Source organism: Chiloscyllium punctatum, chromosome 42 (genome assembly GCF_047496795.1).
Source record: "Chiloscyllium punctatum isolate Juve2018m chromosome 42, sChiPun1.3, whole genome shotgun sequence".
NCBI classification, from domain to species: domain Eukaryota; kingdom Metazoa; phylum Chordata; class Chondrichthyes; order Orectolobiformes; family Hemiscylliidae; genus Chiloscyllium; species Chiloscyllium punctatum.
In genome coordinates, this window is record NC_092780.1 from 54,895,288 (window position 1) to 54,967,376 (window position 72,089).

Below are 72,089 nucleotides of genomic sequence, written 5' to 3' on the forward strand. Positions count from 1 at the left end.
GGAAAGATGTTGTGAAACTTGAAAGGGTTCAGAAAAGATTTACAAGAATGTTGCCAGGGTTGGAGGATCTGAGCGACAGGGAACAGCTGAACAGCCTGGGGCTATTTTCCCTGGAGCGTCGGAGGCTGAGGGGTGACCTTATAGAGGTTTACAAAATTATGAGGGACATGGATAGGATAAATAGGCAAAGTGTTTTCCCTGGGTTCGGGGAGTCCAGAACTAGCAGACATAGGTTTAGGGTGCGAGGGGAAAGATATAAAAGAGACCTATGGGGCAACCTTTTCACACAGAGGATGGTACGTGTATGGAATGAGCTGCCAGAGGATGTGGTGGAGGCTGGTACAATTGCAACATTTAAGAGGCATTTGGATGGGTATATGAATAGGAAAGGTTTGGAGGGATATGGGCCAGATGCTGGCAGGTGGGACTAGATTGGGTTGGGATATCTGGTCGGCATGGATGGGTTGGACCGAAGGGTCTGTTTCCATGCTGTACATCTCTATGTCTCTATGACTCTAAGTCGGTATTGATGCTCGTGACATAGGAGTTGGAGCTGTTCCCCTACAGGAAGATGAGGTTGGGATTGAACTGCCAGTTGGTTCCTTTTTGAAGAAGATCAACATCCACCAGAGGAAATATTCCACAATCGAAAAGGCACTATTGAGTTTGATACTAACCTTACAAGAGTTTAATGTGTATGTCATGAACAATGTGTTAGAGATGGTTGTGTACACGGATCACAATCTGCTTACCTTCTTAGAACACTTTAAAGACAAAAATGTAAGAGTATTTCGTTGGAGTCTTTTTTTACAGACTTTTAATTTAAAAATTATATATTGCGGGTTGTAAGAATGTAATTGCAGATGCATTATCACTGATCTAACTGATAATGTTGGGATGAGATTTGTACTTATCCAGTGTTTTGTATGGTATATATATGTGTGTGTATATGGGAAGAACTTAAGGTGAACTTAACTGAAAGTTATCTGTATGTTATGGTAATGTGTTTCAAGAATAGAGAAAAGAGAACCTTTAATTTCATTCCGATGGTTGTTTTTTTTTTACTTTGGGGGAGGTGTTATGAAGGTGTAGATCTCTACTGTACCTTTAAGAAGAGTTAAAAGACAGAGCAAGCACAGAAGTATTGGAAAATATAAAATGTTACATTTGGTCCAGCAGCTGGCAGTACCTGGATTGCTTTGAGACAAAAAAAAATTCACATTTGGCCAATCAGTTTAAATTATGCCCCAAGATACTGAACTCCAATCAAGTGTGAAGTTGGTATTTTAACAATATTAAGACCAATGAAACAATCGATGCTTTGGAGTATAAATACTAAACAAAGTGAACAGTTGGAGGAGAAATGCTAAGTTACCAGCATGTACAGACTGCCTGAGAAATAGCTCTCTTTAAGGTACCTTTATCTATCAATGACCTGTGAAACATAATTCCTAAGAAGAAAATCTGCTGAGGAAGATAGAAAGTGAAGATTCGACAGCTGGCTGGTTTTAAAATTTGAATATCCGGTAAATCTTAATCATGGTTTTTATTGGACTAGTTTTGTAGTGGGGAATATAAAAGATATGTTGGAGAAAGGAGTTGTAAGTAATTGTCAGTTCATTATTCTCTGTGAGACATTTAAATAAAAAGAAAGTTGTTAATTTTTACTTTAAATAGTGACTTTTTGGGAATAATTCCTTGCTTCTCGAATTTTAACAGATTACAGCACGGGTTAAATAATTTCTGGGCTGCAGGTTTAAATTAGCAGGCGGGGTTTACCCCATGTCATAACACTCCAAATGTCCAGGAGAAAGTGAGGATTACAGATGCTGGAGATCAGAGCTGAAAAATGTGTTGCTGGAAAAGTGCTGCAGGTCAGGCAGCATCCAAGGAGCAGGAGAATCGACGTTTTGGGCATAAGCCCATCTTCAGGAATGAGGAGGGTGTGCCAAGCAGGCTAAGATAAAAGGTAGGGAGGAGGGATTGGGGGAGGGGCATTGGGAATGCGATAGGTGGAAGGAGGTTAAGGTGAGGGTGATAGGCCAGAGAGGGGGTGGGCGGAGAGGTCGGGAAGAAGATTGGGCTGGTTGGGCCGAAGGGCCTGTTTCCATACTGTAGGAATTCTATGAGGCCACATCCCAGGTCCCTAGTACAGAGGGTACAGAATCAAGACTAAAATGTCATAAAAATAGTGTAATAAAATGTTTAAATAAAAAATTACAGTAATTAGCAACATATCTCGAATGTCCATATTAAATTTTCTAAAATCTGAAATGAGTCAATCAGCTTTTGTTATGTTCTAAAATTTAATAAGTACCCACAGCATCATCAGATATTTTGGCTGTTGGTCTGTCTGTTAATACCCAACGATTCGATTCCCTACAGTATGGAAACAGACCTACGGCCCAACAAGACCACTCTGACCCTCTGAAAGGTAACCCACCCAGACCCATTTACCTCTGACTAATGTACCTCACACTGTGGGTCATTGAGCATGGCCAATTCACCTGACCTGTACATCTTTGGATTGTGGGAGGAAACCGGAGCACACGAAGGGAACTCACATAGAGACGGGAAGAATGTGCAAACTCCACACAGACAGTCAGCCGAGGTTGGAATCGAACCCGGGTCCCTGGCGCTGTGAGGCAGCAGTGCCAACCACTGAGCCACAATGCTGCCCTATGATGCAATTTCCCAAAGAGTGACCTTACTTTAGTAACTTTTGCTGGACTATAATAAATTAATCCTTTTTGAAATGTCAGTAATACATTCCATTCGAACATCCATGTGAATTCATGCCTCCATACTACTCAGAAAGAGCAGTGTACATGATCCCAACAATTAGACTTGCCTTACTCTGAGACAAGCTTTTCAAGTAAAAATAGAAATGGCTCCAGGACAGAAGATTATTCAGCCTGTAGTTTCAGTGTCAGGGCTTTGCATGAGAAACACAGAGAGTCTCACTTTCCCTTCACGTTTCTTCTCTTGCTCTGCTACCTACACTTTCTCTCATGTTGCTATAATTTTGAATGCCAAATGGATGTTAAAAAGCTCAATTTGTATTAAAGTCAATCAAACTTGTCAAGTCATTCTGATTTTGCAATTCAAGAATAATAAAAATGGTACAAAAAACCCTAAAATAACCAAGTTCTATAATTGAGAGTTCGGCGTTGAACAAATGGTTGAGAAATTGCACTATCAGTTAAGAATAACAAACAGACCTAAATGTCCCAAAATGAATATAATATGGTTAGGTTTGTATTGAGAAAGTTGGACTGTCCTAATAAGTGCACACTATCTAACATTCAGTCTCGATCAAAATAACTCAAATATCACTCAGCGAATAGAATACAATTTTTAAAAACTGTAAAAGAAGTTAAAATTAATCTGAAACACTTGAGCAAAACTTTCTGTGGACAATGAACATCAGACAAGTTGGTTGATAAAACTATGAAAATATCCCATATGAAACTAGACAGTGACCAAAGCAGAGTTGACAGAAATAAAACAGTCCACACCCAAAGTGGCCTTTGACGCTGCATTCAATAAACAAGTGAAAGCAATTTAAATCATACTGAAAAGACGGAGTCACTGAAGGTTAGATTTAAACGACTGGAATTCAAATTTATCCCTCATTAATCTCACAGATTTTAAAAGACACAAAACCTAGAAATAAAAATTCAAAAGGTTAAGGCCAGACACGAAATGAATATATTAATTTCAGTGAGAACAAGCTAAGTTGTAAACTTACAGGGAAAAGATTAATCATGTCATTTCTTAAAATAAAAAAGGACAAAATCAAAAATGAAAAAGTGTCATTAACCTAAGAAATTTGAAAACAAACTAAATAAGTGATATAACAGATAATGATTAGAATTATCAGGTCAATCTGTACATTCCAGAAGCTGAATTGTATAAAAATAACAATAAAGTCAAAACAGCTGCTTCATTGGCTACTATAATCGTAATTAAATATTTAGAATAAATGACATATTTGCATGTTAAACTATCTGAAAGGGTCAAGAAGCAAAAAAAGATAACATACATATCACAGGAATGGTGCCAGAAGACTGGAGGGTATCAAATGTTGTCCCCTTGTTCAAGGAGGGCAGTAGAGACAACCCTGGGTATTATAGAGCAGTGAGCATTACTTCGGTTGTGTGTAAAATGTTGGAAAAGGTTTTAAGAGTTAGGATTTATAATCATCTGGAAAGGAATAAGTTGGTTAGGGATACTCAACACAGTTTTGTGAAGGGTAGGTCGTGCCTCACGAACGTTACTCAATTCTTTGAGAAGGTGACCAAACGGGTCGGTGAGGGTAAAGCGGTTGATGTGGTGTATATGGATTTCAGTAAGGTATTTGATAAGGTTCCCCACAGTAGGCGACTGCAAAAGATACAGAGGCATGGGATCGAGGGTGATTTAGTGGTTTGGATCAGAAATAGGCAATCTGAGAGAAGGCAGAGGGTGGTGGTTGATGAGAAATGTTCATCCTGGAGTTCAGTTACTAGTGGTGTATCATAAGGATCTGTTTTGAGGCCACTGCTGTTTGTCAGTTTTATATATGACCTGAATGAGGCGAGAGAAGGATGGGTTCGGAAATTTGTGGATGACACTAAGATTGGTGGAGTTGTGGATCGTGCCAATGGATGTTATAGGTTCCAGAGGGACATCGAGAAGCTGCAGAGCTGGACTGAGAGGGGGCAAATAGAGTTTACTGTGGAAACGTGTGAGGTGATTTTCACTCAGGAGTAACAGGAATGCAGAGTAGTTGGCTAATGGTCAGATTCTTGGCTGTGTAGATGAGCAGAGAGATTGTGGTGTCCATGTGCATAGATTCATGAAAGTTGCTACCCAGTTTGATAGGGTTGTTAAGAATTCATACAGTGTGTTATGAGTTATGTTTTATGAGTAGAGGGATTGAGTTTTAGAACCATGAGGTCATCCTGCAGTTCTACAAAATTCTGGTGCAGCCGCACTTGGAGTATTGCGCATAGTTCTGATCACTGCATTATAGGAAGGATGTGGAAGCTTTGGAAAGAGTTCGGTGGAGATTTACTGGGATGTTGCCTGGTCTGGAGGGAAGGGCTTCTGAGGAAAGGCTGAGGGAACTGTGGCTGTTTTCGTTGGAGAGAAGAAGGTTGAGAGGTGACTTAATTGAGACACATAAGATGATCAGAGGGTTAGATAGGGTGGACAGTGAGAGCCTTTTCCCTCAGATGGTGATGGCTAGAACTAGGGGACATCACTTTAAATTGTAGGTTAGATGGACTTCAGATTGGTCTCACAGGTCAGTGCAACATCAAGTGCTGAAGGGCCTGTACTGTCCTGTAATGTTCTATGTTCTAACGATGAATACTGACTGAAATGTCGACATCTTAATTCCACAGCAGAAGAAGACATGTTATTTCCAGAGAAGAGAGAGTTTTATTTAAGTATATCCTGTAGAGATTCTTAAAATACAAGCCTAACTGATTATCGATCTCCAACAGCACATACAAGGGCAGGTGTCCCTGCATCTCCCACAGAATCCAATTATCGTTCAAATTCACCCCCACATCTCCAACAGCTTTCTCAGAAAGTCAAAAATGGGAACAAAATTTAGTTCAAAAGTGATTGCATTCCTGGAAATAAAAGATAAGTTTATCCTATTTGGAAATTAACTCTGGCCAGAAAATGAAATTCCAAATGTGATAAAATCAAATTCCAAAAGATAAATTGAACCAATGTTTCCACTGTAATCTCTTTTAATGAACCAATCCTGGCAGATACAGATGTAAATTAGTGCAGAAAAGCCCTTCAAAAGGGAAAAAAAACATGAAACATGCACGATCAAAACTTATAAAAGGCACAGGCAACATGTTAAAATCAACAAGGATTTCCAAAATGTAGACTTAAATCAAAACATTCCCAGATCAGGAGTTCCAGGGGACAGAAAAAACAAAGATTACGTAAAACGACAAGTAATCACTTGTGTGGCCTTTGTGTGGAGCTGCAGAAAATGGGGGAGACACTAAATGATTATTTTACATCAGTATTTACTGTGGAAAAGGATATGGAAGATATAGACTGGAGGGAAATAGATGGTGACATCTTGCAAAATGTCCAGATTACAGAGGAGGAAGTGCTGGATGTCTTGAAATGGGTAAAGGTGGATAAATCCTCAGGTGTACCTGAGAACTCTGTGGGAAGCTAGAGAAGTGATTGCTGGGCCACTTGCTGAGATCTTGTATCATCGATAGTCACAGGTGAGGTGCCAGAAGATTGGAGATTGGCAAACGTGGTGCCACTGTTTAAGAAGGGTGGTAAGGACAAGTAAGGGAACTATAGACCAGTGAGCCTGAACTCGGTGGTGGGCAAGTTGTTGGAGGGAATCCTGAGGGACAGGATGTACATGTATTTGGAAAGGTAAGGACTGATTCGGGATAGTCAACATGGCTTTGTGCGTGGGAAATCATGTCTCACAAACTTGATTGAGTTTTTTGAAGAAGTAACAAAGAGGATTGATGAGGACAGAGTGGTCGATGTGATCTATATGGACTTCAGTAAGGCATTCGACAAGGTTCCCCATGGGAGATTGATTAGCAAGGTTAGATCTCATGGGATACAGGGAGAACTAGCCATTTGGATACTGAACTGGTTCAAAGGTAGAAGACAGAGGGTGGTGGTGGAGGGTTGTTTTTCAGACTGAAGGCCTGTGACCAGTGGAGTGCCACAAGGATCAGTGCCAAGAACTCCACGTTTTGTCATTTATATAAATGGTTTGGATGTGAGCATAAGAGGTACAGTTAGTAAATTTGTAGATGGCACCAAAATTGCAGGTGTAGTGGACAGCGAAGAGGGTTATTTCAGATTATAACAGGATCTTGACCAGATGGGCCAATGGGCTGAGAAGTGCTAGATGGAGTTTAATTCAGATAAATGCGAGGTGCTGCATTTTGGGAAATCAAATCTTAGCAGCATTTATACACTTAATGGTAAGGTCCTGGGAGTTTTGCTGAACAAAGAGACCTTGGAGTGTAGATTCATAGCACCATGAAAGTGGAGTTGCAGGTAGATAGGATAGTGAAGAAGGCGTTTGGTGTGCTTTCCTTAATTGGTCAGAGTATTGAGTACAGGAGTTGGGAGGTCATATTGTGGCTGTACAGGACATTGGTTAGGCCACTGTTGGAATATTACATGCAGTTCTGGTCTCCTTCCTGTCGGAAAGATGTTGTGAAACTTGAAAGGGTTCAGAAAAGATTTACAAGAATGTTGCCAGTGTTGGTGGATTTGAGCTACAGGGAGAGGCTGAACAGGCTGGGGCTGTTTTCCTTGGAGTGTCAGAGGCTGAGGGGTGACCTTATAGAGGTTTAGAGAATTATGAGATGCATGGAGAGGATTAATAGACAAAGTCTCTTCCCTGGGACCGGGGAGTCCAGAACTAGAGGGCATAGGTTTAGGGTGAGAGGGGAAAAATATAAAAGAGACCTAAGGGGCAACTTTTTCACACAGAGGGTGGTACATGTATGGAATGGGCTGCCAGAGGAAGTGGTGAAGGCTAGTACAATTGCAATAATTAAGAGGCATTTGGGTGGGTATATGAATAGGAAGGGTTTGGAGGGATATGGGCCGGTTGCAGGCAGGTGGGACTAGATTGGGTTGGGATATCTGCTCGGCATGGTTGGGTTGGACCGAAGGGTTTGTTTCCATGCTGTACATCTCTATGACTCAATGACTCAATGAACAAAATGTTCATTCAAAACAGACCACAAAGAGTTAACACTTCACAGTAAGTCTCTCTCTCCCTGTGTCTCTCTCTGTCTGGCTCTATCTCAGGTGGCAGTGGCTTCTCAGTTTATTCTGTCCGTTTCACCCTTTTTTTGGAATAAGTCATAGTTTTGGAATCATTTCCCCATGCCTGTCTCTCACATGCACACTATCACAATCATTCAACGATTCAAACAGAGTGTCCTTTAAAATGTCAATTCAAATTTAGCAAGTTGCTCAATTCATGTAAAAGGATTTAACAAAATATCCAATTTATCTGAGGGGCTTCCAAACACTAGGAATCATTTTCCTGATCAGATATTATCTCATACATAGTCTGAAAGGGAGAAGTCGTTCCAACTGCATCGAGGGATTGTCCCGTTGTAGCTTATGACTCCGTGCTCTTCAAAATAAAAATCAACCGGCCTTGTCCTCCTTTCTCTATAACCTCATAACTTTAACCAATCATATTAACACAATGGAGTGTCTAAGATCTCATAATTTCCACTGGCCATATTAACACAACTGAGTGAGAAAATTACCGAGACTCCCTTCCATTTTCAATGATCTAAAAGGTTCTCCTGGCCATATCTGATAGAGTCAGTTCTCTGTGTGGAACACAGAAACACCAAGGTCACCCCACAGTAAACAAAGAGACATTTCAGCCAGACACATAAACAAAAAGTCTCACATTTCAAACGGCCATATTAAACAAAACATATCAAATTTCAACAGACGATATTAAACAAAAACAGAACAGACTTAAATTTACCTAAAACTGACGGACCAAATGGTCCTTTTTGTTCCTTCAAGGGCCAAGTCTCACTCGGCAAAGGGGCAGATCATCTCTTGGGACACAAGGAGTGGTCTGAAGGTAAAATACCTAAGGGACCCCACCACAGGGTTGAGTCTGACACAAACTTTCGGTTGTTTAATCAGCCTAGAGAAATGTTCCCTATGTTGGGAACCGAGTCACGGCACCAGATGGGAACTTGGGAATTCTCGGACCACTCAGAGTTTGTAAAGTAGCCCTCTTGTATTGTTAGCAAGCCAGCTGAGAGATCAATAGGCAAAAAGACGAGATACTCAATCAGATAGGACTGATAGGTTATCTCTAATTCTCAGGAAAGAGGCAGCATAATTTGTACCCTGAATGTGCACAATCATATCATTTTTCTCCAATTCCCACTGTATAATGTTTCTCGTTTTAATTAGATTCCCATGAGGTAATTCATACACTCGTGTTGTTTTGCATGTAAAATAAACAATCCTGTAAATGTGGTGTTATTGTGTCACTGAGATAATACCGAGGTTACAATCTGTATTACGTTATCGTGACTGTCTGGGAAACAGGCAGTTACTTGATTATGCCAAGATTCATCCATTCCTTATTCCATTCTCATGGTCACTGTGCTTGGCCATTTTAAAAGGCAAGTAATTACTGTGAAAAGGAGACTTACAAAGTGGAGGATCTTAGCTATTATTTCCCGAATACTTCATCCCTCTCACACGTATTAGACAAGGCTGGATAACCTCTCCTTATTGGCTGCTGCATTACAGTTAATAGAAATATGCCAAGGGCTTGAATTTCTACATGGAACTGCAATGTAGTTCCCATCACGGAGACATGGTCTCGAGAGGATCAGGAATAGGGACTTCCCATTCTGAGGTACAGGGTCTACAAGAGGACAATCCTGTATGCAAGTGTGGAAGGGCTGCTGTGGTGTCGGTTATTGTGGGGAGGAAGGATGATCTCTTTGATGGGTCGTCAAATGGGAGACTTCCAAAAGAGGGTTGAAAGGGTACAAGCTGGGTACATACCCATGAGAAATAAATCTTGGCTATCCAGAGCGAGAGGACCCTGGATGACTAACGATATTGATAAGGATATGAAGAAAAATGATGAGGTATATGATGTAAACCAGAATAGAAAATAGCAATAAATATCAGAAAGGGAATCTCAAATGCAGGAGAGACCTTAAGGCTACAACAAGGAAGGCTCAGAGGAAGCATAAGGTGTGGATGGAGGGCTGTTCTCAACATAGAGAGTAAAATGTCCTTCAATCATTTTAATAATAAAATATTAGTGAAGGATAGAGTGGGGCTATGAGAGAAGGGGAAAACATTTTGCTTAATGACCATTTTGTTCACAGAAGCCAGTCTATCACCAGGTAAAAGAGAGCCTTCCCATAATACCATTGATGGCTCATGTTAGCTCTACCCAGGAACTGACTGTGAATGGGACATTACCGAATTGGAGGGAACACGTTCTCTAAACAACCTGCTAATGAGATTCTCTCCCTCACAATGTCACAGCACCTCCAGAAGCCCCGAAAACTCTCTCTGTCTCTATGAGATCCCAGCTGACACAATACTTCCACAGACAAAATGTCACCAAACTAATCACTATGGATGAGCTGAGCCCTATGAGACACTGTGGACAGGGTGATACTGAATCGTCAATCAATGGTCTTTGATTAGCGAACCTCCTGTAGCCATTGTTTAACTGATGGATACTGGTTAAACATTGTTAGCTCTCTTTCAATACAGTAAAACTATCCACTGTAATTAAAACTGTATTGTCTTACAATCAGCCATCAACCTCTTGTATCCCTATAAAACCTGGATATACCTGTACTTTGGGGGAGAGGCTGAGACTCCTCTGTGTAGAGTGATGACCATTCTGTGTGTGAGTGGTCTTTGGCTCCTTCCCACGATACCGTGAAATAAAAAAGTGTATCAATTTCACAAGGTCTGAGTACGAGCTTCATTTGAAATTGGACAATTCTCTGGCAGGGCCCATACTGAACAAACAGCAAAGATGCTCACTGAAGCAAGAGGTAGGGTATTAAAGGAAGTCATTACATCTGTCCTTCCCAAATTTGTTACTAATTGCTAAATGGTGACAATGGTCTTGTTGAAAATGTGAGTGTTGAGCAGCTGGGATTTATAGTCACAGCTAATGTAGAGGAGTTGAAAAGCCTGCAGCACTCCCAGTGAGAAATTACCTGGTCCTGGCAGGATACAGCCTGGATTGCTGAAGGAATGAAGGGAGCAGATTGCAGGGTCATTGAAAGAAATTCTCCAGGATTCTCTGAACGCAGGATTAGTGCCAGGGAACTGGAGGATTGCAAATGGGACAACATTGTTTCAGAAAGGAGTAAAAGTTAATACAGGAACCTACATACATGTTAGCTCGGCATCAATAGTGGGATAACTGACAGAGAATATAATACGGACTAAGGTCAATACCCACTGGATAAAAATAAGTTAATGCCAGACAGATAACATGGCTTTGCCAAGAGAAGATCATGTCAAGAAAGAAACTTGAGTTCTTTGATGAGGTGACACAGGCAGAGAATGAGAGTACTCCTGTGGATGTTGTATATTGGAACTTTCAAATAGCATTTGATGCCACACAGCAGGATGGTTCCCAAATTAGAAATGTCTGGGATTGGTGAGTCCTCAGCAGCACGGAATTGAAGTTGGCGAAATGAGAAGATACAGGGTGGAGCTGTAGGTGGGCATTTTCCAGTTTGGAAATGAGTTGAAATGAGTGTTTTCCAGGGATTGGTATTCAGACCCTTGCCTCATCTGATTGAGAGATGGGTGTTGTTGCAAACTCTCTCAATGTGTCGATGTTACCACGATAGGGAGAATTGTGAATTGTGAGAATAGAATCATGCAGCATGGAATCAGACCCTTCGGCCCACCCAGCCCATGCAGACCATGTTCCCAAACTAAACCAGTTCCACCTGCCATATTAATGCCCATAGTGCTCCAATGCTTTCTTATTCAGGAACTTATCGAAACTGATCAACTCCATTGGTCCATGACAAGTTGGTCAAAACACACAGATACCTGGCAAATGAATGTCAATGCTGAGAAATGTGAGGGAGTGTATTTTGGTCCAATAAGTACAGACAGAAACCACAGGCTCAATGGCACAATTTTGAGGGGAATTCAGGAGCTAAGAGACTGAAGGGCCCATGTGCATAATTCTATGAAGATTATCCGGCAAGTGGCAAGAGCAGGTAATAAGGCTTATCGGATCGTTGGGTTTACAAACAGAGGGATAGAACATGAAAGCAAGGGAGTAATACTACACCTCGGCAAATCATTGGTCAGACCACATTTGAAATATTGTATTCAGTTGTTGGAACCTTATACATTGTTTCCACGAGTTTGTCTGTCAGTATCTGGATGATAGATTACAGAGTTATACAGCACGTAAACAGACTCTTCAGACTAACGTGCCCATGCCGACCAGATTTCATAAAGTGCAGTAGTCCCATTTGACAGTGTTTGGCCCATGTCACTCTAAACCTTTCCTATCCATGTCCCCATCTGGATGCCTTTTAAATGTTGTAACTGTACCTGTCTCCACCACCTCCTCTGGTGGCTCGTTCCACACAGGCACCAACTTCTGTGTGAAAAGATTGCAGCTCGTGTTCAGTTTTAAATATTTCCCCCTCACCTAAAGACAAACGCCCTGCCTGAAACTGTGTAAACCTACCCTGGTTTATCGGAGCAAAATGGAACTCCTCACATTTATCGAAATCAAGCTCCATCTGCTATTTATCGGCCCACCAGACCAGCTGATCAAGATCACATTGAATGCTTAGATAACATGATTTAGTGAACTGTAAACAATCAATTTTGGTCATGATTTGGAGATGCCGGTGTTGGACTGGGGTGTACAAAGTTAAAAATCACACAACACCAGGTTATAGTCCAACAGGTTTAAGAGGAAGCACACTAGCTTTCGGAGTGACGCTCCTTCATCAGGTGATTGTGAGGGCTCGATCGTAACACAGAATTTATAGCAAAAATTTTCAGTGTGATGTAACTGAAATTATACATTGAAAAATTGATTGTCTGTTAAGCCATTCATCTGTTAGAATACAGTGATAGTTTCACTTCTTTCATGTTTTTTTTAAGTTGCATTCTCGGGTTAGTTGTTAACAATGGTGATAGCGAGACAATATGTTGAAGGTGTTAGCCCCCTGTGTTCTCTGTCTATGACCTGATGTTTAGATTGATTCTAATCTAAAAAGTGAGATAACAGAGTTTTACATAAATTCATGCAGTTTTTGAGCTCAGAGTTCTACATGAATGTATGCAGTTTTTGAGCAAAGTGCAATGTAACTCTGTAAGTACAAATTCACCCCACAAAATATATGTGTGCATGTGGGTCTTTGTCTGTCTGTGTGTGTCTGTCTGTCTGGGGTGGGGGTTGTGAGTATGAGAAAGTGTGTGTGTGTGTGTGTGTAGTGAGTGCAGAGTGTCTTAAGTCTGCGAGGGGGTGCGTGCGTGAGTGTGGGAGTGTGTGTGTCTATAAGGGTGTGTGTGGGCGTCTGTGTGTGCGTCTGTGTGTACCTGGGTCCGTGTGTATGTGAGAGTGTGTGTGTAAGAATATCTGTGTGTGTAGTGCAATGGTGATCACCTGTAATGTGCCATGAACCCAAGGTCCTGGTTGATGCCCTCCCTATGGGTACCGAACTTAGCTATCAGCCTCTGCTCGGCCACTTTCCTCTGTTGGCTGTCCCGAAGTCTGCCTTGGAGGATGGTCACTCAAAGGTTCGAGGCTGAATGTCGTGGACCACTGAAGTGTTTCCCAACTGGGAGGGAACCCTCCTGTCTGTTGATTGTTGTGCGGTGCCCATTCATCCGCTGTCGTAGCCTTTGCTCGGTTTCCCCAATGTACCATGCCTCAGGGCATCCTTGTCACATTACAGATGATCACCATTGCACTACACACACACACAGATATTCCTACACACACACGACATTGAGTTAGTACACTACATTGGTTTTGCTCATGTGTACAATGTAGTGTACTAAATCCCATGCAAGGACTGCACAAAACACGACATAGGATAAACAGGAAGACAGCTAACAACCCGCATCCATGAACACCAACTAGCCACGAAACTACATGACCAGCTATCCTTAGTAGGCACACACTCAGATGACAAGCAACATGAGTTCGACTGGGACAACACTACTATTATAGGACAAGCCAAACAGAGAACAGCCAGGGAATTCCTAGGGGCATGGCACTCATCCACAGATTCAATCAACAAACACATCGACCTGGACCCAATATACCGGCCACTGCAGCGGACAGCTGGAACTGACAATCTGAAGCGGCAGATTCAAACCACTATAAATGCCGGAGGAAAGATCACAGAAGTGCTTCACAGGAGGGTCCCAAACACTGAGGATGTCACCTAGACAGGGGACAAAACGTCTGTAACACAAATTCCCAGCTCGGCGAACAGAATCACAACAACATCCTGGGACATAATTTAAACTCGAGAGTGTAGTATTGGATAAGCACAGCTGGTCAGGCAGTATCCGAGGAGCAGGAGAATTGATGATTCCCTTGTTCCTCGGATGCTGCCTGACCAGCTGTGCTTTTCCAGCACCACACTCTCGACTCTGATCTCCAGCATCTACACTCCTCAATTCCTCCGAGCATAATTTAAACCGATTGGTTAAATTCAAATGGTGGTCTAAACAACTGAGGTATCGTTTACAGCCAAATGTTACATATTTTCAATTTTCCGGAATACTCTGAGACTGCTGGTCAGTCACATGACAGCTGCCTGCACATTCTCACTGCCAAAACAGTTTCACTCTCTCTTCATGGCACAGTCCATGCTTTCAACTTCATTACACCTCCCCCCTTAAGAAAGAAATGAACCATTATAATGAAAAGATTGTTTCATTTTCCCCTGATTCTTAACCCAATTACAATGAAATACATATATGTACAAAACATCAGTATCTGTTCAATCTTATCTATACTTTATCCGTTAAATTCTCGATAATGTATCTGCTGTCACATTGTACATGTCGCTGGTTGTAACAATGTATAAATTAAAAGTCTGTAACACAAGACCCCAATGAAATGGTCTCATTTGCTTGTCTTTAAATCATTCCAAGAATGTAAGAGGATTGTGATCTGTGTACCCAACCGTCTCCGACACATTGTCATGACATTAACATTAAAACGTTGTAAGGCCAGTACCAAACTCAATAGTTCCTTTTCAATCATAGAGTATTTTCTGTGGTGGGTGTTGTGTTTCTTTGAAAAGTAACTGACTGGCAGTTCAATTCCATCATCACCTTCCTGTATCAGTTCCAACTCCAATGTCACTAACATTGATTGCAGTTTGAAGGGTTTCAAAAAGGTTGGTGTAGCTGAAACTGGTGCGATGGTTAATACTGTTTTCAAATAGTCCAATGTCTCCTGGCATTGTTCTGTCCACCAAAATGTTGTCTTCTCCTTCAGCAAATCTGTTAACAGTGAGACTACACTGGTGAAGGTTGGAACAAACTTCCAGGAAAATCCGCTTCATCCAAAAATCGAAGCATCTCTTTCTTCAAGGTTGGTTGTGGAAATTCCTCGGTATCCTTCATCTTTGTTTTCCTTCGGGTCAATCTTCCATTACCAATGTTCTGTCCCAAGAACATCACCTTTGCCTTCGCTCATCCTGTTTTCTGTAAGTTTATTATCAGTTTTGCTTCTGAGAACCGCTCAAAGAGCTCTGCCAACTGTACCATGTGATCGTTCCATGATTCACTAAAGATCACTACACCATCCAGACAGACTGTACAGTTTGTTAACCCACCTTTCCAACGTCTGTTCCTGAGTCTTTGGGATGTAGTGGGTACGTTCTTCATTCCAAAGGACATCACTTTGAATTGATGTAGCCCATGTGGGGTTACAAATGCAGAAATTTATTTCACTCTCACTGATAAAGGTACCTGCCAATACCACACAGTAAGTCTAACTTTGTGATGTAACTGGTTTGCCCAACTTTCTCTATACTGTCCTCCAATCTTGGTTCTGGGTTTGAGTCTGATTTTGTTACGGCGTTGACCTTCCAATAATCCACATAGAATTGTTGAGTCCCGTCGGGTTTGGGAAGTTAGGCGATTGGTGAACTCCACTCACTCTGACTCAGTTCGATGATATCCTCATTGAGGATCACATGCACCTCCTTCTGGACCTGTGTGTCTTTGAAAGGATTAAGTCTGTAGGGATGTTGTTTTATCGGAACAGCATTCCCTACATCTACCTCATGTACAATAGCATTAGTCCTCCCCATCTTATTCCTGCATGTGTCCTCATCCTGCAGCAACAAGCCTTTCAACTGGGTTCTTTGCTCCTGAGACACAGCTCACTAACCGATCCCACTTCTCAAGGACTCCCTCATTCTTTAATGTAATTTGAGACACATCAAACTCCACGACATCTGGATTGGATTCCGCACTCTGTGGGACAGTAACTAACACCTGTTCCTCCATTTCCTTCTCTCTATTATCATAAGGTTTCAACATCTTCACATGACAGACCCGATACAGATTTTTTTTTTCCGATCCAGCATCTTTCCCAGATAGTTTACCTGGCTCAGCTTTTGCTCAATTTGATCAGGATCGCTAAACCTTGCTTCGGAAGGATCTCCGATCACTCGTGACAATATTAATAAGTCATCCCAACGGGAAAACATTCAAATTCCAGAATGTTCACTGACACCTGCTTCATTCTACACTGTGCCCTCTTCAGGTGCTGTTGAGCTAACTCACCAACCTGATTTCCTCTCTCCCTCACCTCTGATATATAATCCAAGTGTGAGATCTCGACTTTGCTCCTGTCAGTTTCTCTTTAATTAATTTCAAAGACCCTGTCACATCACATCCAAATATAAACTCAAAGGGTTTAAACTGAGTAGATTCATTTGGGGCATCTCGAATGGAGAACAATCCAAATGGGATACCTTTATCGTAATCATTCAGGTCATCCTGACAGGATGGTCTTCCCATGATCTTCAGGGTGTGATGCCACCTTTCTACAGCTCCCTGGGATTCAGGGGGATACACACTTGATTTAAAGTGCTATCTGCTGAAGCTATCCATGACTTCCTTAAGCAGCCTGAGAGACAAAGAAATGCTGCAGATGCTGGAATCCAAAACAGACAGGCAGGAGGCTGGAAGGACACAGCAAGCCAGGCAGCATCAGCAGGAGGAGAGTCAGTGTTCCAGATATAACTCTTCTTCAGGACTGGGGGTGGGTGTGGGAGGAGCTGCAGATAAAGGGTGTGGCAGGTGGGGATAGGTGAAGACAGGTAGAGGGTACGACCTGGTTTGGTCAATGGGCGGAATGAATCCAGTTTGGGGCAGGGACCATTGGAAGGGAAGGGTGAGGCTGGGAAGGGAGTTGGGGGATGGAAAGGGGGGTTATTTGAAATTAGAGAACTCAATTTTGAGTCCTCCAGGCTGTAGGCTGCCTCGGTGGAAGATGAGGTGTTGTTCCTCCAGTTTGCGCCGTGGTTCATTGTGGCAATGGAAGAGGTCATGTTCAAAAGGGAGTGGTTGGGGGAATTGAAATGGTGGTGACTGGGAGGTCCGGTTGGCCCCTGTGGGCCCGGCTGTGATGCTCGGTGAACAGAATGCCTAAGTTTACATTCAGTCACCCCGATGTAGAGAGGACCACATCGGGAGCACCTGATGCAGTAAACTCGTCTGGAAGAGAGGCAGGTGACTCTCTGTCTCACCTGGAAGGAGTGTTTGTGGCCCTGGGTGGAGGGGAGGGGGCTGGTGTGCCAACTGGTTTGGCATCTTTTCTGGTTGCAGGAGAAGGTACCTGGGGGTTCGGGGGTGGGTCGGTGGGGAGCGTGGGCACAAACCAAGGATTGTTGAAGTGAGTGGTCCTTGTGGAAGGCAGAGAGGGGTGGGGGAGGGGAAGATATGCTTGGTGGTGGGGTCCAGGTGGAGTTGGCGGAACTGTTTAAGGATAATACGGTGGATGTGGAGATTGGTGGGATGGTGGGTGAGGACAAGGGGGTCTCTGTCTTTATTGCACTGGGGGGGGTTGGAACAGTGGGACAGGGAATGGAGATGGTGTGGAGGGGCACTGTCTGGGTAACGGAGGGAGGAAAATCACTGTGTTCAAAATATGGGGATATCTGGGATGTTCACGTGTGGAATGTCTCCTCGTCCGAGCACGTGCTGCAGACACAGAGGAATTTGGAGAATGGGATGGAGGACACTGGGTGGGAGGGGGGAGTACTCCAGGGAGTTATGGGAGTCTGTGGGTTTGTCACCGGAGTCTGTCACGGAAGATGCAAATGGTGAGGTGAAGAAAGGGGAGGGAGGTGTCTGAGATGGACCGAGTGAGTTTGAGGGTGGGGTGGAAGGTGTGGGTGAAGTCGATGAGCTGCTCCGGTTCAGCCTGGGTACAGGACACTGCACCGATGCAGTCACCGATGTAACGGTGGAAGAGTTGGGGCCCAGTGCCTGTGTAGGTACTGAAGAGGAACTGTTCGATATCACCAACAAAGAGGCAGGTGTAGGTGGGGCCCATTCAGGTGCCCATGGCCACTCCCTTGATTTGAAGGCAATGGGAGGAGGTGAAGGAAAGGGTTTTGAGGGTGGGGACCAGTTCAGCGAGGTGGAGGAGGGTCATGGTGGAGGGGGACTGGATGGGTTTGTTGGGGAGGAAAAAACAGAGGAAGTGGAGGTCTTCCGTGTGGGGTCTGGATGCATATACGGACTGTACATCCATAATGGAGATAAAGCACTGGGGGCCGGGGAACAGGAAGCTGCTGGAGAGAATAAGGACATGGTTGGAATCACGGATGTCAGTGGGAAGTGCCTGAACGAAGGGGGAGAGGATGGAGTCGAGGTCGGTGCCATGACGACAGGTCAGGCAGGATAGTTGGGCTTGTGGATCAGCCCCTTGGTCTGACTGAATCTCTCTGGGTCATCCATACTGCACAAAGAAAGCTCCGAACTCCTCTCCCACCCTTTTTATGTTCATACTCCGTAATGGAATTGCCTCCAGAAATCTGGTGCACACATCCATTACGGTGAGCAAGTGCTGGTTCCCTCATCTAGTTCTCAGGAGGGGACCTACACAATCCACCATAACCCGGGTGAAAGGGTCTTCGGGATGGGGGAAATGGCAACAAAGTCGCTGGGTTTATTCCCGCCTGTGGCTTCCCTCCCATTTGCCGTGTATGACACGTACAGCAAAAGTTACCCACATCCTTGTGCATTCCAGGCCAATAGAAATGGTTTTGTACCTGAGCCTGAGTCTTCCATACACCTGGGTGACCTCCTCCTGGTCACTCATGTGCTACCCCTCCCCCCCCTCACCCCCACCCGTGTCTCTTCCTGTCTGTATGCTCCTGGCAACACAATTTCTCCTCGACACGAACCTGCCGTGATCTCCATTTTCATCTTTAAGATAATTACCCTCAGGAATAGTCTCTGCCTCCTTTTCGGAGTGTGCATCATCTTTTATTGCCTTGTCTTTCTGCTGTAGGTCCATTAGCCTTTCAGGACCAAACACTTCTGCCTGACCCTCTGTCTGTTCAGGTTTGTCCTGCACCGTTACATCAAACAGGGGGTCTGCTAACTGAACCTCAACTCCTTCATCTTGCTCTTTAGTTTCTGCTTCGTGCTGTGACTTATGACAGTGGGATATTGTTACTCCACAGTCTGGGAAAATTCCAGGATGTTTTTTCTTTTAATTCCTCAGTTCCCTGGTCTTCCTTAGGTTTCTCTACAACAAGGAATCTCACTCCCACCCTGGATCCTACTACATTGTTCCCAAACACAAATTGGATTCCTGGAACTGACGCTCTGTCAATCACTCCCACTGTAACTTGCCCAGTCTAGAGTTGGCACTCCAACCTGATCTTACATAGGGGAAGGTATGGACATTATTCCGGCAGTTATGTAGTTACTTAGGGTTACAATGTATGCCCGGGACCATGTTCCAGGGCTCCAGTAACAGATAATGGTAGTGCATTGTGATCGGTTAGTTAAATCCCTGGGAGATGAGCTCATGCTGAAGGTGATGGTGTTAGAATGTGATCGGTTCAATGTGATGGAGGGAACAAGTGTGGCAGACCATGATCAGGTTAGAAAGGTGAAGCAAGCCAGTGTGATTGGGGATGGTAATGCTCTCAGATAGGCCCGGGAAGGATAACTGTATGAATTGCAGGAGATCAAACAGATTGGGGGAAGTCAGGAAAACATTTTGCTGGCTCCCACATCTTTGATTTTGCAATGATAAAAGTTTAATTTCGTGAAGGACTTTCTGCATTTCCCAGTAATTTTTTAAATACAACATTAAGTGATTCTTCCACAACAAACGCTAAATTTCTGTCCATCTATACCACTACTTAGCATTCTGTTGGGTAACAGGTCAGACAGAGTGCAAATAAGTTCATCTCTTCATATTAGGGACTGGTTAAATCCTGTATCTCTCAAAATTATAACTTCTTTCCTTTCTCCCCCGATCTTCCTGAGTAATCTTTACCCACTGAGGCGAATCCTTTCTCGAGATCAGGTACAACCGCCATACCCAGCCCCTGCGTAGGCTGTGCACTCTCCTGCACTCCTCAATTGTTTTGAGTTTCCTTTACTCCTTTCACTAATGCCACTGCCTTAGCCTCTTTTCCCACAATGCCTTTCTTTACCGACCAGCACTGTGACTGGCTATGTCCCACGTTACCACAGTGGAAACACATGAGGCCTTTCACCTCCTTTCCACCCTCTTGGGCTTCTTTTTTAACCGGTGGTAAACGATTCCCAGTTTTCTCTACTCTGTGTGTTGGAGTGTAGGACCTCCCCTTCTCCCAATTTCTCACCCTAACAGATGGAATTCTTGCTGGAAGCTAAACATTGCCTTATGCACCAATGTATATTCATCCGCCATCTCTGCTGCTCTCCTCAATTCTTGAACTTTCTGTTCATCCACGTGAATTCTTATTATCTCAGGAGGGAGCTTTTAAACTCCTCTTGCTGAATAATCTCTCTTACAGCCTCATAAGTCTTATCTATTTTCAAAAATTACCATGTTTAATGCTTTCGAAGTCAACATTGGTCAGACCTGGTTCTTTCTTTGTGTTCCTGAATCACTGTGTATTTGCTTCTGGTCCCAATTCTTAAGCATTCAAAACAGCTTGTTTGACATCTGTATAATCTCTTGACCCCTCATCTGACCGTGCTGCAAGTACCTCACTCGCTCTGCCGACCAGCTCAGTCTGAACCAGCATTACCCACAAGTCCGCTGACCACTCCATCTGCCGAGCCAACTTTTCAAATAAAATGAAGGAAACATCGACACCGTTCTCATCAAAATGTGACAGAGTTTTAACATATTTATATATATCACGACCTCCTCATTTCACCTCCATCCTGTTCACTTGACTTTCCCGACGAAGTCACAACTTCTGAAGTTCAAATTCTCTCTCCTTTTCTCTTCCTTTTCTTTCTGTTTTCTTTCTCACTTTCTTCTCTCTCTTTGCTCAGCGAAGAACTTCTCTCCCTTTTTTCCTGTCTGTCTTCCTTTCCTCTCTCTTTTTACTCTGTCCCTCTTTCTTCTCTCTCTCTCTCCCTTTGTTTCTTGTCGAACTACATTTTCTTCAATTGTGCGTTAGGTTTTTCTAACTGTACTGCACTTGTCTATTTCTCTGACACACCTACGAACTTGAGTAACAAACTCTCATTTCCAGCTTTACTTTTGTCTTTTGTTAAACCCAATTCGAACCTCTTTGCTAATTTGAAAAGTAAGGTCTTTTTTTCTTTCAATCTAAACTTTCTTGGCAAATTTGGGAATCAAACCCAGAACCTCTTTTGTAATTTTAAGAGACATTTCTCTCACTTTTAATTTAACCAGCCACAAGTAACTGACATTAAACTAATTGTTTCACCTACATTTTAATAAAGACCTCGAACACTGATCCGCATGTGTTTAAATCTGATGGGATCTTTCACTCCAAATCTGTTCAAATCCATCCAAATCTCAGACTGGATCTGGCTAAACCTCTCCAAATCATGGACCAGACTCCCAAAACCGATATGACATGGTGGGAAACTCTCCTGCCAATTCAACTCGATGCTCAGAAAAGCTCACCTCACACTGCTGCCTCACAGTTCCTGAGACCCAGGTTCAATTCCCGCCTCAGGCGACTCTCTGTGTGGAGTTTGCACATTCTCCCCGTGTTGTGTGGGTTTCCTCGGGTGCTCCGGTTTCCTCCCACAATCCAAAAATGAGCAGGTTAGGTGAATTGGCCATGCTAAATTGCCCATAGTGTTAGGTGTAGGGGTAAATGTAGGGGAATGGGTCTGGGTGGGTTACACTTCGGTGGGTCAGTGCGGACTTGATGGGCTGAAGGGCCTGTTTCCACACTGTAAGTAATCTAAGAATCCTAATCCGTTAAAGGGGGATTGTCAGAGAACTCCCCAAACTCCACAACTTAAAGAAAAATCTTTTCCATTGTATTCTTTGACTCTAAAAAGAACATTAACCAACAACTATTTCCAACTCTGCACCTCCTTCCTATTAAAGGCTTGCTATTTAACTCCCACTCTACAATAAAATACTGATCCAATAACACCACCTGTTAAAATCACAAGAAATTAATTTTCAAATCCAGACAGCAGCTGTGGTCTCCAGTGTCGGTCTTCCTCTGTTTGTAGATCACCCCTGGGTCGTCTTCAGTTTTCTGCTGCAAAGGTATTTCATATGAAAGAGGTTTCTTTGATATAATGTGTTTTTCAGGCAGTCTCTCAATAGCCATTGGTGCTCTCTCTCTCTCTGACTAACTTTCAAAATGCCACTTATTTTTGTCCCAAACATCATTGATTGGTTTTAAAACAGTAACATGCAAATTGGATTGAGTTTTAGTTTCCTGGAGCATAATTTAAACTGATTTGTTAAGTTCAAATGGTGGTCAAAACAACTGAATTATCCATTTCACAGCCAAATGTTACATATTTTCAAATTTCTCATACACTGAGACTGCTCGTCAGTTACATGACAGTTCACTGTGCATTCTGACTGCCAAGCAAACGTCACTCTCTCTTAAAGGTACAGTACATACCTTCAACTCCATAACACTGAACTGCACGCAATATATGAATATTGTCCCAACATGATGAGTTTAGGGCCTAGAATTCTGCCAATGACACACAAATGATACCAATAATGATAGGAATAATGACAGTCATAACTGTGGTAATTATGATCATAATAATGGTAGTAAGAATGATACTAACAATGGTGATAACAAGAATTGTCTCAAAAGGCTCTCTGATAGCGAGCAGAATTTGCTTTTACAAGAATATGTTTTTCTTTCTGAATAGAGATGAGGAGCTGACAAGTCAAACATTGCAGTTGGAGGATGGACTGTACACATGAATTCCCTCCCAGTGCTGCAGGGTCTGTCATTCCCACCTGCTGGACTCTTTCTGATCAATTCTTCAAAGCTTAGCTTTTTTAAGACACTCACCATGTTTTGCGTGACTAACTTCTGCTATTCTCGTACCTGTAGGTCACAAGATTAAATGTATTTGATTGTCCTATTGATCTTTTTCCTCCTCACTTACTTGAGGTGCCCCGGGTGTCAGATTTCATAACGGGCTCTCTCCAACATCCAGCTAATGCTGTGAGTTTATTTCCAACTGTCCATTCCAACATAACTGCTCACAGTCAATAATTATACTTTTCTCGTTCCTCCTCCAGGCATTTTCTTTCTGGTTTATAGCAATCAGCATTAGCCTCCCATTGCTCCCAATGGATTTTGCTGCAGGTTCCATTGAACAACTCAGGAGAAAAGAACTTTCACCGTGTTCCTAATTTTCTCCCGAAACTTGGACAGTGTCACTACGTAAATAATAGTATTTGTGCAGGAACCTAAATCCCGAAGCATATATGCAATTTCTTCAAACCTATATTCAGAGTCATCATCTAACAAATGGTCTAAAACTCTAAAATAATGTAAGAGGTACCACAGCCACAGAATGATGAAGCTGCCAGATATGGTGAACAGTAAAATCATACCCTTCCTTCTGCTCTCCATCTCAGTGTCAGAGTGATCCTGCCTCTGTTTCTGACCCATCAGTACTTTACGAACACGACTGGCCATAACAATGTGTCTGATAGTTAGAGTGTTCAACAGCAAAATTAATATGAATGGGAGCATTGGGGTTAGAACTTTTTCAAATAGCCTAAACACACTCCATACAGGATCATGATAATAAGCTCGTGTGTTCACACATTTCCAGGGTATATTGTTGAAAATCTCAGAAGGCTGAAATCTAAAGTAGATTGGAATATTTTTCAGCGAGAGCAGAATGCCACTAGTTGCGAGAACCACAACTGCGGTTTTCTCATTGCAATACTTTGATCTCAGCTTCGAGCAACAAATGGTGATAAAACGGTCAAAAGTAAAGGCAACAGTAAACCAGACAGAGCAATCTGTGACTGCACGGCGGAGGGCATAGCGAACAGCGCAAACAGGGGTAATGTCCAGGAAATTCCAAGGGAAAAAGTACTTATTGAATCGGGACATTATAATCTCAAGTATAATGAACAGTAGATCGGTAATTGCCATTGCCACCAAATAGCGTGTGGTACAAGTGGAAACACCACATTTTCCCTTGGACAAGATCAGAATAGCCACTAAATTCACTATAAGAGAGAGAAAAGGGAAAAGAGATTAGAAATTATTGATCAAAGTCAATTCCGTTTCTTAGAATTCAATGAATGTTTAGAAGGCCACACAAACTCTGATCAGAGCAGAATTTATTGAATCTGAACCATGAACTCAACACTGTTACAAGGTGTGCAACTCTCAGTCTGAAACATCTGACATGGGATATCCAATCAGCTGCTCCCAGGAGGCAGAGCTGCAGTGTGATGACGAAACCAAAGGCAGGTCACTGAGAGACACCTGCTGAGGTTGAACAAATTCCCTGGGATGGGATGGTATCACCATCGTCCTCTTGGATCATTTACTGGGATTAGGGAACCTTCCTTCCAATTATGTACAACACAGTCAGGCTTCAGGCCCTCGGCTTTCTCAGAAATTTCACGATGATTGGTGCATAACAGATAGAAGGGTGTAGACAATTAATGTTTAAGATTAAACTTCCAATACCTGTGAAGATATGCTCCAAGAACAGGTTTTCAATTCGAAAGGACGATCAATAAACAGAATGAAATTTCACAATAACACAGAGTTTGGGCAGCGCAAACCTTGATTATATTATGCAATACTTGTCTTCACCTCATTACACTATCGACATTTGGAGCATGTATTCGGTATCATGATCACACCGTGCCTGAGACGTTTAAAAAAATTGCTGGGAATCTTGAAGTGGATTGTGTCCATTGAATAGCTCCTCAAGCCAATGAATGGTATGTCTGAAATTGCAATAGAGTAGATCACAGGAACTGGATCTATGGGCAACCACGGTGCAATTCTGAACAAATCCCAACTGTCTGCACATGCTCCATAACCCTCTGCCATCTGCCTGTCTCTGTGTCTGTGTAAATGCATCTTAAACATTGTTATCTTATCTATTTCTATCACCTCCCCAGCAGCACATTCCAGGCACCAAGCAGCCTCTCTGTAAAAACAAGTGATTTAGTTCACTCAGAACCTTTTGAGATTCACCATTTCAGCGTAAAACTATGTGCTCGAGCATTTGACATTTCCACCCTGGAGACGATATTGTGACTATCCACCTCACATAAAATCATAAAATAATTTATAATGGTGTCTCTCATAATATATACTTCCATCAGGTCACACCTCAGCCTTCAACGAACACAGTCCATTCATGGAGGAGGTTTCAAGATAGACAGAGCAGAGTTTTGCCGAATGAACAGTTTGTGTGCTGCAATTCCTTGGCTTGAATATTTAATCAGTATTTTCCCAATGTTTTTGTATCTGCTATAACATTAAATCTGATGATTATCGATGTGCTTCCACATAAGGATACTTGGTAAAGCTGTGTCTACCCACGAATGAAAGGACTTCATGGCCTTGTTCAGGAAGGATTAGTAATCAATCCCAGATAGGTCTAAGTCAAACTGAGCTTGCAGAGAAGGTACGACGAACGAGGAGAATGGCTATAATTATTCAATACCAATTACTGGAGTTAATACATCATCTCTCGGGCACAGAGGTGCGGTCTATTCCAGGGACTCTACCTCACTCCCGATATTGTTAGTGGGCAGTTAATGCCATGAACCCATGGACATTTGTTGACATGCCCTTACAATGATGATGATACACGATCAATGATATTCTACACTGAAAGATGATTCCAGTCTTACTCTCCCTCACAGTGTCCTTTCACATTCAACAGGACAAAACCCTGCACTGTGATGACTCACATAATCTTCCCAAGCTGCTGTGAAATAAGGAGGGTTGGAGCAAGAGTAAAACCACAGGCAATGTCTGACCCTCTCCAGCTAATAGAGGGGTGAATGGTCTCCTCGTGTGCAGTACCAATTCTGCAATCCTGTGACAGTCTCCTATTGAAGTGCTGTGTCTGCACAGCCCACTCAAACGGGCAACCTCCCCTGATACCAATCCCCTGCTTCTTCTACAGAATGTGGCACACTATTTCAATCCAAATAATGATCCCCTGCCCCTTTGAATGCTTTAATTGAACATGTTTCCATTATGTTTCCAGACACTTTACCCGAACTACTGGCCGTGTGAAAAAGCTTGTCTTACAAATCACTCATAACCCACATTACACATTAAATTGTTCCCCTCTCATTTTTCTTTTGATGTCACCAACAACAGCTTCTTCATATCTGTTCTTTACAGCTGGCTCATGATTTTGGAAATACAATCAAATCTCACCTCCGCCTCCTTCCCTTCACGGAGAACAGTTCTAACATCCTCAACCTATCGTCATTCCTGAATTTTTCCTTTTCTGATATAGGCTTGTACAGAATATTTCAAGCAGAAGATATTTGAATTAATGAAAATGTTTTGTTGACGAGCTGTCCTTCCAACAGTTCCATCAGATTAGCAAGTGACGTTCTCAATCACAGTTTAATGGCAGAAACCAGCTCACTCAAAATTATGCAGAACCCCCAAATGGTTATAGTCACTTACCAGGAAGGCCAATTATACCAAGGATCAGATAGAATATGTTCCTGACTGTGTCAATGGAAAAATGCATTTTCTACCAGAAATGATACATTCCTTCAAGTGTCAGGGTGTCAACGTAAATCATATTCTGATATGATACAATCTCTTTTTATATCACCTGCATGATCTCTCTCAGGATCGGAGGTTACAGCACTCTTTCTGATGTCATGTTTGAATAAACAGAATGCAGCAGCTGGGTTAATTCCCTGATGTTGAAATATATTTAGAACAGGGAACTAATTTGACTGTCAACCAGGCATTACAACAGGACAAGTCTGATCTAAGGATGTGTAATTATTCATACCCGTAACTGTGTTGGAAAGTAATGGAGTTACTGTTTCTAACATTGCTCACACTATCCCTCACCATTTTAGAGATGGCCCCTGCAGACGAGGAAGTGCTCTGCAGAGTGTACCATCAAACTGTGCAGTGTCCTGTTGTTAACCAAGACATTGGACTGGGAGAGCACCAATGAAAGTGATCATGGTTGGGAATGCTATAATTAGGAGGACAGATAGCATCCTTTGAGTGACACATAAGGGGGGTAGTGGCCCAGTTGTATTATCAAAGGAGGATTACTCTCGCGACCCAGGTAATATTCCAAGTTTCAGGGTCTGAGTCTCCTCGTGACAGATGGTGAACAAAATCCAGTTTAAAAACCCTGGAATTAAGGGTCTAATGCTGCCCATTGCTGATTGTCAGGAAATAATATCCTGAGAGTTCAATAAATTACTTTTGGGAAGGAAACTGCCATCCTTTCCGTTTCTGACCTACATGCGAGTCCAGACACACAGCAATGTGGTTTACTCCTAACAGCCCCCTCAGAAATAAGGGATGGACAATATATTCTTTCCAAGCCACTGAATCATTAAAAAAATCAGATGGGAGACTGCGTGTCTGATGCCACTGTGAAGCACAACACGAGTGGAATAGAGAGGATACTGGTGAGGGAACAGAAAGGTTTCATTGTTGTACAGAATCATATAATATGCAGAGTGTGTAAGCAGGCCATTCAGCCCATTGAGTCCACACTGACCTTCGGAAGAACATCACTCACAGACTCACCCCATTCCTGTAACCACACAATCCCCATAGGCTAATCCAACCATCTTACATATCCGGGGATAGAGTGAGCAAATTAGCATTGCCAATCTACCTCACGTTCGCATCTTTGGACTGTGGGAGGAAACCAGAACACCCAGAGGGACCCATGCAGACACACGGAGAATGTACAAACTCCACCCCCCTAAGGTTGGAATCGAATGCAGGATCCTAGCGCTGTGAGGGACGACGGAGTCACCGTGCTGTATCATGGTGCCTGTTAACACTAAATACATAGGCAGGAACAGGCAAGAGGTACTGTTTGGGGAATCTCAGTAATTAGGAACAAAATCTGTTTAAAAAGGACTTCAAGGAATGTAATCGCTGAATTATTACCAGAAAATGTATAAAATGCTAAAGACGTGAGAAGATGAGGGAAGTGAACACATGGGTGAAGGAGTAATGTGGGAAAGAGGGATTCACATTCGTGGGGCATTGATGTCTTCATTGGGACAGTATGGGACTGCACCATTTGGACGGGCTCCACCTGAACTGATCTGGGACATAAAGGATGGAAGCACTAGGAGCAGGAGTAGGCCGTCCGGCCCTTCGAGCCTGCTCCAACATTTAATAAGGTCATGGCTGATCTATTCGTGGATTCAGAACCACTTACCCACACTCTCACCGTATCCCTTAATTCCTTCAGGTTTTCAAAACATGATCTACCTTCACTTTAAAAACGTTTACTCAACCAGCATCAACTGCTTCCCTGGGCAAGGAATTCCATAGATTAACACTCTCTGGGTGAAGAGGTTCCTTCTCAATTCAGTCCGAACTCTGCTCCCTCTAATGTTGAGGCAATATCCTGTTGTCCTAGTTTCACCGGCCAGTGGAAACATCCTCTCTACTTCTATCTTAACCATTCCCTAAGATACCCCGCATTCTTCTGAATTTCAATGAATATGATCCCAATTTACTCAGTCTCTCCTCATCAACCAAATCCCTTTCCCCTCCCCCCAACTCAACTCCAGAATCAACCGAGTGACCCCCCCCCCCCCCGCCTGCACCAACCCCAGTGCCAGTACATCCTTTCTCAAGTAAGGAGACCCAAAGTGCACACAGTACTCCAGGGGTGGCCTCACCAGCACCTTGTACAGCTGCAACATAACCTCCCTGCTTTTAAACTCAATCCCTTTCGCAATGATGGACAAAATTCCATTTGCCTTCCTAATTCCCTGTTGTACCTGCAGACCAACCCTCTGTGATTCACACACAAGACACCCAGGTCCCTCTGCACAGCAGCATGCTGCAATTTATTACCATTCAATTAATAATCCTTTTTCCTGTTACTCCTCCCAAAATGGATGACTTCACATTTATCAATATTGTATTCCATCTGCCAGATCTTTGTCCACTCACTCAATGTATCTATGTTAGATGATAGAACATTACCAGCGCAGTACAGGCCCTTCGGCCCTCGATGTTGTGCTGACCTGTGGAACCAATCTGATGCCATCTCTCCTACACTATTCCATTCTCGTCCACATGCCGATCGAATGACCATTTTAATGCCCTTAAAGTTGGCGAGTTTGGCTGATGTTGCAGGCAGTGCATTCCATACCCCAACTAATCTGAGTATAGAACCTACCTTGGACATCTCACCGATATCTATCACCCCTCAATTTAAAGCTATGTCCCTTCATTCTAGCCAGCGTCATCTGAGGAAAGAGACTCTCACTGTCCAAACTATCTAACCCTCTGATTATCTTATATGTCTCAATGAAGTCACCTTTTAACCTTCTTCTCTCTTACAAAAACAGCCTCAAAGTCCCTCAGGCAAAAGTGAAGACTGCAGATGCTGGAAACCAGAGTCTAGATTAGAGTGGTGCTGGAAAAACACAGCAGGTCAGGCAGCATCCGAGGAGCAAGAAAATCGATGTTTTGGGCAAAAGCCCTTCATCAGGAATGAAGGCAGGGAGCCTCCAGGGTGAAGAGATAAACGGGAGGGGGGGTGGGGAAAAGGTAGCAAAGAGCACAATAGGTGGATGGGGGTGGGGATGAAGGTGATAGGTCAGAGAGGAGGGTGGAGCGGATAGATGGGAAGGAAGATTGGCAGGTCGGACAGGTCATGAGGACGGTGCTGAGTTGGGTGCTCTTGCTACTCTATCCACCTATTGTACTCTTTGCTACCTTCTCCCCACCCCCACCCCCCTCCCGTTTATCTCTCCACCCTGGAGGCTCTCTGCCTTCATTCCTGATGAAGGGCTTTTGCCCAAAATGTCAAGTTTCCTGCTCCTCGGATGCTGCCTGATCTCAAGTCCCTCAGCCTTTTCTCGTAAGACATTTCCTCCAGACCAGGCAGCATCTTAGTAAATCTCCTCTGAACCTTTTCCGAAGTTTCCACATCCTTCCAATAATGCGGTGACCAGAACTGTGCGCAATACTCCAAATGTGGCTGTACCAGAGTTTTGCACAGCTGCAGCATGGTCTCATGGTTCCAAACCTCAATCCTTCTGCCAATAAAAGATCACACACCGTATGCCTTCTTCATGATCCTCTCAACCTGAGTGGCAACATTCAGGGATCTGTCTGCCTGGACACTGAGATCTTGCTGCTAATCTACACGACCAAGAATCTTACCATGAGCCCGGTACTCTGCATTCCTGTTACTCCTTCCAAAGTGAATTACCTTACACTTTTTCGCACTAAGCTCCATTTGCCAACTCTCAGCCCATCTCTGCAGCTTATCTATGTCCCTCAGTAACCTGCAACATCCTTCAGTACTATCCACAACTCGACTGACCTTTGTGTCATCTACAGATTTACTAACCCATCATTCTATGCCATGGCTCCAGGTCATTTATAAAAATGACAAATGGCAGTGGCCCCAAAACAGATCCTTGCGGTACCCCACTACTAACTGAACTCCAGGATGAACATTTCCCATCGGTCCCAAACCGCTAAATCACCTCAATCCCATGCCTCCATATTCTGTGCAATAGCATACCGTGAGGAACCTTATCAAACACCTGACTGAAATCCATATACAACACATCAACTGCTTTACCCTCATCAACCTGTTTGGTCACCTTCTCAAATAACGCAATAAGGTTTGTGAGGCAGGACCTACCCTTCACAAAATCATGTTGACTATCCCTCATCAACTTACTCAATTCTAGATGTTTATAGATCCTATCCCTTATAAACTTTTCAACACTTTACACACAACCGAAGTAAGGCTGACTGGTCTATAAATACCAGGGTTGTCTCTGTTCCCCTGCTTAAAAAAGGGAACAAAATTTGTATTTTTGAAGAAGTAACAAAGAAGATTGATGAGGACAGAGCAGTAGATGTGATCTATGTGGATGTCGGTAAGGCATTCGGCAAGGTTCCCAATGGGAGACTGATTAGCAAGTTTATGAAATAAAGGGGGAACTAGACATTTGGATACAGAACTGGCTAAAGGTAGAAGACAGAGGGTGGTGGTGGAGGGTTGTTTTTCAGACTGGAGGCCTGTGACCAGTGGAGCGCCACAAGAATCGGTGCTGGGTCTTCTACTTTTTGTTATTTACATAAATGATTTGGATGCGAGTATAAGAGGTACAGTTAGTAAGTTTGCAGATGACACCAAAATTGGAGGTTATAGTGGACAGCGAAGAGGGTTACCTCAGATTATAACAGGATCTGGACCAGATGGGCCAATGGGCTGAGAGGTGGCAGATGGAGTTTAATTCAGATAAATGTGAGGTGCTGCATTTTGGGAAAGCAAATCTTAGCAGGACTTATACAGTTAATGGGAAGGTCCTAGGGAGTTTTGCTGGACAAAGAGACCTTGGAGTGCAGGTTCATAGTTCCTTGAAAGTGGAGTCGCAGGAACATAGGATAGTGAAGAAGGTGTTTGGTATGCTTTCCTTTATTGGTCAGAGTATTGAGTACAAGAGTTGGGAGGTCATGTTGCAGCTGTACAGGACATTGATTAGGCCATTGTTGGAATATTGCATGCAATTTTGGTCTCCTTCCTATTGGAAAGATGTTGTGATACCTGAAAGGGTTCAGAAAAGATTTTCAAGGATGTTGCCAGGTTTGGAGGATTTGAGCTTGAGGGAGAGGCTGAACAGGCTGGGGCTGTTTTCCCTGGAGCATTGGAGGCTGAGGGGTGACCTTATAGAGGTTTATAAAATTATGAGGGGCATGGATAGGATAAATAGACAAAAGGCTTTTCCCTGGGACGTGTGAGTCCAGAACTAGAGGGCATAGGTTTAGGGCGAGAGGGGGAAGAGACCTAAAAGAGACGTAAGGGGCAACTTTTTCACGCAGAGGGTGGTACATATATGGAATGAGTTGCCAGAGGATGTGGTGGAGGCTGGTACAATTGCAACATCTCAGAGGCATTTGGATGGGTATATGAATAGGAAGGGTTTGGAGGGATATAGGCCAGGTGCTGGCAGGTGGGACTAGATTGGGATGGGATATCTGGTCAGGGTGGACAGGTTGGACCTAAGGGTCTGTTTCCATGCTGTACATCTCTATGACTCTATGCTCCAGACTTCTGGCACTATTCCTGTAGACAATGACGATGTAAAGATCAAAGCCAGAGGCTCTCCAATCTCCTCCCTGGCTTCCTAGAGAATCCTCAGATAAATCCCATCTGGCCCAAGGGACTTAGCTACTTTTACACTTTCCAGAATTGCTAACACCTCTTCCTTATGCACCTCAATCCCATCTATTTAGTAGTCAGTATCTCAGTATTCTCTTCGACAACATTGTCTTTTTCTGGTGTGAATACTGATGAAAAGTATTCATTTAGTGCTTCCCCTCTCTCCTCTGACTCCATGTACAACTTCCCACTATTATGTTTGACTGGCCCTAATCTTTCTATGGTCATTCTTTTATTCTTGATAAACCTAGAGAAAACATTGGGGTTTTTCTTGATCCTATCCACCAACAACTTCATGTTCCCTCCTGGCTCTTCTTAGATCTCTCTTTAGGTCTTTCCTGGCTAACATGTAACTCTCATGCACCCTAACTGAGCCTTCACATCTCAACCTAACATAAGCTTCTTCTTCCTCTTGACAAGAGATTCAACTTCCTTAGTAAACCACGGTTCCCGTGCTCAGTAACTTCCTCCCTGCCTGATCAGTATATAATGATCAAGGACACGCAGTAGCTGTTCCTTGAACAAACTCCACATTTAACTTGTCCCCATCCCCTGCAGTTTCCTTCCCCATCCTATGCATCCTAAATTTTGCCTAATCACATCATAATTGCTTTTCCCCCAGCTATAACTTTTGCTCTGTGGAATATACTTATAACCGAATTGTGGTCACTATCACCAAAGTGCTCACCTCCCTCCAAATCTAACACCTGGCTGGATCCATTACACCGTACCAAACTTAATGTGACCTTGCCCCCTTGTTGGCTTGTCTACATACTACATTCTATACATACTGTATAGAAAATTCCCAACAGGGTAACCTCTTTCCTGTTTCTAATCTCAACACATACTACCTCAGTAGATGAGTCCTCAAACATCCTTTCTGCAAACAGAATACTGTCCTTGACTAATAATGCCACACCACCCCCTCTTTTACCATTTTCTATTCTTCTCGAAATATCTAAATCCTGAAACCTGCAATAACCATTCACTATCCTATCTACCTGCAACTCCACTTTCAAGGAGCTATGAACCCACACTCCAAAGGTCTCTTTTGTTCAGCAACACTCCCTAGGACCTTACCATTAAGTTGCTTTCCCAAAATGTAGCACCTCGCATTTACCTGAATTAAACTCCATCTGCCACTTCTCAGCCCATTGGCCCATCTGATCAAGATCCTTTTGTAATCGGAGGTAACCTTCTTCGCTTATTATTCCCAGCAATCCCTTGGTCCTTTCAGCCACCTCTTGCTCTGCTGCTGTCTGTAAAATGAAGGCTGCTCATGCTCAAGGTCAGTCCTTGGTGAGAAGTTGACCTTCCCAGCAGCCCCCACCTCACCCTCTGCTTTCAAACTGACCAATCTCCCTTGGCAACAGCAGAATTGAGGGGCTGTAGTTACCTCCCTCACTAATATAGACCAACAAGGTCTAGTCAGTAAGAGCTCTGTAGGTCCCAAGGGCCAGTTTGTCCAATATCAGCAATCTTATACCAAATAATTCTTGTTCTTCCTGTTTCGCAGGGGGCTGACGGAAAGGTGAATCACTGATTTTAAAACTTACCTCGTGACTAGACGGAGCGCACGCTGAGCAGGAACAGACTCGGAACTGCTGGGTAAGTGAAGGAACACATTCGGGCAGTTACTTTAACCAAAACACTACTTAAGTAGTGCCTCCCACCCGTCCTCATTCTCTAATCAATCAATCAATAAAAGTTCTGAGAGACAGGCTGGTAAGATAACTTGCTTTTCTTTATTTACTTTTCAGTAGACTCATTAGGAATTTGGAATAGTGAGAATGGAGGCGAGGGCAGTTAAATGTTCCTCCTGCGAATGTGGGAGGTAAGGGACACCACTTATGTCCCTGCTGACTGCATCTGCGGGAAGTGCACCCAACTCCAGCTCCTTGAGAACTGTGTAAGGGAACTGGAGCTGGAGCTGGATGAACTTGGGATCATTCGGGAGGTGCAGGGGGTTATTGAGAGGAGTTACAGGGAGGTAGACACACCTCAGGTACAAGGAGGAGGTAGATGGGTTACAGTCAGGGGACAGAAAGGGAACCGGCAGGCAGTGCAGGGATCCCCTGAGGCGTTCCCCTCAATAAAAAGGAAACCATTTTGGATACTGTTGGGGGGGCGCGGGGAAATGACTTACCAGGGGTAAGCAATGGGGCACAGGTCTCAGGCACAGAGTTTGTCCGTGTTGCTCAGAATGAAACAGGGAAAGGAGCAGAGCATTAGTCATTGAGAACACCTTAGTTAGGGAAACAGATAAAGGTTGTGGGGGAACAAGAGAGACTCACGGTTGGTGTGTACCCTCCCAGGTGCCAATGTCTCAGATCGGGTTTTCAGGATCCTTGAGAGGGAGGGGGAGGGGGAGCAGCCCCAAGTCATGGCCCACATTGGCACCAACATCGTAAGTAGGAAAAGGGATGGGGATGTAATGCAGAAATTCAGGAGCTAAGCTGGAAGATTAAAGCTGGTTTATTAGCTGTGCCACATGCTTGAGGGGGGTGAGGAATAGGGAGAGAGAGAGGAGTTGAACACGTGGCAACAGGGATGATGCAGGAGGGAGGGATTCAGATTCCTGGATAATTGGGGCTCATTCTGGGGTAGGAGGGACCTCTACAAACAGGATGGTCCACACCTGAAACAAAGGGGTGACAGTGTCCTGTGCAGCGGGGGTGGGTGGGGGTGGGGGGATATTTGCAATGCACAGGCAAATGTTGTCGACAAGAATACAGAGATACTGGCAACTAAACGAGATAGGACTGAGGTTCACAAGGAGGTGGGTGTTAGCAATTCTAGATAAATAATGTAAAAACATCCCAGGATGCGTCACAGATTAAGGATTACATTACAGTGTGGAAACAGGCCCTTCGGCCCAACAAGTCCACACCGACCCATACCCCTACATTTACCCCTTACCTAACACTACGGGCAATTTAGCATGGTCAATTCACCTGACCTGCACTTCTTTGGACTGTGGGAAGAAACTGGAGCACCCAGAGGAAACCCACGCAGACACGGGGAGAACGTGCAAACTCCACACAGTCAGTCGCCTGAGGCGGGAACTGAACCCAGGTCTCTGGCGCTGTGAGGCAGCAGTGCTAACCACTGTACCACCGTGCCGCCCGTCACATTCGGAATATCCAACAAAAGCTAACACTGAATCAAAAAGGTAAATATTAGGACAGGTGGACCAAATGTTTGGTTAAGGAAGTAGGATTTACGCAGTTTCTTTACTCAGGTGTTAAGGTTTGGGAAGGGAATTCTTGAGATGAAATTTTAACTTGAATGCATGTCCACCAGTGATAGGGCACAGAAGGTGTGGGATGCAGGAGAGGAAGAAACTGAAGGAAATCAAAGTTTTCACCGAATTGTAGGGCTACAGGAGATATTTGAACACAAGCCTTAAATTTTAACAAACTTAGGCTGATAACTAAGTTTGGAACCCATCGGGGGAGGGGCCTCAACCAGGACCTTGGGTTCATGTCACATTACAGGTGACCACCAATACACACACACACACACACACACACACACACACACGTCCCCTCACAGACTTAAGACACTCTACACTCACTACACATACACACACATACATACACTGTCTCACACTCAACTCCCAACCCAGACACACAGACACACACAGACAGACAAAGACCCACATGCACACATATATTTTGTGGGGTGAATTTGTACTTGCAGGGTTACATTGTACTTTGCTCAAAAACTGCATGAATTCATGTAGAACTCCGTTATCTCACTTTTTAGATTAGAATCAATCTAAACATCAGGACATAGACAGAGAACACAGGGGGCCAACACCTTCAACATATTGTCTAGTTATCACCATTGTTAAAGCTTAATCAAGAATGCCACTTTTTTAAAAAGGCTTTGTGATTTACACCTGAAAGTAGTGAAACTATCACTGTATTCTAACAGATGAAAGGCTTAACACAATCAATTTCTCAATGTACAATTTCAGTTACATCACACTGTAAATCTTTGCTATAAATTCTGTGTGTTAGGATTGAGCCCTCCACTACCACCTGATGAAGGAGCGACACTCCGAAAGCTAGTGTGCTTCCAATTAAACCTGTTGGACTATGAATCTGGTGTTGAGATTTTTAACTTTGTACACCCCAGTCCAACACCGGCATCTCCAAATCATTGGTGGAGGAGATAATTGAGATGACTGTTCAACTCCAGGTCAAACGGAGCACCAAGCTCATGAACAGTCTGGTTCAGACTCAAAGTTACTCAGGATGAGGTGGAATCAATGGCGAGCAGAGCTTGTCACGGGAGAAAAGTAATTAATTCAGGAATCCCAAAACCTCTGACAAAAAAAGTCTACATGTCCAAAGCAAAATGTTGGCCAAGAGGTTTGGCAACACAGGACGGTATAGGGATTGAACATGGTGGTTTCAGATAACTGGTGCTTCTTCAGACAAAGGTTCAACCAAATTAATGAAAAAGTGGAAAATGTAAATACACAAGAGAAAACATTTTGTTTAGTGGGTGGTTATTACTTGAAGATGTGATGGAGGCAGATTAATTCATTCAAAAAAAAAATCTGGACATTTACCAAGAGAGAAACAATTTACAGAGCAACAGGGAAAATGAACAAGGGACGTGACCCAGATGATTTGCTAATAGAGAGCCAGCACAGACAGGAACAGGCTGAATAGACTCCTTCTACATTGTAGTCTTTCTATCATTTGAGATGTTATTTTGATTATAGCACATTTAGAGTGAAGTTTAAGCTGTTGGGTTAAAGGCTCTTCACAATTAGTTGCTGTGCTCAAATTCAAACCAGTGATCAGCAGACACTCCACTGGGAATCTGATATTGTGTTGACAAATCACTCATAGCATCAGAAAGAGGGTACTGGACCAATGATTACATTCTATACTATTTCCTTCAAGTGACTGTCACAAACAGAACAAAGCGCCCTCCATCCAAATAATAGTGAACAGAAAATCATCTCCATAGCATCCAGGCACCGTTTCTTGACTATCACAGAGGGAATGTTTTGCTGGGGCTGGACATTATACTGTAGCTGTTACCCATTTGTCAAGAACATAAACAATGTGATGGATTGTAAAATAAGTAGACCGTTTTTTTCATTTCATTGAAGAAAGTGGCTAAACAAATGAAATGGCCAGTGACTATGTGGGTATCGTTGATCCAAGTGACGTTGGTAGGTGGAGCTGGTGAGGTATTTGCGTCATGATCAGGAGGAGGTATCTGGGGAGTATCAGGTGATAAAAAAGCCATCTTCAGTGTATATGAGCTCCACCCAGAAGCTTCTCGGCATTTTAGAACCTAAGGAGGGGCCTGGTGTCACAGAGTTTGAAAGGATCAAACAAAGTAACTTTGATCGGTGGATAAGAGCATTGAAAATCGATCAGACAATCTGAGAGAGACAATTATCATGGAGGAGTTCAAAATTCACTTCCTGAAGTAACGAGAACTCACCTGGAAGAGAGAGTTAAGATTGCAAGATTAACAGTGGAAAAGGCAGATGATTATGAGTTGGCTCCCAACATCAATTCCAATCTGAGAGGGATAGAAATTGGGGGAAAATGGAAATCCTCACATGGTAAAGGAAAAAGGACGTCTTGTTGAAGATATTAATGATATGGTTCACCACAGGGTAGAGGGGAAACCTGAGAGGAAAGGGAAGCAAGAAACCTTAGATGTTTTCCCTATAGTAAAGTAGGCCACATGAGGGAGGGAATAAATGGGATGAGGTCCTACAAGCAGAATTTAGGGAGTTAGGAGTCAAGTTACAAAGTAGGACCTCAGAGGAAGTAATCTCAGGATTTCTACCAGTGCCACGTGGCAGTCAGAGTAGAAACGAAAGAATAGGCAGGATGAATAGGTAGCTTGAGAGATGCTGCAGGAGGGAGGGGTCAGATAACTTCAGGTCACTGTTTCCAGTTTTGATCCTTCTCCCCTTCCCCATGTCCATTTCCAAGTCTGCCCCCCCCCCCCCCAACTTCTCTTTCAATTTCTGGGGATGTGCAGCCAATGAAGACTCATTATGTACTGACAGGATTGGTACCAGCGCCATGTAACAGGCTAACCATGAGAATGCAATAAATTTTACCTCATAGGGATCAAACAAACCTGGGTCCATGCCCCTGGAGTACAGACTGTTTGACCCACCAGACACAGGCGAATAGGAGGATAGTGTGCTGTGGGGATGCCCCAATAAAAGTAACATGTTCGGGTGTAACAAATCAGCGAGCAGTGTACAAAAAAGGGAATGGAAGCTCAGGTGACTGTTACCGGAGTGTAGCAATCACAGGTGATTGGTGGGGATTCTTCAACAATGGGCATCCCCGATATGGAGGCTTACCAAGAGACCCAGAAAAGGGATTGGAACTCTGGCAGCAATATCCCAGGAAACTCAAAAGGGAAAGTTCATTCTATAAGCGATTAGGAATGGCCTGAAACCAGCCGCGAAGGCTCCCTAACCCTTTTGAAGCCACATCCGGTTCACATAACAGACCAGTTTAAAACTAATCGGAAAAGTCCTGCATGATACCATCCCCATGAATTGGTATCTAAGGTGGTGAATTTAGCAGGAACCCAACTGCCCGAATGGTGCTCCCCCTCCCCCCAACTTCAAACACTATGCCTCCCAGTATCCCATCGATATTGTGGTTCTGTTCACTGAGATGGGAATTTGTGTTGCAGACTGGGACGAGAGATAGGAACAGATGACAGAAAGACCAAACCCGGGACAGAGATACAACATAAAAAAGGGAAATATTGAATGACTTAGGGACTTAGGGACAGCACATGGGGCAGGAGCATCAACCAGTCGTGCCCTTGATTTGGCCGACCAGGACAATAAGCTCAGAGTCCTGACCCAACAAGGGAAACAGACTTTGGACACTATTAATGAGCAGGATGCCATCGCGGAAATAGTTGGGAATAAAACTGGCAGCCTTGTTGGGGGATGAGACTACAGATTGATTTGTTTGGTTGGTCTCCCAACTGTGCCTGTGTAGTCACCTTCATAATCATTTTTACGTATTTTTACCGGGTGCAAAGTTGGTCTAACCTCCATGTGGTTCCCCTGGAAACGGCCTGAGGGAAGAAACTCGATAACGGAAGAGTGGTTTGAGCTTGCTTTATGTGGTTTTACTGGTGTGGATTTCATCATTGATTTAACCTTTGGTTTTATCCAGCGGTGTGTAGCCACTGGTGGTTTTAATTTACTCTTTCTGTCGCATGAGCATCAGGTCGGCTAATACGATCAGAGCAAAAACAAGAGACGGCTGGTGACCTTTCAGTCAATTTTAGAAACCCCTTTTATTTTGGCAAATTGGCAGTTGTGTCGAGCGCCAACATTTCCGGTTGGGTGGGAGACCGGGAAAATAACCTCCCCGCATGGTTGTTATTGGCGGCACCATGTGCCAAATGCATTAGCCAAATAAGGACTCGACCATCCTTTCTACGCAAACGGAAGAGACCATCATTGTTACTCCAGCACGACTGCCCTCAGGCAGGCATGAGGGAGACAGTAAAAGTGCCGAGAAATGTCATGATCGAATTAAAGGATTCATAGAGAAGGCCCCTCTAGAATCTAGTTCTTTTAATAGTTGGACAATTTTTAATTTGAATTTTAAAGGGCCCTTTAATTTTAGTCAAAACAGAATCAGAGAGCGATAGAGAGAGAAGACCTGCTAGGAGACTGGATAGATAATCTTAAAAGATCTCTTAAAATCGTACAGAAATTGGAACTCTTGAAAGTATATTTTATCCCTAGACTTTATTATTATTCATTTTATCAGAAGCATCACTAAATTATCTTAATATACTTGATAATATAATTGAAAGTGCGGATAAAGAATTATTACGTCTCCCACAATCTATCGCAGATGGGTTTTTATATACTAGGACACGCGATGGAGGCCTTGCGCTGAATAAACCATCTACATTTATTCCAATTGCCATTTTAAGGAAATACGAAAAGTTATACAGATCAGAGGATGACATTTTACATGCCTCATTTTCATTCGAGAGTTCTCGTATAAATGACAAAAATGAAAAAATTTAGTAAATTGAAATGTTAAAGGAAATCAGGAATCCAAATATAAATGGGCAATTGGGAGAAATGGTTCTTACTGATGAGGAGAACAATGGTATCGAAGAGTTTAGTAACAAGAACTATACCAACTGGAGGAATATAGAACATCAGAAATGGATGGCCTTGCCCTGTCAAGGGGGGGACACCCTTCACTTCAAGAACAATACCAGCTCCAATAATTGGTTGACAAAAATTCAGCCTACGAAGACATCCAAAGTAATAAACTTTTTTATTACAAACAAATTTATATCCTATAAAGGTGTCGTTAACCTATGGAGGGCCATTTGACATCAATTGTCACCATTGTAATGAGACCTCAGCCACGATCGCGCACATTTCAGGATAGTGTCCCTACGTAAAAAGTGAGAATTAAGAGACAATAGAATAGTGCAAGAATTAACAAAGTTTGTTTAGATGAGAGGATGGGTAACATATGTGGAACCACGCACTAAAGACAAAAATGGGAAATTATGGATCCCGGAATTAGTCTTTAAAAAGGAAAATCACATTTTGGTGGTAGACGTAACAATCAGAATGAACATGTAACCTAACTCACTTGAACAGGCTTGGGAGGAAAAGAAAAATATAAAACATCTAGAGAGTGAAATTATTGCCCTCACAAAAGGAACAAGAGTATCCTTTTCTGGATTCATGACGGGATCCCGAGGAAAATGGTTTGAGAAGAACAATGAATTAATGAAAGACCTTGGGGATCGAGAAATTAAAAACCTTTGTTCAAAACATCACGAATCTAGTTTTATCTTTAACGCTTGAGCTTTTAAGGATTTTTATGGACTCATAGGATTCTGTATTTGACATAATTTAATAACATTAGAATATTTAAATGTTTAATTTTAGATTAATTTTAATTGGGGTCATAGGTTAAATTTTATTTAGTGTTTAACATTTCAATGTTTTAATAATAAAAGTAAATTATTTTAATTCACTAATTAAGGGTGGTGGGTAATACAGGTGTAATTTAATTAAAGTGCACTAAACACACAACAAATGATGAGCGGGAATATAACCGCACGGTTGAAAAGCCCAGCTCATTCCTCGCTTTAATCAGTGATTCTGGTTTACAATATTTTATCCCGTTCCCTTTAAGATCATCTGGCTGTGGTTAGCTCGATAGGGGTACACCTACATCAACAAGCGACGATAAAACTCGCAAAGGACACGATCCATTCACATGGTGAGTGTGAAATTAGCCGGGCTGGAAGGAGATTCCCAAACGAGAAACCAGATGATGAGGGAAATTGGAAGGTGACAGCATGGAACAGAACTGGACCCTGTGCAGCATACATGGACAGTGGGTGATAGACAGGGACAGGGTCCATCCTGGAGCAGCAATGAACAGATTGAATCATTATTTAAGGGAAAGAAACACTCCAAATGATCAGACTGCCAACTGAGGCAACTGACCAGAGTCTGGCTCAACGGAGACTGTAAAGGGACTCCTGGGAAAGCATTAGGGATGGTGTTAGGATTCCCAATAATGACACACGACAGAATTAGACTAAAGGTGTCTGAGGCAGTAAACACAGGCATGATTCATGAGGATCTATGGATCGGAGATGACAACATCCTACACAGTACGCAGTAGAGAAGAACAGGAGGTTCATAGGCACCACTTTGGACAAATATCACCAAACTAATCCTGTGATAACAGGCCTGTACCCAATTTATTCAAATTCACACACGCTGCGTGGCCTCAAGACAAACATCAGCTTGAATTGCCCCAGAAGGTTCGCAATCTGGACACCAACATAACTGGGGGGGGGGGGGGGGGGCTAGAGGGGAGGAGGGAATACTGCCCCAACCTCCCCTCACCCTTATCAGTATGGGACAGCCCAATGCAATGTCAGCACCATCACCACCCTCTGTATTAGGCCCCACATCCCTGCCAGAATAGGCCAAACTCAGCTGATAAATAGACACAAAAGGGACAGGGTGGAATTCCATGGGAGTGAGAAACTCCAACAAACGGTGGAGGAATACACAGTGAAATATAATTCCGGTCTCCTGCCCCTGCCGGAGGAGTCACAGCAGATTCAAGCCCGGTTGGACACAGCCCATAGAACCATCACCAAGGCGATACAGCAGGCCCATGATACCAATGAACAGGGAAAGGAGACTCGAGTAATGACTTGGTGGGAGGATTTCTGGGACTGGGGCTCCAACATACAAATCCATCCGTGTCTGCCTTCCTGACAGTGATAACCGTGTGTGTTACTGACTCTGGTGAGCCCAGTGTACATCACCAGTCCTCACTGTTACATTTACCCAGTGGAAGAACAAACTGTCAAACTGAATTTGGAGACCTCCGTCCACTTCCGGTCTCCCCCAGCCGATTGAAACCTTGTCGATATTTGATTAAACCCAATTAAATCAGTCTTCATTACCATTGTGCATACAATGTTCTGTAATAGTTGTTTTCTTTGTGAATTTTGAGATTTAAAACATTTGCTCGATATTCCCATTTTCCATTCTCCAATGTATAAAGTATTCCCCGGTTTTAAAACGTTTCTTCACTTTCAAGTTCCCAGTTCTGAAATTTTTTGTTAGAAATTGGTTTGATTTTAGAACTTGTTTGGCTTTGCCATTTCATTTGTTGTTTGATCAGGCGAGTGAATCTTAGCCACCCTTGTGCATGAATACGGTTTGATTTTCTTTTATTATTAATGACTTTATGACTTTATAACATTTGGCCATTGTAGTTTCCTCTTGTTTTGTATTTGCTCATGTTTCCGATACCTTATTTATTCCAGTTTCTGATATGAGTTCCATGTACCTTTCTCATGCCATCTGTAACACTCCAGTTGGTTATGTATATATTGTGCTTTATTAGAGTCTGAATGGTTGTAGACCCACCGGACAGAGATTGGTCTTCTATTTTGTGATCCATCATACCTTCGTTCAGGATCAAGAGGAGGGACTGTGGTGGGAGAGTCTGTCCAAAATCATTGATTTCTGATGAACTTCAACATGTTTTTTTTTCCATTTGAAGCATCAATCAGAATTATTTTATTGCCTTCGGGCAGCAGGCTTGGTGATAAACTCGGTGAAGAGTGAATTCGCAAAAGCACAAGTCACATTCCTGGGCCATGTGATCGAACACACACATCCCCCATGGGATGTGAAAACAAAAGTTTTTTGGGGAGCTTTAAATTCCAAAGAGAGAAGTACCATGATTCCTGCGACTGTCTGATTGTTAAAATACCGTACGACCTTCCGATGACAATGTGGCTGCTTCATTGACGGACTTGAAGTGCATAAACTTTCAGTGGATGAAGACAGACAGGCAGAAGGTATTTGACATCCTGAAAGCGGTGCTCACCACTGCCTCAGAGTCAGGCACAAAGTCATTCAAGGTGGCTATCAATGAGAGTGATGTGGGTGTCGGTGCTGTCTTCTTGCAAGATGACAATAAGATAGATCGATTACATTTCTTCCATAAAATTGTATTATCAAAATAAATATTCCACGATTGAGGAGACATTGAGCTTAGACTTGGTGTTGTAACTGTTCAACCTTTTTATTGTCAGTAAGGTGTTAGAGATAATTGTATACACACTGATCATAATTTATCCCGAAAACTTCCAATTAAATAAACAACTTGAGGTGTAGGTTGGCTTTCCAAAGTTTGGAACAATAGAAGCAGCCTGAATGGGTGGGGTCAAGCTCCCCCACAGCCAGGATTGTTAAGTTCAGTTCCTCAGTCACAGTTGTTGCTGGGGTCTTGAAGCTGAGCTTGGAAGCTGCAGTTCATCTTTCCATCGCCCAATGTTTTTTTTTCCTCCTGGACTGGGAGCATTGCACATGAGATCATCTCTTTTACTGAATTTGCCTGTCACAAGTATGCGATGTTACTATATTGGAACAGTTAGCGTTTATTTATTAAAATTATAGTGTTAAGTTTTCCAATGGAATTATATACTCCACTTTCTGGTTTCTTTTGTTACATTTGAACGATGGAGAATGAATGAAGTTTGTTTTGCTTCAAGTCTGGCAGGTTGGCCATTTGGGGCCTAGCGTATCTTCACAATGTATGTTCAAGGGGTTTGGTCTGGTTCCTAACAGCGGTGTAAGAACTGTATGACTCAACTGCCTTTGCAAAAGGATGTGTTTATGGGATGCTGCCATTGTAGCAGCCTTTAACTGCTCAAGTGAAATAAAAGACAGGCAGGAGGCTGGAAGAACACAGCAAGCCAGGTAGTGTCTGGGGGAGTCTACGTTTCAGGGGGTAACCCTTCTTAGGAGAGAACTTCTTCAAAGTGGGCATACTTTGAAGAGACTTCACAGTGGAACAATCTTGGTTAGACACTAAAAAGACTGCAGATACTGGAAATAAAACCCGTCAGGAAGGGAGGCTGCATTTTGAGTGCGAGCAGCAGCTAAGGTAAGACGGTTTGTTTTAAAAGTACTTACCGGTAGCGGGCAGCGGTGTTTTTTTTCACTCTCTCTTCACAGAAAGAGCGGGAGCAGCAGGGGGAAGTGATGACGACCAGAGAGGCAGCCGAGACCCGGAAGCAGGTAGAGCGTAAGCTTACCTGGGTAGGTTTGTTTCCCCTTTAAAAGCGCGCAGCTGAAGAACCCGAGGCACTACGGAGGTAGTGCCTCCCACCCGCCCTCCTCCTCTAACCTAATAATAAGATCCGTTGTGGTAAGTAGGTAAGTGCTGAATTTTGCTTGTTGTATTCTTTAGACCCAGTTTTTTTTAAAATAAAGGTTAGCTTTAGAGGGATGGCAGTGAAGGCAGTGCAATGTTCCTCCTGCAACATGTATGAGGTGAGGGATGCCATGGACGTCCCTCCTGATTACACTTGCAGGAAGTGCACCCATCTCCAGCTCCTCCAAGACCGTGTTAGGGAACTGGAGCTGGAGTTGGATGAACTTCGGATCATTCGGGAGGCAGAGGGGGTCATAGATCGGAGCTTTAGGGAAGTAGTAACTCCAAAGATGGCAGATAGATGGGTGACAGTGAGGGGGACTGGGAGGAAGCAGCCAGTGCAGGGACCCCCTGCGGCCGTTCCCCTCAAGAACAAGTATACCGTTTTGGATACTTGTGGGGGGGACGACTTACCAGGGGTAAGTAACGGGGCTCAGGCCTCTGGCACGGAGCCTGTCCCCGCTACTCAGAAGGGAAGGGTGGAGAAGAGCAGAGCAATAATAATTGGGGACTCGATAGTTCGGGGCACAGATAGGCGGTTTTGTGGGAACGAGAGAGACTCACGTTTGGTATGTTGCCTCCCAGGTGCAAGGGTACGTGATGTCTCTGATCGTGTTTTCCGGGTCCTTAAGGGGGAGGGGGAGCAGCCTGAAGTCGTGGTCCATATTGGCACCAATGACATAGGTAGGAGGAGTGCTGAGGATGTTAGACAGGCTTTTAGGGAGCTAGGTTGGAAGCTCAGAGTTAGAACGAACAGAGTTGTTGTCTCTGGTTTGTTACCCGTGCCACGTGATAGAGAGTAGAGGAATAGGGAGAGAGAACAGTTAAATGTGTGGCTACAGGGATGGTGCAGGAGGGAGGGATTTCCGTACTTGGATAACTGGGGTTCTTTCTGGGGAAGGTGGGACCTCTATAAACAGGATGGTCTGCACCTGAACCTGAGGGGCACCAGTATCCTTGGGGGGAGGTTTGCTCGTGCTCTTGGGGGGGGGGGGGGGGTTTAAACTAACTCTGGAGGGGCATGGGAACCCAGACTGTAGCTTTAGGGTGCAGGACCTGGAGTGTAGGGAGGTTAGGAATATGGCATCAATCTTAAAGGAGGGTGCCTGTAAACGGAAGAGTGGCTTGAAGTGTGTATACTTTAATGCCAGAAGTATACGAAATAAGGTAGGTGAACTTGCAGCGTGGGTTGGTACCTGGGACTTCGATGTTGTGGCTATTACGGAGACATGGCTAGATCAGGGACAGGATTGGCTGTTGCAGGTTCCAGGGTTTAAATGTTTTAGTAGGGTCAGAGGTGGGGGTAAAAGAGGTGGGGGGGGGTAAAAGAGGGGGGGGGTAAAAGAGGGGGGGGGGTAAAAGAGGGGTGTGTGTGTGTGGCTTTGCTTGTCAAAGATCGTATTACAGCGGTGGAAAGGAAGATGGACGAAGATTTGCCATCTGAGGTAGTTTGGGTTGAGGTTAGGAATAGGAGAGGTGAGGTCACCCTGTTAGGAGTCTTTTACAGGCCTCCTAATAGTCCTAGAATCGTTGAAGAAAAGATTGCGAAGATGATTCAGGAGAAGAGTGACAGTAATAGGGTGGTTGTTATGGGGGACTTTAACTTTCCTGATATTGATTGGGAAAGCTATAGCTCAAGTTCGTTAGATGGGTCAGAGTTTGTCCAATGTGTGCAGGAGAGTTTCCTGACACAATATGTAGATAAGCCAACAAGAGATGAGGCCAAACTGGATTTGGTTCTGGGTAACGAACCAGGCCAGGTATTAGAACTAGAGGTAGGTGAGCACTTTGGAGACAGTGACCACAATTCGGTGATTTTTACTGTAGTGATGGAGAGGGATAAGTGTGTACTACAGGGCAAGATTTATAGCTGGGGGCAGGGAAATTATGATGCAGTGAGGCGTGACTTAGGATGTGTGGATTGGAAAAGTAGATTCCAAGGCAAGAGCGTAATTGATATGTGGAACTTGTTCAAGGAGCAACTATTGAGTGTCCTTGATAAGTACGTACCTATCAGGCAGGGAGGAAAGGGTCGTGTGAGGGAGCCGTGGTTTAATAAGGAATTGGAATCCATTGTTAAATGGAAGAGGGCGGCCTTTGTAAAGATGAGGCGTGAAGGTTCAATAGGGGTGATTGAGAGTTATAAGGTAGCCCAGAAGGACCTGAAGAGAGAGCTAAGAGCAGCAAGGAGGGGACTTGAAAAGTCCTTAGTTGGTAGGATTAGGGAAAGCCCTAAGGCTTTCTATAGGTATGTTAGGAATAAGAGAATGACTAGGGTAGGAATAGGTCCAATCAAGGATAGTAATGGGAAGTTGCGTGTGGAGGCTGAAGAGATTGGGGAGGCACTGAATGAATACTTTTCGTCAGTATTCACTCAGGAACAGGACATTGTTGTCGATATGAATACTGAGACACGAATAAGTAGAATGGATTGCTTTGAGATATGTAGAGAAGAGGTGTTGGAAATTCTGGCAAGGGTGAAAATAGATAAGTCTCCTGGGCCTGATGGCATTTATCCTAGGATTCTCTGGGAAGCAAGGGAGGAGATTGCAGAGCCATTGGCCTTGATTTTTGTGTCCTCTTTGTCTACAGGAGTAGTGCCAGAGGACTGGAGGCTAGCAAACGTGGTTCCCTTGTTCAAGAAGGGGAGTAGGGATAATCCTAGTAACTATAGGCCAGTGAGTCTCACTTCTGTTGTGGGCAAAGTCTTAGAGAGAATTGTAAGGGATAGGATTTATGCACATCTGGATAAGAATAATGTGATCAAGGATAGTCAGCATGGTTTTCTGAAGGGCAGGTCGTGCCTCACAAACCTTATTGAATTCTTTGAGAAGGTGACTAAGGAGGTAGATGAGGGGAAAGCGGTAGATGTGGTATATATGGATTTTAGTAAGGCGTTTGATAAGGTCCCCCATGGTAGGCTACTGCAGAAAATACAGAGATATGGCATTGAGGGTGAGTTGGAGGTTTGGATTAGGAATTGGCTGGCTGGAAGAAGACAGAGGGTAGTAGTTGATGGCAAAGGTTCATCTTGGAGTGCCGTCACTAGCGGTGTTCCGCAAGGATCTGTTTTGGGACCATTGCTGTTTGTCATTTTTATAAATGACCTGGAGGAAGGGTTAGAAGGTTGGGTGAGCAAGTTTGCGGATGATACGAAAGTCGGAGGAGTTGTAGACAGTGAGGAAGGATGTGGCAGGTTACAGCGGGATATAAAGAAGCTGCAGAGCTGGGCAGAAAGGTGGCAAATGGAGTTCAATGTAGCTAAGTGTGAGGTGATTCACTTTGGTAAGAGTAACAAAAAGATGGGGTACTGGGCTAATGGTCGGATACTTGGTAGTGTGGAAGAGCAGAGGGATCTTGGTGTACATGTACACAGATCTCTGAAAGTTGCCACCCAGGTAAATAGTGCAGTGAAGAAGGCATATGGCGTACTGGCTTTTATTGGTAGAGGAATTGAGTTCCGGAGTCCTGAGGTCATGCTGCAGTTGTATAAGACTCTGGTGCGGCCGCATCTGGAGTATTGTGTGCAGTTTTGGTCGCCATACTATAGGAAGGATGTGGAGGCACTGGAACGGGTACAGAGGATTTTTACCAGGATGTTGCCTGGTATGGTAGGAAGATCCTATGAGGAAAGGCTGAGGCACTTGGGGTTGTTTTCATTGGAGAAAAGAAGGTTTAGGGGCGACTTGATAGAGGTGTACAAGATGATTAGGGGGTTAGATAGGGTTGACAGTGAGAACCTTTTTCCACGTATGGAGTCAGCTATTACAAGGGGGCATAGCTTTAAATTAAGGGGGGGTAGATATAGGACTGATGTTAGGGGTAGGTTCTTCACTCAGTGAGTCGTAAGTTCATGGAATGCCCTGCCAGTAGCAGTGGTGGACTCTCCCTCTTTATGGGTATTTAAGCGGGCATTGGATAGGTATATGGAGGATAGTGGGTTAGTGTAGGTTAGGTGGGCTTGGATCGGCGCAACATCGAGGGCCAAAGGGCCTGTACTGCGCTGTATTCTTCTATGTTCTCTGTTCTATAATACAGGCACAGCAACTGGAATAAACAGGGCATCAAAACTGGCCAAAATACAAAGCGTGCTGGGAATACGTGAACCAAGACAAGAGACAACTCAGCCTCGGGGACAAGTCATTGCAAGATCCTAAAACCCAGACAATTGCCAACTAGAGGCATCAGAACACATGAGGAAGTGTGAAAGGGCAATTCAGCCCTTCCTGATGAACAAACACTTGACAGACCAGCTCCCAGTATCTGGGAAGGAGCTTCAGTTTCTAAAGAATCAGATCGTTCAAAATAAATAGTTAACAGTCTGAAGGTGAACTCTAAACCTTTGTTCAAATAAAGTTGTGACATGGTTCCCTGCCTGTAGACTGGTGCAGTGTAGCCCCTTCCGAACACACCCCATGGTGCCTGGGGAAGTTACTACTGTGTACATTGGTTAAGGTGTCCACAGGGTCTTCGAGACCCCCCCCCCCCCCCCCCCCCCTTGTTCCAGATGACATTTTGGCTTCAGTACAAAGTGACCCTTTACGTCCTTTTAACCTGAACTGCCTTCCTTGCCGGTATCTTGCACGTTCAGCCTGAGCTGGTCTTAGAGAGCAGCTGCCCCACGTGAAGGCCAGGGTATAAACTGAACATGAGAAACACTGACACTGACCACCCATGGAGCCTGAAACTGGGACAGGCAAAGCACAGGCCGGGGGACTACACCGGATCCTCGTTTTCCTTTTAACCGGATTGATTAAAGGATGACATAAACCTGTTAAAATGACAAGGGATCCCAATGGCACAAACAGCAGGACACCCTGAAGCAATATCTGTGTGAAATGGCCCAAAGGGGCAGCATGTGCCAGGGAGCCAGCCTGGCGTTGGGGTGAAGGTTCCCTGGTCCAGGAGCTGTGGGGAGAAGCCCATTGGGAAGTGGGGAAGAAAGCTATAAAGCTTATCCCAGTGATTGCTGCTGCCTGCAGCTGGGACAGACTCCCCAGGGGAAGGCAGCTTGGGATCCAGGCATTCCCGAAATCAACTCCACTCTAGAACAGAGCAGAATGACAGGCCCAAGCTCTTCAACAAAGCAACAAGACTGAAAGTGACAGGAAAGCTTGATCCATGTGGAACAGTTCCAGCCACCATTTGGAAATGTTTATTCTCATGAGGGGAGGGTCACTGGGGACCAGGAGACAGCCTTACTCTACATTGACAGATTGAAACAACATTACAGTCAGCTCCAAGGGACTGTACCGGTCTCCTCCAAGTCTGTAACATGGAGCGATACACATCTGACCCTAACACAGAACAAAGTCCCAGGAACAAATCCAGGCCCCAGGAGAAACCAGTCTCAGCCCAGAACAGGCTAAACGGGCACCTTTGGGGTTCTACCTGCCCATGGAGATAAGTGAGAGGTTCAACACTGACCCAGCCTCACCTGATCCACCTCTGCCCCACAGACTGGGAGCCCCACCATCTTTCCCCAGGGTGACTATGCCCCCAGCACCCACCCCCTGACCCATGTACCCAGAAGGAAAGACCCATGTCTGTTATTTGATTAAATTTATCTGGAGGCACTGATTGGACACTGAGGGTCACATGCCTCAGGCCATTCAGACCCACCGAGAACCAGCAACTACGCAGGAGGCGGTGGGGTGGGGGAAGGGGTCTGTGGACTTATGGGTCATCCACAAATTGATCGCTGTAGGAGAGGGGGACTTAAGGACACAACCAGCCATCCAGGAAAGTCAGTCTGTCTAAGTGTGGCCCAGACTTCCTACCGCTCACCCCTCCAACTGGCAGGAATGGGAGAAGGGGCAGAAATATACCACAAAGCCCCTGATAGACCTCACCTGCCTCCACCCACCCCTTTCCTCTGGACCTACCCCATGTAGCTGAATTGGAGACTTGGCCCGCAACTGTAGGGCACCCCAAACCCAGTCATGGTCACAAGGAAGTTGGCAGCACCCCTCTGTACCCAGGGCTCCCCCCTGGAAGGAGCTGTGTGGGTGACAGTCACAGTGACTGCCCCCCCCCACCCCGTGTAGTGATTGGGACCAGGTGGATCTGGTGGACTATGAGCTCCTTGATGAGGAATGTTAACCTGGGCCAAATCAGGAAGCCCTGGCTGACCAGGATTACCCAGGGATTGAGAATCTCCTCAGTTCAGGAACCTGACTCGGTCTGGCTGGTCACAGCCAGTGTACTCTGTCCAAGTAAATCAAGGGGGACATGGTGACAGGGTCTGGGGGCTCAGGTCCCAGATCAGGATGGATTTGGATCGATTTAAACAGACCTGGGGATTACTGTCCGAGACCTTAAAATAAATCTTTGGTGGAAATATACGGTTAGTTTTGGTTACTTGTGGTTGGTCAAATCAAAAAAGGTGGTAGAAATGGCTTTTAACATTGCGAAAAACCTTCTGGGTTTGAACAAATTTCCCAAATTTGCTGAGGAAGTTTAGAAAGATGGAAATAGAGAAACTTTCAGGATTAGCAGACAGGCTATTATCTCCAAATCACCAAAATTCAACAATAAAGACGTCGAAGGCTTTTTGAATTATTTTGAATAACCGGTGAGGCAGATGACTGGGCCAGAGACTGTGGGGGTAATGGTCATTCCCCCCCCCCCCAATGGTAGTTGGTAGGTGGGGCGAGTGAGGTGTTTGCAGTGCTGTCAGGTGGGGGTGTGAAGAGATTGTGAAGATGGTAAACAGGCTCTCGAGTGGCTACAAATGGATTTCAGAAACATAGAGGCAGCAGGTCAGCAACAAAGGAACCAGGTCAGACATGTATCCGGTTTGAAAGAATTAAAACATAACAACGCCCATAGGTAGGGGAGGGCATTAAAGATAGGAAAGACACACAGGGATCGGAGAGAAATTATTCTGGAATTTAAAAACTCACTTCCAGAGATGATAAGAACTCTGAGGAACAGAAAATTCAAACATCGGCGCAGTCATTTCTGTGGCCATGGGAGATCCTTCTGTCGAAGACTGGGCCCAGCATGCACAAAAAATGTAATATTTTTTCTGGGCAACTGACACTGGGGCAGGTGAAAAGCAATGAGCAATCCTTCGGAATGCTTGCAGACCCACAGCATTTTCAGTCACAAGGGGTTTAAATGATCCCAGAGGCACCAGATACCAGAAATTTCCGAGAATTGACAGTTGCTTAAGGAATATTATGACCACAAACCATCTCAAGTCCTAAGATGCCATCGGTTTTATTTGATGGTTAGATGACCGGGGAATCCATAGAGATTTTTGATGAGGTTGAGACGACTGGCAGAGGCATGTGGTTTTGGGTTAATACTGAAGGAGAATGCTGAGAGACCGTTCTGAAGCCTGGGAGACAAGGGGGCAGAGCCAGCTTTCCCACTGTTAGTCAGTACGTGGGGACGTGGGATTAATGACATAACCACACAGAAGGATCTACCGGCTGAAGCCCAACTGGACTTCAAACAGCTACTACACCTGGCTTTGTCATTAGAAACTGCAGCAAGTGCATCATGGGAGCTGTCGGGCCATCCCAATGGAAGGGGACACTCACCTGTCTGACTGAGCTTGGGCAGCACCATTTGAGTGTAGACAAATCAGCCTCAAGCTGGGCATGTCCTGAACAGAGGGCCCGAAGGCCAGCCCTCAGCAGGACCTCAAAAAAGCCCAGCCTCGGCCAATTGGCTGAAGAGTCCTTCAGGATCTGGCTCAGACAGCCATTGTAGTTGCTGCTGGCGTGTGGACTCAAGACAGCAAAGGGTCCCACAAGGTCTGACCTGAGTAACAAACTTGTAGACTGGTACTCAGGAGTGTGCCCACCTCGCAAAGCCCACCTCCACGTGGGTTGGGACAATCCAATGGCTTAGCAACATCCAAATCAGATGGTATTAAAACACTGTTTGGGTCAATGGTCTCCCAGTTCCCATGGAAGGGTCCGTTCTGGTATAAAACATCCTGGACACCCTTGCGGTCTCTCCTGACAATATCCGACTGTGGGCACAACGATCCTGTCCTGGTGAAACAAACAGCTGGTGGGAATGGGGGAAGGAGAAGGGCCATCACAACCAGGATTGAAACCTTTCCGATCCCAGCAAGACCAGATCACCGTCAAGGACGGCAGATTACTATGTGGAGCAAGCGGGATTGTCCGAGTAAAGGTCATCACCAGATACTGACTGAACCCCACCAGGGTCATCCAGGGGTTTCCAAGATGAAGACACAAACAAGGAATTACGTCTGGTGGCTGGGATTGGATGCTAACACAGCTGTATTGGTGGGCAGTGCCCAGAGGGCCAACAAGGACAAAAATTACCACCAGCTGAGCTCCCACCTTTGTGGGAATGGCTCGGTTACACATTGACTATGCAGGTCCTTCCATGGGCACAATAGGCATTGACAATGACCAGGAATTAAGTGGTTAGACACCAAAAGTTTATTCAGCAAACTCAGGGATGAGAATGCTGGAGAAGCTGTGAGCATCGTTCACGATACACAGAGTTCGTGAAGTATCAGTCAGAGACCGTGGAGCATCATTGACATCAGGAAATACTCATTCTGTGGGAAAATGGCATAAGGAAAACTCCATGGCAACCATCGTCCAGTGGTCTGGTGGAAAGAGTGTTCCAAATGTAGAAGGCAGGCTTAAAGCAGCAGCCTACAGCATCACTCAATACCAAACAGTCCCGGTTCCTGATCGATTCTAGGCCCAGCCCAGACACAACAACAGGATAGTTCCAGCAGAGTTGGTGATGGGGAGCAGACACTGCACCAGGTTAAACCTGATATTTCCCCAAACTGGGGGAGGGTTGTTGGGGTGAAACAGCAGCAGGATCACCAATGCCAGCCACATGCCTCCTCGAAGCGAGGGAGACCATTTCATTGAGGGGATGACGTTTAGTGCCAGAACCATGGAAACGGCTCTGTATGGGTACGAGGTGAGGTCGACGTGAGGTCAGGTCCCGTGACTTACAAAGTTTGGGGAAAGTGAGACAGTCCTGAACCAACACGTGGATCACCTGAAAGCTGTTCCCTCACAAACAGGGCAGGAGCTAAACATACTAGGCCCCTGTCAACAACCAGAAGGTCTGTCAGAAACCATGGGCTCTCCCCTCTGGCTGGTGTTGAGGAAACCTCAGGGTCCAAGATGGATGCAGCCTCGATACCATTACCGCTGGAAGGAGGAGGAAACTCTCGAGATGCTCCAGATACAGGGAGAGGAACTACAGTCCGGTACAGGCCGTGTCAGAGTCTGCATCAGAGGGACTGGAGCTGGGGTGGACACGTCACAGGAAAAAGGTACAAGAGGAGCTGACCCACACCCCCTGGCCAGTGGGGAGGGTGGGGGGATGCGTTTGCTCCAAGATCCTTGATTGGCCTGGGCTTGAAAACCCCAATCAGGAGGCTCTGGTTAACAATTATAACCAGGACATTCGGCCCAGGTGTCCTTGGAGAAGGAGCACGCGGGTGTCCACTGACACCCTGGAGTTGTGACTGGCCACTCGAGTGTTTCCTTCCCTTCTGGAGAAATTGGACCATCTTGTGACCGTGCGAGGACTGTTCCTGTTGCTGCTTGGGGCCTGCCTCCCTGCTGGTGCCTGGGGCTTGCCTTGGGGCCCCTCCCCAGGACTTCCACCACCACTACCACTGCTGCTGTGGCCTGAGGAGAGGCCTGCCTCTACTGCTGCTGCTGCCCGGGGCCTGCCTCCGCCTTTGCTGCCTGGGACTCGCCTTGGGGCCCCTCCCCAGGACCTCCACCACCACCACTGCTGCTGCTGTGGCCTGAGGAGAGGCCTGCCTCTACTGCTGCTGCTGCCCGGGGCCTGCCTCCGCCTTTGCTGCCTGGGACTTGCCTTGGGGACCCTCCCCAACAGGTCTGCCCCCCACTGCTGTGACTGGAGGAACTGCCTGGGACTTGCCGGAGGCCTGCCTTCCACCACTGCTGTTGCCTGAGGCCTGCCTCTACATCTGCTGGGACTCGATTTTGGGGCTGCCTGGGACTTGCCTTGGGGACCCTCCCCAACAGGTCTGCCCCACACCGCTGCGACCGAGGGCCTACCTGGGACTCGCCTGAGGCCTGCCTCCACCGCTGTTGTCGCCTGAGGCAGGTCTCCACCGTCGCTGCCTGGGACCCTCCCTGCGACCTCCACCACTGCCGCTGCCAGAGTCCCGACTCCACCACCGGCAGCAGAGGATGGCGAGCCCGAAGGTCGCGGGGCCCAGCCGCACCTACGCCGGGGTAGCCGCTGCCTTGGGCTCGGCTGGCCCAGCCCCGGCTGCAAACCACACCCCCTTCAGGCACCTGACCAAACGCCTGGGGGTCAAGGCCTATCCCCACCCCAATATGACCATCGAGGCCTGCAGCAAGGCTATGGCTAGTGTGGTCGGCCCACTGGCCATAGTCGCTGCGGCCCGGATGTACGGGAAGGCTGTATTTTTCCTGAAGACCGAGCAGGCGGTCCACCTGGCCGTGGAGAGGGGGCTCGCTGTGGGCGGGACACATTTGCCCGTCGACCCTCTGGAGGTCACGGCCCAGAGGGTCGTGATCTCCAACGTCCCGCCCTTTATTGCCAGCGAGCTCCTTCTCCCCCACCTCACCACCTTGGGGGAGATCCGGTCAGGGATCCAGCCGCTCCTGCTCGGTCTGAAGGACCCCGCCCTCCGTCACGTCTACTCCTTCCGTCGCCAGGTGTTTATTTGCCTGGCCCGGGAGGAGGTCACGGAGGGCTCCTTTACCCTCCTCCACGAGGGCGCGGCCTACCGCGCCTTCTGGACGGCAGACGGCGTGCGGTGCCACCTGTGCCGCGAGGTGGGGCACATTAGAAGAAACTGCCCCACCCAAAAGGCCGCCCAGCCCTCGCCAACGGCTGCCGGTGGTGCCGCCGTACCCACCCCCCCTCCCCCAAAGTCAACACCACAGGCCCCGGCACCGGAGCCTGAGCCGGAGGCTTCCGATCCTCCAGCCTCCGGCAGGGAGGGGGGTGAGCGTCCAGCCGGCCGGAAGGCGCTCAGGAAGGCGCGACGCGTCAGGCCCGCCCACGGGGAGACCACCCTATCCCCATCCCCGACACCCAGCCCACGACCTGCCCCGCCCCGGCACGACGATGCCCCTGCGGCCGTGCCAGCGTCGCCCCGGCGCGGGAACCCTGACCCCCAAACCCCCGGACCCGTACCCGACCCTGACCCCACGGACCCCTCATCTACCCCCCACCCCGATGGAGAAACCCCTAGGGGTGCGACGCCCGCCCCGGGCACTGCAACACCTGGCCCGGGGGAGCCCGAGCCCGAGCCCGAGCCCGAGCCCCACCCCACCCAGCCACACCCTGGCACTAACCTCGGGGGGACCACCGCTGCCCGACCTCCCGCAGCCACCGTGTCTCCAGGCCCCGGAGAGGGAACTGGGCCCCTGCCCCGCCCGCTATCACCTGATAAACCAGGGGCGGGGCAGGAAGTGACACGGCTGACCCTCCCCACCCTGGCCACGCCCCCTGCCTTCCCCCAGCCAATCGTATTCCGGGAAAGGCTGGGGGGAGGGGCCTCAGGCCCCATGACCACCAAGGCGGGCGGGGAGGGAAAGGCCCATAAATCCCCCCCTGTCTCTCTGGGGAAGAGGGGCTGGCCCTTGGAGGGGAGAGACAGTCCTGCAGCGCGCCGGCGGCGCTGCCCCTCTCCAGGGGATGGGCCCACAGGACCCTCCGACGATCCCGCACCGCGGCCTGACCTGCCCAACAACAATGACGACGAGGGCCGCGGTGCGGGCGTCGACAAAGGACCCTTTACTGGGTCGCCGAGCGGCGGAGGGGAGGTAGGTGTTATCCCCGCTCCTCCCTCCCAGGCTGTTTTTCCGGGTGCCTTGGCCCTGGGGGATGACCTTTTCCTGGGGGATGACCTTTTCCCCGAGGAGCCAGGCGTCCCGGTGTCGGGAGGAGAGCGGGGCCCCGAGCCTCCGCCGCCCGACGACCCGAACTCGGGGCGTTCCGGGACGGGGTGCGCCGAGGAAGGTACCGCCGGTGACCCTGGGGGTGGGGTCGCCGGGGGTTCGAGGCTGGTTGGCGGCGCCGGACCAGCCCCCATCCTCTCGGTGGGGGAGGGGTCGGCGACCGAGGGCGACCTCCCGGAGGAGGGTTCGGGATCGGTGGCGGACACCGGGGACGACGCGGACTCTGTCTGCAGTGACGTTTTTGAGTCCCAGGTGCCCCCCGCCGATCTCCCCCTCATCCCCCTCGAGGAACTCCGGGACTTTGTCGAGGAAACTCGAGGTCGCCGGGATAGAGCCCAACTGGCGCTCGACCGCTGGAGCTCTTTTGAGAAAGTTTATTGGTCGGCCCACGCTGCTCGCCAGGCGCCTGGGCTCGACGTCAACGAGCGAAAGCGAGTCAGGAACTTCCTGGGGGCACTCCTGGTGAGGGCGAGGGACTCCTGTGCCCCTCCCTCGTCCTCCCAGTAATTGTATTTGTTTTTAACTGTACTGGTGGTGGTAGCACAATGCTTCCGACATGGAGACTACTATAGCCAGCCTCAACATCAACGGCAGCAGGGAGTCACAGCGCAGATTCCAGACCCTCTCGGTCCTTCGGGACGGGAGGTATGCGGTGTGCTTCCTGCAAGAAACCCACACTACCCCGGGAGACGAAGCCACCTGGCTCCTGGAGTGGCGAGGGGGGGTCTACATGAGTCACCTCACCCGCAGATCTGGCGGGGTGGCTATCCTGTTGGCCCCGCATTTTCAGCCCGAGATCTTGGGGGTCAGGGAGCCGGTGCCAGGCCGTTTGCTTCACCTGACGGTTCGGCTGGGGGGCGCGGTGCTTCACTTGGTGAACGTATACGCTCCCCTGGCCGGGCCGAGGCAAGCGAGCTTCTTCGAAGAACTGTCCGCTCATCTGGCTTCCATCGACGAGAACCAGTGCGTCGTCCTCGGGGGAGATTTTAACTGCGTCCTCGAGGGCAGGGACCACGGCGGTACCCGCACTGGCTGCGCGTCGGGGAAGAGGTTGGGGGACTTGGTCAAGTCCTTCGACCTGGTGGACGTCTGGCGGAATCTCCATCCCGACTCCATCGCCTTCACCTTCGTGAGGCCTGGGGTCGGAGCGTCCAGAATCGACCGCCTGTACGTTTCGCGGGCGTACGCCTCCTGTTTTCCGAAGGCCTCCACGCGGCAGGTGTCGTGCACGGACCATCACCTGGTGTGGGCGGAACTCCTTCCGTTCGGCGCCAGGCTCGGCTCCGCGTACTGGCACTTTAACAACCTGCTGCTGGAGGACGAGCGGTTCCGGGACTCGTTTCGTCGTTTCTGGGCCGGCTGGAGAAGGAAGCGGGGAAGCTTCCCCTCCCTGAGGCTATGGTGGGACGTGGGCAAGGCTCACGTCCGCGTCTTCTGTCAGGAGTACGCGAGGGGGTCGACCAAGAGGCGGAAATCCAGGATCGTGGAGTTGGAGAGGGAGATGCTCGACCTGGAGTCACGCCTCGGTCAGCCCGACGCGGACCCGGCCCTGCGCGGGGTGTACGAAGAGAAGAAGGCCGCGCTCCGGGACCTGCAGCTCGTCGGGGCTCGGGGCGCGTACGTGAGGTCGCGGATCCAGCTCCTCCAGGACCTGGACCGCGGCTCCCCCTTCTTCTACTCGCTGGAAAAAAGGCGCGGCACCCGTCAGCAGCTCCTTGCGCTGCTGGCCGACGACGGGTCCCTCGTCTCGGATCCGGAGGGCGTCAGGGCCCACGTCCGACACTATTACACGGCTCTGTTCTCTCCGGATCCGTCCAGCGAGGACGCTCGCAGAGTTCTGTGGGAGGACCTGCCGCAGCTCGGCCCGGAGGACGCCGGAAGGCTCGACGCTCCCGTCACTTTAGAGGAGCTGACCGGCTCTCGAGGGGCAAAACCCCGGGGCTGGACGGGCTGACTGTGGAGTTCTTCAGGGCGTTCTGGGACGTCCTGGGGAACGACTACGCACAGGTCCTGGGGGAGTGTCTAAATGCCGGACAGCTGCCCCTTTCTTGGCGCAGGGCGGTCATCGTCCTGCTGCCGAAGAAGGGGGACCTTCGTTCTTTGAAGAACTGGCGTCCGGTCTCCCTCCTCAGCACGGACTACAAAATCTTCGCCAGGGTGTTGTCTTCTCGCCTGGCTTCCGTGCTGGCCCACGTGATTCACCCGGACCAGTCCTACACGGTCCCGGGCCGGAGGATACACGACAACGTCCACCTGGTCCGGGACCTGATCCATTTCTGTCGACGGGCTGGTCTGCCGAGCGCCTTCCTGTCTCTCGACCAGGAGAAGGCGTTCGACAGGGTCGATCACGAGTACCTGCTCGGGACTCTGCGGGCGTTCGGGTTCGGGACGCGGTTCGTCGCCCGGATCCGACTTTTGTACGCCGCCGCAGAGTGTCTGGTTAAAGTTAACGGGTCCCTGACGGCGCCCCTTCGCTTCGGGAGAGGAGTGCGTCAAGGCTGCCCCCTGTCCGGCCAGCTGTATTCCCTGTGCGTGGAGCCTTTCCTGCGCCTCTTGCGGAGGAGGTTGTCGGGGCTGGTTCTGCGCGGCGCGGGCACGGGGGTGGTCCTCTCGGCCTACGCCGACGACGTGCTCCTCACTTTCACCGACCCGGCTGACCTGGGGAGGATGCGCGAGTGCCAGGCCGTGTACTCTGCGGCGTCTTCCGCCAGGATCAACTGGGCCAAGTGTTCCGGACTACTGGTCGGCCCGTGGCGGGTGGACTCTCTGCCGGAGGAGTTACGGGGGTTCAGCTGGAGTACCACCCATCTCCTCTACCTGGGGGTCTACCTCAGCCCGGCTGAGGAATCCTGGCCGGCCAACTGGCAGGAGCTGGAGGCCAAAGTCTCGGCTCGCCTAGGCCGCTGGACAGGACTGCTCCGAGTGCTATCTTACAGGAGTCGAGTGCTGGTCATAAACCAGCTGGTGGCCGCCATGCTGTGGTACCGGCTGGTCACTTTGGTCCCTCCTCCTGGCTTTGTCGCTGACATCCAGAGAACGTTGGTCGACTTCTTCTGGGACAAAAAGATGCACTGGGTCGCCGCGCAGGTTCTGAGTCTCCCTATCGAGGAGGGCGGTCAGTCGCTGGTGTGCGTCCGCACCCAGGTCACGACGTTCCTTCTTCAGACCTTGCGGCGATACCTTTACGTCGAGCCTCCTCCTAGGTGGTGCGCCCTGGCGACGTATTTTTTCCGCCAGGTGCGTAACCTCAACTACGACACGCAGCTCCTGTTCGTCGACCGTGACGGTTTGGAGGTCGCCCTCAAGGTGCTGCCTGTCTTTTACCAGGACCTGATCACTGTCTGGAACATGGTCGAATCGCGTCGCGCCTACCCTCCGGCTGGAGTAGCGGCTGTCGTCAGGGCGCCGTTGCTCAGGAATCCGCACCTCCGTACTCGCGGGTTCGAGTGGCTGTCGGAGAGGAGGGCCGTGGCGGCGAGGGCGACCAGGGTCGGGGACGTGCTGGGTGCCGGGGGCCTGGGCTGGACGCTGCCGCAGGACATAGCGAGCAGGGCAGCGGTAGACGTCCGGTACGTGGCCACCGCCATCCGACGCCTTAAAACGGCGGTGCTCGGACCCGACGTAGTGCACCAGTTGGAGGACGCTCAGGTGTGCGGTGGGATCCCGTCCGCGCTCACCCCGGCCCGGACGGAATTTCACGTTGGCCCCAAGGTCCCGTACTTCCTGCGGGAGCCTGTGCCCCACAACCTGAGCCGCCTCCGGAATTTTAATTTTGTTGCTTTTAGGGACATAAAAAGGAGGGCCCTGTATCGACTGCTTAGCGAGCTCCTTCTCCCCCACCTCACCACCTTGGGGGAGATCCGGTCAGGGATCCAACCGCTCCTGCTCGGTCTGAAGGACCCCGCCCTCCGGCATATCTACTCCTTCCAACGCCAGGTGTTTATTTGCCTGGCCCGGGAGGAGGTCACCGAGGGCTCCTTTACCCTCCTCCACGAGGGCGCGGCCTACTGCACCTTCTGGACGGCGCCACCTGTGCTGCGAGGTGGGGCACATTCGGAAAAACTGCCCAACCCAGAAGGCTGCCCAGCCCGTGTCAATGCCTGATGGTGGTGCCGCCGCACCCACTCCCCCTCCCCCAAAGTCAACAACACAGGCCCCAGCACCGGAGGCCTCCAATCCTCCAGCCTCCGACAGGGAGGGGGGTGAGCGCCCGGCCGCCCAGAAGATGCGACGCGATGCGTCAGGCCAGGCCGGCCCATGGGGAGACCACCCTATCCCCTTCCGACACCCAGCCCACGACCTGCCCCGCCCCAGCATGACAATGCCCCTGCGGCCGTGCCAGCGTCGAACCAGCGTGGGAACCCTGACCCCCAAACCCATACCTGATCCTAGCCCCACCAACCCCACAGACCGCATATCCACCCCCCACGCCGATGGGGAAACCCCTGGGGCTTAGACACCCACCCTTGGCACTGCAACACATGGCCCAGGGGTCCCCAAGCCCGAGGGGATCCACCACTGCCCAGCCTCATGCAGCGACCATGGCTCATGGCTCCGGGCTCCGGAGGGGGAACTGGGGCCCTGCCCTGCCCGCCACCTGATAAACCAGGGGCGTGGCAGGAAGTGACACAGCTGACCTTCCTACCCTGGCCACGCCCCCTGCCTTCCCCCAGCCAATCGTATTCAGGGAAAGGCTGGGAAGAGGCCTCAGGCCCCATGACCAAGGCAGGCGGGGAGGGAAAGGCCCATAAATTCACCCCTGTCTCTCTGGGGAAGAGGTGCTGGCCCTTGGAGGGGACAGATAGTCCTGTAGCGCTGCCCCTCTTCAGGGGAGGAGCCAACGGTGCCCCTTAACTGTCCCACACCGCGAACCGACCTACCAGATCCCCCAGGGGCAATAGCAGGGCTTCCTGCTGCCTCGATTTCTCCGGCCCCTGGGGAGGACTTTAACAACCACAAGGGCCGCGGTGCGGGCGATGACTGAGGACCCTTTACTGGGTCGCCGAGCGGCAGAGAGGAGGAAGGTGTTATCCTTGCTCCTCCCTTCCAGACTGTTTTTCTGGACCTGCCGTAGTGCACCAGTTGGAGGATGCTCAGGTGTGCGGTGGGATCCCGTCTGCGCTCACACCTGCCCGGACGGAATTTCACATTGGCCCCAAGGTCCCGTACTTACCGCGGGAGCCTGTGCCCCACAACCTGAGCCGCCTCCGGAATTTTAATTTTGTTCCTTTCCAGGGGGTAAAAATGAGGGGCCTATATAGATTGCTGCTGCACACCGTCCACCTCTTCTCCCTCATCCACCGTCCGGACACGCCTTGGCGTGCCCATTTGCCACCGGGCGGTGGAGATCCCCAGTGGAGGGCTCTCTATGCGGGAATCCTCCCCCTTTCTCTCGGGGATCTGGGGTGGAGGGTGCTGCACGCAGCAGTCCCCTGCAACCGCAGATCACGGTGGTTCACGGACTCCCAGCCCAACTGCTTGTTCTGTGGCGCTGTGGAGTCCGTGGACCATGTATATATTGGGTGGGGGCGTTTACACTCCCTTTTTGATTTTCTGAAAAATCTCCTCCTCTGCTTTTGGTTGCACTTCAGACCTACCTCCCTCCTCCATACCGGCTGCCTGAAGATCAGGAGCCTGGAACTGAAGACCTCCTCGTGGGTCTGGCCAAACTAGCCATCAACAGGTCGAGGCAGCGGGCCTGCCCCTCTTCCGCGGTTACGTCCAGGCCCGGGTGTCCTTGGAGACGGACCACGTGGTGTCCACCACCACCCTGAAGTTGTTCAGGGAGAGGTGGGCGCCGCAGGGAGTGGAGTGCATTATTTCCCCCCTCCAACTATTTTGATTTAACCCCTACGCTCCCCTTCACTGTTTGATCACACAGCATTGCCCTTTGATGTGAAGGACAGTGCTTGTCACTGGCCACTCGGATGTTTTCCTATCTTCCTGGTGGTGGAAATTGAATAAAGATTCATGCACTTTGCGTCTTTCACTGTCTCACACATGCGCGCGCGCACACACACACACACGCACACAATGGGTGCTGGGGAAAAAATAAGCAATACTGCAGGTAGGTGGTAGTGTGGAGGTAAAAGAAAAAAAAATAAAAAGACACTTTTATTCCCTTTATTCTTTTAAAAAAAATAATCAGCAGATCATTGCCCTTTGATGTGAAGGGTACTGCTTGTCACTGGCCACTTGGGGGTAAAAAAGAATAACCAAGAGATTGTAAGACCAGCCAGTATTGCAGTCTCCTCAGTTTAGGGGACTGACTCTGTCAGTATGTTAGTCTTGGTTTCTGTTTCCCTTCTTTTTTGGAGGGGGAAAGCCTGATTCCTGAACTGGCTGAATTATTTAGCCAGTTTGTTAACTGGCATTCCTTTTAGTGAGGACGGATTAGGTACATCAGGAGTCTAACAATGTGTTTCAGGTGTAGCATAGTTCTCATGAGGGGGTTGTTGTTTCACTGGCTAGTTACAGCCCGTGTTTATCCTTTTCTCTTTTTGAGAAAAGGATAATGTTAATTTTGTGGTAGGGCTTAGCCCTTGGATTCTAGTTTCCTTGTTTTTTTTTGTATGTGTCTTCACTATTTTTGGTGTTTGGACTGAGCCCTTGTGGAAGACATGCATTTGACCAGAGGAGCTATTCCTGTGGGGAGGCCTAGCCCTGGGACTGGGCCTCTGAGGATTGAACACCTGTGTGTGGTGGGAGGTGAGCACATGATGTATCCTGGAGTTTGGGAGAAGACCTTTCCTTCAGGAGTGGATCAAACCCCTGAGTTAACTGCACCTTTACAATATACTGTGTTCCTGTGAGTAGGCCTGGTTTTCCAAGGTTGGGCCAGGACTCCATGGAGACTGAACACCTGTGTGCTGTGCATTTGCTGCCTTTGGGAGTGGACTCTGCAATTTGGAGTTGACTCCACTTCTGGCCATGCATGTGGTCAACTGGAGTGGACTCTGTTCCTGAGAATGGACTCCATATTTTTAAAGACACTATATCTAGACTGTGTGTACACCAGAAAGGACTCGTGTTTTTTGGTAATTAACTGTATTGTGTTGTTGGTTGGTGTTATCACCTGCACTGTCTTGCATATCCCTGGGTCTAGCAGGCCTTGCTGTGAGCTGGGAGGGTCGTGGGTCGTCCTGAAAAGCTGTCGCCCTGAGAGCCAGGAGGGTGGGTAGGCCATCCTGTGAACCTGAAGGTTGGTAGGCTGTCCCGAGAGCCAGAGGTGGGTAGGCCGCTGTGAGCGCTGTCGTCCCGAGAAGGGGTAATCGGGACTGGCTGTCCTAGAGGTGGTCGGAACGTGTCAGAGCAGCAGAGAACCAGAAGGTGCGTAGGGGCAGGCTGAGATCCAGAAGGCTTGTGGGCTACCCTGCACGCTCTCGTACCACGGAAGGGCTCGGGCTGTCAGAGGTGGCTGGAAAGTGTGCCAGGATAGCCCACTGGCCAGACGGCACATTGGTGTGGGTGAGAACCCAATGGTACGCAGGGGCAGACAGAGAGCCAGAAGGTGGGTAACTGTCCTGACTGCTGTCACCCCAGGCAGGTACCACTGCGGGCTGTCCTAGAGGTGGGCGAGAGGTGTGTCAGGGTGGACCGAGAGCCGGAAGGTGCATAGGGACAGGCTGCCTTAGAGTGGCTGGAAGGTGGGAGTTGCTGGGTCTGTATTGTCTGCACTGTTTTTATGTAACTGGATTGGCTTTTTATGTGGAAATGTCATTGTCGCTGTCTTTTATGTGGAATTGGGATTTGAGGTTTATCCTCATCTCTCTGTAAACTGGTTGAACGGTAGGGTTTGGGGCCTGGCTTTGCTGCTCCTCTCCCTTGGAGCATTGCTGTTGTATACAGCTGTAAAGGTTAATTTTGTAAACAGTTTTGTAATTGCTTAATAAAATAATAACCAGGAGATTTACATTAGAGCCAGAGTATCTCTCGCAGTGTCCACCAACACCCTGGAGTTGTTCAGGGAGAGGTGGGCGCTGCAGGGAGTGGAGTGCATTATTTTCCCCCTCCAACTATTTTGATTTAATCCCTGCCTTCCCCTTCACTGTTTGATCATTCAGCATTGCCCTTTGATGTGAAGGGCAGGGCTCGTCACTGACCACTCGGGTGTTTTTCTTCCTGGTGGTGGAAACAGAATAAAGATTCGTGCCCCTTATGGTCTCTCACTGTCTCACACCTACACACACACCATAGGGGCTGGGAAATAAACAGGATTGTCAGATATCCTGTTCATTCGGAGAGCTGTCTCTGAGGGAACTGGATCAGTGTCCAGGACTATCCCTTTGTATCAGGGAGGGGACGGACTCAGATGGCTGCCCACATCCAGGGTGGACTGATGCTGTTGGTTACTGTGATTTTTGGGGTAAGCCCGATTCATGAACTGACTGGTTTACAAAGACAGTTTTGTAAACTCATTCCTTTTTTTTTATAAAATCGAGGACTGATTTCTAAACTGCCTGATCCACACAGCCAGTGTTTCAGGTGTAACTCAGGCCTCATTAGGGGATTGTTGTGGCACTGGCTGGTTACAGCCTGTCTTACTCTTTACTCTTTTACTTTGAGAAAAGGACAGTGTGATTTTGTGGCAGGGCTTAGCCCTTGCACTCTAGTTTTCTTGGTTTTTTGTTTGTATTTTCTCACAAGGGCTCAGTCCAAACACCAGAAAGAAAAGTGAAAAACATCTGAGCAGAGGAGCTGTTCCTGTGGGTAGGCCTAGCCCTGGGACTGGACCTCTGAAGACTGAACATGTGTGTTGGGAGGTGAGTACTTGCTGTATCCTGGAGTTTGGGGGGGGGGGGGGGGGGAGAGAGACCTTGCCTTCAGGAGTCGACCAAACCCCTGAGTACATTGTAAAAGGTGCAGTTAACTATGTTCCTGTGAGTGGGCCCAGTTCTCCAAGGCTGGGCCAGGACTCCATGGAGACTGAACACCTGTGTGCTGTGGGGTGTGCATTTCCTGAATTCAGGAGTGGACCCCGTTTCTGACAAGGTACTCTATACTGGAACAGTCTCTGATCCTAGGAATGGACTCTGTACCAGGAAGGACTCCTGTTTGGTGGTTGATAATTGACTCATGTTGCCTGTTGTGTTTAGCACCTGCACTGTCTTGTGTCCATGGGTCTAGTCAGCCTCATTGAGAACCAGAAGGTTCATAGGTCACCCCGAGAGCTGGAGGGTGGGTATGCTATTGTGTGAACCTGAAGGTTCACAGAAAAATAACCCGGGGGAAAAAAATAACCAAGGGACTGGCCTGCACAGAATGTGTGCGCTGGGGAAAATAAACACTACCGCAGTTAAACAGGAGGGTCAGAGGTTCTGTTCTCTGAGCTGGCTCTGAGGGAGCTGGACCAGTGTGTGAGAGAGAAGGGAAGGACTCTGCTCTTTCAAGAGAAGAGGAGACTGATTTTTGTTGTTGGTTCCTTTGCAGTAAGGAGTTTATTTTGTGGGTGGGTGGTTGTTTTCTGGCTTTTTCTCTTTTTTGCTTATTTGAAGCAGTACCTCAGCTGCACAGGCAGCTATTACTATCATTGCTGCTACTACAGTTTGGGCCTGCTCCCACTAATGGGGCCTGGACCTTGCCTGGCCTACCTACACCTGGGGCTTGCTCTGACCACTACTGCCTGGGCCTCACCCACACCCAGGCCTGCATCCACTGCTTTTCATTGGGGCCCCTTTCCGCTGCTGCTGGCTGGGTCCCACCTGCACCCAGGCCTACTTCTGCTGCCGGCTGGGACCTCTCTGTACCTGAGACTGCTGCTGATAGCTGGGCCACAGGCACACCCAGGCCTACCTGCATTGTTGCTGCCTGGCCCCAAATCCTCTGCTGTTGCTCGGGCCCAGTGGGACTCTGGACTGCCTGTACAACTGCCTCAGCCTCCTAGTCTCAAGATTACCATTGCGTGAGGCTCACGCAGAGGAAGAAAACCTGGGGTCACACAGAGGAAGAAAACCTGGGGTCACACAGGAAAACTCATGGAGAGACCAAGCACAGCAGGCCCCAGCCGTAGCTACACCAGGATAGCCGCTACCTTAGACGCGGCCGCTTCAGCCCCAGCTACAACCCCGACCACCTTCAAGTACCTCACCAAACGCCCCATTATCAAGGCCTACCCACCACATGGATATGACGATTGAGACCTGCAGTAAGGCCATGGTTAGTGTGGGTCGGCCCACTGGCCATAGTTGCTGCGGCCAGGATGTACGGGAAGGCCGTATTCTTCCTAAATAAAGAGCGGGTGGCTCACCTGGCTATGGAAAGGGGGCTCACTGTGGGCAGGACACAGCTGCCCATTGACCCTTTGGAGGTTACGGCCCAGAGGGTCGTGATTTCCAGTGTCCTGCTTTTCATTCCCAGTGAGCTTCTTCTTCCCCACCTCAAAACCTTGGGGGAGATCCGGTCAGGGATCCAACCGCTCTTGCTCGGTCTCAAAGACCCTGCCCTCCGGCACATTTACTCCTTCCGACACCAGGTGTTCATTTGCCTGGCCCGGGAGGAGGAGGTCACAGAGGGCTCCTTTACCCTCCATGAGGGTGCAGCCTACGTGGAGACGTGGAGACCACCCTGTCACTTTCCCCAAAAACAGACCCTTGATCTGTCCCAACCCGCTATGACAATGCCCCCGTGGCTGTGCCAGTGTCACCCTAGCACAGGAACCTTGACCCCCACCCAGCCCCGAAAATCAGTGCCTGATCCCTGCCCTGCACCTCCTGACCCCAGGCCCAACCCCTGCCCTGTTATGGAAACCCCTGGGGCATCGATGCCAGGTCATGGTCCTGGTCCTGGCCCTGAGTGGGGCGGGGAAGAGAAGACGGGGGTGGGGGGGGCGCGATGGGAGAAGATGCAGGGGAGGAGGTTCCTGAGCCCAGTCCCTGCCCCACCCTGCCAGGGAGTGGAGTGCATTGTTCTGTGGAGTCTGTGGACCATGTATATTTTGGGAGTGGAGTGTATTATTTCCCCCTCCCACTGTATTTTGATTTAATCCCTGCCCTCTCCTTTACTGTTTGGTCACACAGCGTTGCCCTTTGATGTGAAGGGCACTGATTGTCACTGGCCACTCGGGTGTTTCCTTTCTTCCTGCTGGTGGTGGACTACAGATTAAATGTACACACTTGTTGGTCTTCATTGTGTCTGACACCTGCACACAGATGACAAGGAAAATGAGTCAGCCACATTGCTCTGGATCTGGAGTCACATGTCAGGCAGAAACACTGGAGATCACAGGGGGCTCAGGCAGCATCCATGGAGAGACAGTAAGCTCACAGTTCGAGTCTGGATGGCTCTTCATCAGAGCTGAAGTGAAGTGTGGAGGGGACAGTCATGATGCTGCAGTTTGGGGGGGGGGGGGGTGGGTGGGGGGTGGGGGGAGTGCAGGGGTATGCCAGGAGTGGGGGTAATGGGTATAAGGTGCTGCTGGGGAAAAGATGTTGATCGTTCAGCTTCTGTGATCGGAAAGTGAGACCGACAGATCAATGGTGTGTGTCTTCTGCCAGCCTGGAAAAGGACAGTAAGTGGGATGGGGGGAGGGGAGATGATCAGCTAGAGGCAAGGGAAGGTTCACAATTTTTAAAAAAAGGTGTTGAACTTCGTACGAAGACCTGAAGATGAATGAGATAACCCCAGGAACTGGCCAATGGGCTGAACAGTCTCCTGTTCCAGAGGATTCCTCTACACATCAGTCTTATTCCAGGTAAAATATCGATGCGTTCCAACTCTTCACTGAACAGACACAAAACATGCTCTAACACCATCACCCCCTCCCCCATTTAGTTTGCTTGCAGCCAGTTTGAGACATTACAACATTAAGTCAATTCACGTTCCTTTCACTGAGCAGTTGTAATCGGGCTTTGACCCACAGCGAGAGCCTTTGCTGAAATGTTAACATGCCTCTTGACTATCTTCATTCATTTAAAAATCAGAGACTTCATTCATTGGCTGAGATCTTCATATTTCAGTGAGATGTGTGTCAGAGAGAGTCTGGGCGGGGTTAGAAATTGGAACAAACAGAATGAGCATTAAGCTCAGGCTGGAGCCACACAGGCCTGTTCTGCCATTCACCAGGATAATGGCTGATCTGGTCACTCCACACTGCCATCATTACAAACCAACTCTTCATGATCAAAAACCTACCTCCACCTTCAAACAAAGTCTCTGCTTCCCTTGTTTGATAAAGGCAGCTCCAGACCAATCTTCTGAACAACAACATTCTCTTCTGTCTTCAGTTGATGACTGTTTTAAAACAAACAGCAAATTCTGGTTTGAGATTGTCCCAAACGAGAACAGCCTTTCCACATCCACAATGTTTTCCATTTCAGTTCAGCTTCCACTTACTTTCAACTCCCGTGGACACTAAACCCTCACCTCGTTTGGATTTGGGGTTGTAATTGTGATGGGCAGTTGGTATTCAGGAGTTTGAAGAGCTGCCTGAATAAGGCATGACACTGGGACACATCCATTATACGTTAGAAACTGTCCACAGAAACCAAGTTGGAAATTCTAGAAGTTATTGAAACCCTCCAAGATGAAACATGTTGCAGTGCCGTGTGAGGGGAGAGATTTGAAGAGCTTGCCAGACAATTGGATAGTAATCAGTGCAGGAAGTAGATGCAGTTCATCAATTTGACAGCCATTTTGAAGAGAAAGTGGACAAGCAGGAGGCTGGAGGAACACAGTAAGCCAGGGAGCATCAGGAGGGGGAAAGAGGTCAGTGATTCAGGTAGGAGCCTTCTTCATTTTGAAGGGGAAGTCAATCAGATAGAGGCAAGGGGAGGGCAGGGTGGTGGGGAAGATGCTGATACAATGGCAGCGTCACTGGACTCTCAATCCAGCAGGCTCAGCTACTGCTCTGGGAACATGGGTTCAAACACTGTGTCCTGGCAGGCCAATGGATTTTCAGCTGACCAGTCTGGAATGTAAAGCTGGTCTGAGGACTGGGGACAGAGACAATAATTGTTGTACAAGGCTCTAGTTTTCCCAGCTTTCCACGGAAAACAATCTGCTGTCTCTATCCGGTCTGGTAGGTATGTGACTCCAGATCAAGAGCAACATGGCTGACTCTGAACAGACTTCAACAGTGAACTGAGCAGCTTATTGGACAAGGGATATTAGGGGTGGTAACACACACACACCAGTGTTCTCAATAATACCCACATCCCAGAAAAAGCAAACACTTAGCTACAAGAAATTAATTTGAAATTGAATCAAATCCTTCCAGTGGGAAAGGCATTACATGGAGATTGTTATAAAGTGGAATTGGTCTACAGACACAGTCACAAAACCCCATCCTGCACGGTCACTACTGAAGACCCCAATGGCCCTGCATTAAGTACTTGGCCTCTCTCCACTCACTTTGAAGGCAGTCCCACTGGAGAGCTGACGACAGGATTTTAAACATGGTCACACTTGGTAGTCAGAGTGTGTCTAATATTGTGATAGCTTAGAGGATGCTTTATTCAGAAAGCCATCTGCTTTGTTTAACACGGGAGTGTGTTCCATCAGTTTAATGAAATGAAGAGCAATGTTCCACTTGCATCTCCGTTATTTTCAGAGGCTGGTGCACAGATAGAATGAGCTGCCAGAGGGAGTGGGAGAGGCAGATACATCATTTAAAGACAGGTCCATGAATAGGGAAGGCTCACAGGGATATGGGCCAAATGCAGGCCCGTGGGACAAGTTCAGATCAGGAAACCTGGTCAGTATGGACGGGTTGGACCGAAGGGTCAGTTTCTGTGCTGTATGACTCAGACTGGAAACGACTCAGCAGCATCTCAGTGGTACATGAGAATTTACCCAGCATGCCGATCCCAGGGAATGGCCATCTCCTTGTCCTAGACTGACAGGTGAGGCGATGGTGGTATAATGGTAGTGTCACTGAACCAGTCATTCACAACTCCATGGAGCTCAAGCCCCTTCCCCATCCCAGGAGAAGGACCTTTGGAAAATATTGAAGAAAATATAGGTACGGAATCAGTTCAGCAAATCAAACCCCTTGAGGGTGGTGGGGAGATTATTCAATGACCTGTCTATACTCCAATATAGATATTTAGAACAATTAACTCAGGCAGAAGAATTACTCAGTTAAAAAGGATCCAGAAACAAGAGAGCAGGGTCTGGGGCTCAGAACACGGAATCATTGACTCAAGGAGAAACAACTTCAGGGAAAGGGAGGAAAGCAGATCATGGAAGGAGGTCACAGAGGACTAGTAAGAGAAGGCAGAAAGAGGACACCAATAGTGTTGCCTGGAAACATTTGTCTAAAGAAATCCCATTAAAAAGAGACTCAAATACTGAATAACAATAGGAGATAATGTACCCAGTAAACTCTGGGGCACTGACTGTTCCCCTCTGTCCTCTCCCCAGTGAGGAGCTGGAAAGGGTATACAGTGGGGAATGATCCATTCCCAATCATGAAGCTGAGACATTAGTTCTAGCCATATACCATCAGGGGGAATGTCAAGCTCCTGATCAGCCCCACAGAAGGAAGTGAAATCAAGCCAGCGATTGAGGAGATCAATCCGAAACGTGTCCCAGGACTCAATGGGATGAACCTTGAGGCCATTAACATTCAGAGAGTTATTACTCACCTCAGGGTTCTCTCTGGATCATCAGGAGCGGGACCCGATTCATTGAAATTAAAAACAGTTCAATTTGTCAAAGACTGGATGACAAGGACAGCCTTAAAGCAATTGATAACCAGAGACCTATTAATATTGGCCTGATTTTAGCAAGTCTTTTCCCTAAGAGTTTAAGCGATGAGACTCAAATCAGGCTGTTAGTTTGAATTTTAGACAGAATGGTTGTAATGTGACAACACTGGGCTGTAATGGAAATACAGCCTTCTTGCAAGAGATTATTCAAAAAGGAGCTCAAGAAATAGAAAGGATCTTTCAGTTGTCTTGGAATTGGCTCCAGCCTTCAACTCCATCACAAACTGTACCTCATGGTTCCCCTGGTA